Genomic DNA, 72,089 nt, shown 5'->3' on the forward strand with positions numbered 1-72,089 from the left:
TTTTAATATGACTTTGGATATCTAGACTGTACAAAACATTTTGTAACTAATTACATGAAAAAAATGTCACATCAAGGGAAAAAAGGTGAACTATAGAGGCTCTTCACTAAAAAAAAATCACTTTTTTTTCTTTACATTCTTTAATGAAGAATTCTGTCTCTCTCTGAAATGCTCAAGAAAATATTTGTTCTCTAGGCAAATGTCACCTATCTGTCTCTGAGGTTTTAAATGTTGTGGCTCTAAAGCAAGTATCACTGAATAGCTAAATAACATTACCAAGGTATCAGCTGCTTCATGTTTGTCATTGTGGATATGGAATATTCTCCTGTTAGCTGACTGTCTATAATTTAGCCCAAGCTCATAATAAAATGTTTGTCTTGATGATCAGCGACTGATGCGAAGGGAGCCTGGCAACTTCAGTCCAGCTTCCAATGGCTGCATTCTGCACATGCACAGCCACAAAGCACGAAAGGCAAAGACTGGGAGGGTAGGAAGAGCAACCTGTTACCTCCCCACAGGGTGCAAGTCTAGGACTCTCCAGTTTGGATCTGAAGTACAGTGGTAAAGACCTGAAGTGAAAAGTGCAGGGCTACCGCCTAGTCTCTCTGTGTTGTGTAGCTAAAAGTAAGGCTCTGTCACTTGGGGCAGGAATATTTCCCCATCAGTGCACTCATTCATTTTTTGCCTTTAATAGTTAATGATTTGTTAAGGAGACAATGGAAATGTCTTCAGTGTTTGATTCAGCTTCAGAAAAAAAGGAAGATTCTCAAAGACTTAACTATTAGACTTGTGTGTGGTAGATGAGGACTAAAGGGTTAAAAAACCTAATCGTGGGCAGCCATCAAGCAGCAGAGAGTAGCAAACATACTGGACACAAACAGGTGATAAAAGGCGATAAGAGAGATGACAAAATTAAGAAAATAAAGAACACTGTTATAAAGATTTATAGATCAGCTAAAGCAGAGCAAAATAAATGATAACAAACACTGATAAAAAAGAAATGGGGCATCAGCCATATAAACACGCAGGAAACTTCAATGCTTCTGTATAGTACTATGACACTGCTTTGTTTACACCAGCATTGACCTTTTGCTCCCAGAGAAGTTTATTAACCATCTTGGTCTTTCTTTGTGTTGCTTTACTCATCAAGAGAAAGTTGTACAGGGTTGATTCTGATGAATGGCTTTTTCAGAAAGTCAAGTTATCCTTGACTAGATGCAGATGGCCTAGTAAAAAATGAATGCTGCCAGCAGACATTGTCTTTATCAGTAGTAAAAGTTCAGCAGGGACTAGACTTCCTCATCTCTGGCCAGAGAAACCCAGCCTTCTGTTTCAGCACCATATCACATATTGTCCTAATGAATTCTTGTAACACACTGCAGCCCAGATAAATATGCTTATATTAATGTTTTTTGGCAGTCTGGGGCATGGTACAGAATTGACACAAGTGTTTGGATTCTGCCTGCAGCAGACACTAGGAATTTATACAGCTTAGAAATATTAGACGGTTGTTAGTCCTTGTTTGTCCTGTGTGATGACCTTCAGTATTGCAAACTGCAGTTCGTCCTCCCCAGACTGGCTTCACAAAGGGGAAGTCTCTAGCAAGCCATGCTGAAGTCCTGCAGCTCGGAGCGGGGTGAGGAAGCAGCTCAGTCACTAGAGGGTTTCATTCATTCCACAACAGTGCAAAAACTGATTTGAGATTTGTATTTCAGACAGTCCAATGGATTTTTACCAGGGCAATATCTATTGCAGGCAATTCAAATCCTGCTGCCGTGTGACCTTTACTTTCTTTGATTCTCTATTAATTCTTCCTTCTAGTAACAGAAACATGCATCTCCGCACTTCTGAGGTAACGAGCAGTGAGTGATTTACAGCACACGCCTCTTCAGAGCATGAAGCACCGTCCTACGCGGCCTCAAGGACAGTAGGAGATTGGCCTTTGAAGAATGCCGCAGGCAACCAGATTTTTAAAACTCTGAATTCTCAATAGCTACCCAGATCCACTTGGATAACGCTGTAATTACAATAACAGCACAACACTGTACTCAGGCTGCTGAACTACATTTTGAGTTGTATTACATGATAGTCTTCAGCTCTGGCTGCTGCTTTGTAACTCCTGTAACTTTCTGTTGTAAGCTAGGAAATTCCTCCAGCTGCAGCGGGTGGCTTGGCTGCATTGCATTCTCAGAAACGCAGCTGTCCTAAAAGCAAGCAAACCTTCTGGGCTGAGCCGTCTAGTGGCTGAGAGTGAAAAAGCTCTCCTACTCTAAATACAGGTCTTTGTTGGGCTGGAGTGCTTGCCATTCAGTAGATAAAAACCTCTTTATTTGCCTTTACAATGTACCTTTACTGTACAGCTAGACCGATAACTTAACCTAAAAACCTCAGCGATACGGTTAAAAATGTCAGAGATCTTCCTGGGAGGAAACATTAAGCAGACGTGATTATTGTATGAGTAGACCACGTGCATGAGGACACGCCATTTCCAAAAAAACTCTGGGGCAGGATTTTTTCCAGGCAATGAGGTTACTTTTTTTTTGTAGTTATGTTTTTCAACATTTCATTCAAATGAATGGGAGTTCTGGGGCATGACTCAGATGAGAATGAGCCATAAAAAGAAACAGCCTGAGAATAAATACAGTGGTATTTCTCTCCTGCACCTCCATATTAAACTGTCTCAGTGCCCTGTGTTTTTTTATAATCCCCTTGCACCAAAAGGGCTTTTTTGATGCTGGGGAAGGGCAACTAGTTTTATATTAGATTTATCTAGTCATTCAAGCCAGGATGATCAGGCAGTTTTTTCCATGACTGCTCAGCCTACTTTTGCAGATTAAGATCTTGGTTCTGCCAGAGTTCATCAGAACATAACTAGCCTGTTTCACATAAAAAACAGCGGTGCTATTAAATTATATTTATACCTATGGGATAGGCATTTAGACATCAGGAGTAGAAAAGCCTTGCCTGGGACTATACTTTCTCATTCAAGGTTTTCAGTGCCTTTAAACACTTGTCTCCTAAAGCCTTATCTGTGGCTTGCAACCTCTTTGGGGCAGAGTCTTCCTGCTACTCATTGTTCCTACAGCACCTAGCAGAAGGTGTCCATGTTATGTGTGTCTTCTAGGAGAATATAATCTTTCAGATCATCCTCACTGCTCAGAGCCCTTTGAAGTCTCAAAGGTAACTTTTTTAGCAGCAGAAGCTGAAATTTGTGTTTGGATTGCAGTCTGTACAGAAAACTGCACTTTGTTTGATGCTCTGGCTTACTTCCAGCAGCCATGCTGGTCTTGGTTCCATCACCACCAGCATTTAAGAGCCTTGTGCTGGTGGAACCTGTGCTGGTGGAACCACATCTGCTCGTCAGCGCAGAGATGGCCAAACTGAGCACTTAAAACTAGTCCTCATCATGCTGCTATTTGAAGCTATGGAAGTTCTGCCAGCTTTTTTTATGGGAATCGACACAGGCTGGGCCAACAATGTGAAAGTATGCAAAGCTTCGTACAAGCAAAGAAAATATACCTTTGTATATTTTGTCTTTGCCTCATGTGAATCATTCTAGCCAGCCCTGCTCTTTCCTATATTACAAGTAGTCTTTCACGGAAAATGAAAAAGAAAAAAAGTTTTTTCTTTCTGTTTTTGTTTTGGTGTCTCTTCCTGTGCTTTGCATTGATAACTTGCAAGAAGACAAGCTGCTTGGGTAGAAGTTCCTCAAAACCCTGCTTTTTAGCAAGTCTGCCAGGGCATCTCACTAGTGAAACCAAGGGCAGCACTTATGACCAGTACACTGAGAGCACACCCATTTCTGTCTGCCAGGCCCATCTTCCTTTCAAACTGTCCTGGCAGTTTCCCTTCATCTCTTACAGGACGCTGCCGACAGCCCTGGTAAGTCTCCCCCGAACGCCAAGAGCTGCTCTGCTCCTCTACTGAGCCACAGGGGCTCAGAACACTCTCTGAGGCTGTTGGCCCACTGTGCCTGTCCTCTGGGTTTATCTCAACTCTACCCCCAGTTTTGTCACTGTATCCTTCAATCCCCTCTCTCCCCATAAAAGTGTCTAGCTGTCTCTTAAACTCACTTTACCATTTGCTTCTTTGACCTCACTTGGCAACTTATCCTTGTGTTTATTATTTGAGGTGGAATAGTTCTGGCTACATTCCTGGCTTTACTCTTAATTGTCTAATTTTTAGAATGGTGTCAGTGGGGTTGGGATTTGGGTTTGGTTTTTTTTTAACTCATCACTCTTGTGACCAGGTCTTCTGTTTCACTAGGCTCCTTTGTGTCATCAGGACTTCCAATAACTAAAAGAATCCTAGTGAATCTTTTATTGGATCTTCCTAAATATTGCAGCTGGGCTTTCTTGTCCATTAGTGCCATTCTGAACTGCATACACTGCCTTTAATTACTTTTTTGTTAATTGGAGGGGAGGGAGGGGGGAGGAGGATTTTCCCCAAGCAAGGAAAAGTTCCCCAGCTGAAAAGCTGAGTGTTCTCCCTGCCCATACTTGCCTCAGGAGGAAGGTACAAACAGGGCTCAAGCAGGACTGAGCAGTGGAACTTTTGCATGTCCTCTGGCAGCATAACTCTGCCTGCTGGTTGCCTTTGTGCACCCACCTCACTCTAGGTCCAGTCTGCTCTGAGGTCTGGGGCTGCAGGCACCTTCTCGGAGCCCCTCAATCCACTCCAAAGCCTTGTCGGGCTTTTGAACAAGGTGCTGGGAGCGGCTTGCTGACCATACTGGATTTGCTGTCAGGTCACATTGATGATGGGAAAAGACTGTGCATTATATGGTTTTCTCAGTGCTTGTCTGGTGAAAGGGAAGGAGGAAGAAACACTGGTTTAAGGCACCTACCTGCATCTTCAGGAACTGTTCCCAGTTGCTGTAAGGTTGGTTGGTGGAGCAGTGAAACGAATCCTACTGACATCCTGAAACAGATAGGCCTGGTTGGAGTGGCTTCTAAAATGAACAACTCACCTAACCCACCACGGAAAGAGAAGGAAAGAGCTACTTCTTTGCAAGTCCGCCCCTTCCCTTACAGGAGTCAGCACCTGTCCGAAGGACGGACTGCCTTCAGGTTGGTTGCCTAATTGCAGCAAGATAACGTCTTTGTACCTCCTGTTCAGTCAGTACAGTCCGTACCCTTAAAGAATATGACATGCACCAAAAGTATGATCATGTGGTTACAATTTAGGCGTTAGCTCTCATGTTTTCCCAAAGCAGAAGGGACACTTTGCTGGATTCACCTACCTTGAAAAAATTGGTACAAGTGAACCCTGGAATCTCAGCTGACACCATCAGAGAGAGAAGAGATCACTTTCCCTTTCCTACCCAACACACCTTGTACATCATGAAGTGGCAAGAAAAAGTAGAAGTGTTATCTATATAATTCACATTAACATTCTGCATTCTGCATTCTACGTAAGCTACAGAACAAGAATAGTATGCCAATCACAGTAAGACATTAACCATCAGCCAAAATAACATTGGTCACTATGTTCAGTTTAAGAACAGAGGGCAGAGGCATAAAAGATTTGCTCAATTAATCGTGGGATTGAAAATTTTCCAGAGACCTAAGGATACTTATAAGATATAATAGAGTGCAGCCCCCTCATATTTCATATGGAGGTCAAGCTCACAGAAACTCGGCCTGCTGAGCAGTTTCTGCTTGCTGCAAAATGAGAAATTGCATGCTGCAAGAACCAGCGTCTGGGGGCTGCTTCTGAGAAATTCATGTAGTAAAGCACTTCAATAAAGGTGGCTTACCTTGCTGATAGAGTCTTGAAAACAGGGAAATGAAAAGGAGAGACATAAAATGCCTCTCATGACACAGACTGTAAAATGACTAGGAATAAAAATTTTAAAAATCTTGTAAACATTTACCATTGTCTTCACTGTACTCGGCGGGTTGGGGGACGTAATGATCCTCAGAGTAGCAATAGGTACTTTCATGGAAAAAGTGGTGACAGCAAAACCAAAAGGACACGCTCCGTCACTTATCAACCCATGCTTTATTTTGTGTAGCCATCTACCATTATTATTTGGCATGCAATTCACTAAGCAGCAAAACCATGGCTGTAGTTATTTACAGGTCACTGGAAGTCTGGCCTGTGCTGCAGTGGAGTTTTGGTTGTGTTTCACAAAAGATAGTTTTATTTCTGTTTGACTCATGCAGGCACAACTGGAGGCTGATTTTTCTTTTTTTGGCTTTTAGTATAAACACTCATGGCAGCTCTCTATTTTGGGTGCAGACTGAAAAACAGATTGTTTTGTAGTAGCAGAAGACTGCTGGGTAAATCAGAGGACATTGTTGTTGCGACTGAACTTTTCTCTCAAGAAAGCAGGAGGAGTTGCTTTATTTTTTAATTCTGTGCAGTTTTATGTACACTATTCGCTCCAAATATTTGATGTTTGCCACACTTGTTATGAGTTTCTCCAGAGAGATGCTGTCTTTTGGCAGCAAAAGATAAAGTTGACTGATACAAATGAGTCACAGTACCCCAACAGTAATTAACAGTGATGCAATACCCATGCGAAAAAGAGGACTTGAAGAATTAACTGTTGAGTTTTCTTGACGATGCAGCTGCACTTTAAGAGAGAAAGCTCAACCCATCATAGAACTCCATTGTGTACATTAGAGAAAAAAGCTTGGCAAGATACATTAAAGATTTTTGCTAAAGAGATACAAATATTTTGCAAGGTCAAAGGGCGCTGAGGCAGGCTGTACTTACTTCCAAGGAAAAGTAGGCAGTATGACAAAGAAACAGTAATATTTTTTTATCTTCATTTTCACACTTCATCATCTAAGAAAGACTGTCTTTTTCAACCTGCTGAACTGATTTAAGCCACCCCAACTCTAAGTTAACTTTTACTTAGAAGTCAGTCTGTGACATCCTAATCTAAGCAGTTATCTGTGCTTATGGTTTCAGCGCAGTTCTACAGAAGGCCAGTACTGCTATTTATAAACTGGGTTTTACTATTCTATGGAGTTCTTATAGAAATCCTACAGGTCAAAAAAAAAGGAATAGTTTGGTAAGAAGACGAACAATTGAAGCAACTGTTTTATACCACAATATGAAACTTGACACTGTTTTCTGCTGCCAGTATGATTCCCAAGTGAGATGGATAAATTGTGGTCAAGACCTGGACAGGTTAACTAGTGGTCATCAGTGCTGGTGGTACCTTTATATACAAAAAAAAAAATGGATACTATTGGACAGGGCATTTGAAATTTAATACCAGACATGAAACAAGACATCTGTTGGACTCTCATTTGTTTCTCTTTGAATGGGCTTTAATTGAAAGCTCGGTGAAAAATGCAGGTTACATTCTTAGTGTTATCAATAGTTTGTAACAGCAACAACATCAGAACAGTGATGCATCTAATATTTATACACTTTCTAATTTTAGATGTCTAAGAGCAATACATTATCAGATATATATATACACACAATTTCAAGCAATTAAAAGTAAATAATAAACCCCTCCTCCCCAAACCCTGAAACAATATATTTCCTTACACTAATAATGTCTTTTTCACATATACTTGACAAAGAGTCTTTTTAAGTTACTTATCTTAAGAGTAATCTGTTAATGGAGATCCTGGACCAGCCCCATTAAAAGTTCAGTTTTAAGTTTATACAGCTTGCCAGCCACATAACCAGTGTGGCTTTACATTGTAAACAAATCCCAAATGTCTACAATGATTGCAATTAGTTTTGTGTAAAGGAGAATAAATTTAAACCAATACATTAAAAAGAGAGAGAGAAAGCGAGAGAGTCAATAGACGAACAAAACAGTTTTGGGGGATCAATTATGTGATTATTTAAAAAACAAGTTAACTTAATGGTAAGATTCTTATTTTCTGTACAAAGAGGCTCTGGTTCATCTAGCTTTAGCTGCTCTAGAAATACACCCTTTAAAAAAAGGTTTGATTTGTGAAATTCAGAAGCAGAGCTTCCAACTTTAAAATCTTGCCCTTTGGCAGTACGAGTACAAAGTTTACCAAAAGTATCTCAGGTGATTGTTCCATCTCATTTTGTGAGGATAGCTGTACTAGCATTTGGAAACCTCAGCATATGCACAGATGCAGTAAGCGTAAAGCTTACCTTCAACACGGAGGAATCGCGCTACCCACTGCAGGACTTAAAAAGGTACAACAATATGTACCTGGAAAAGTTTTAGTGAAAATAAAACTAGAAAACTGGAGACAGATGTGGAAGGTAAGCACAGTTTACAGTAATCTTGAAACTGTGGCAATCTTGCTTACTTTTTAACAAAATTACAAATAAAAATCTCTTGAACTTATTGAATAGGAACTTGTATAAGTCCAAATGGAAGACAAGGCTGAGCAGAATCCTACGGTTTAGTTAACTTGTGTCAAATGGGATGCGAAGACAGCTGCAGCTTTCTGACAGAGGTGATCGAAGATGGCTGATAAAGTTTGCAGTAGCTCATAATGTCCCATCTGGTTTATTCACTTGTTTGAACTGTCTAAAGGGCCAACTGCAGTTTAGTCATGTTCCTCTGGTGCATGTTGTGATGACGAACTAATTCATCAGACCTGGCAAATTTTTTTTGACAGCTGGGCCACCGGCAACTGAAAGGCTTTTCACCTGTTAACAAAACACCCTGTTATTAACTGGGTATACAGCTCGCCTGAGACACTGCTATTTGCTTACTTTCTGCAGGGTTGTGAGGAGCTAGGCAGAGCCCCTGTCAGGAGGCAAAGCATCCCGGGCTGTCTTGAGAGGGTGTGGGAGTGCCCTCAATTCCTGCTCACATCAGCGCTCAGTGCTTTCCTACATCTCCCTCAGCTGATCTTTAACAACAGCCTTTTAGATGACGTAGAACATTTTGCAGTGGTTCATTCCTGAAGACAAGCCCTTACTGAACACCGTGTTGCCATCTCTATGCTGCTCTCAGCTCTCAAACGAACTAGTTTGAAAGTCACTCTGGCATTTGCACAAGCTTCAGTCACACCTTGGACTGCGGTGCTGACATACTGTTAGTCACTGTGCAAATTGTCAGTGACTATTTAGAGCTTGACCTCAAGTCAAGGAGAGTTTTTCCAGCTAGTTCAATGAGTTTTGGCTGAAGTTCTTTGAAACTGGTGAGTGTAAGTGAATATGGTAGAAGTAACAGAGTTCAGCATGAAGTCTGCTGAGCCAGACTGAAAGTTTCCCTCTACTGTCTAAATAAAGTAGATTCACATCTATGGGAGATGTTAAAGACTCAAAATATTCAGTATTTTTCTAACATTCCCATGAGCATAATATTTACTAAAAAAGACCCCAAGCAAAGCACATTCAATTTTAACAAGAAATGCCATCACCTTTTTACAGTTTAATCTGGTCTCTCAATTTTCTACAATGTTTAAGTGGAATTTCAGGCCGTGTTTCTGATGCCACAGGAATGCTGATGGAATGCTTTCATTAGCTCAGAGCAGTGCCTGGTGACTCATGTTTCTTTTAGAATTGCATTTTCTTTTTTTTCCCCAAAAATAGACGCAATATTTTAAAGTAGGTTCAGCTCTGGGGCTGGGCTCTTCAGTGCTGTCTACACACCTCGTACTCTCCAAGTCAAGACACACTGGGGTGGTACAAGCTCACCCAGACATCTTCTCCTCTTTTTTCCCCTCACACTTTGTGCATTTCACAAGCATCCAGAGTCAGGTAAAAGGGGATCTGGGATTGGCATAAATGTGTATTTCTGTTTGCAAAATCCTGTGCAATATCTTTAAGGTGTTTAAAATCTACTTTATCCACTTAACATACGTGCTGGAAAAAGCATCAACTATCTCACGTGAGTGCATAAAACAGTATGGGACAAAATCGATCTGGTCAGAGCTACTGATAAAAATCACAGATTGTATAAAGTGGTCTTCTTTCATCTCAGCAGCATGAGCAAAATCATCCTGTGAACTGATGTGAGTTATCTATTACTGGCCAGTTTTTCACTGAACTACCACAGTAAAAGTGGCACAGTTTTGCTGTTTCACAAGCAATTCTGGTTGTCCTGTCGCAACAGGGGGCAGCAATCTCTATTAGTTCTGTGCTGGGCAGAAATTACTCTGTACAGCTTCACTGTACAGATATCAGAAATCATATTTCCATTGCTAAAATTTATATAGATATGTGGAGTTTTCCCTTGCTTCATTTTCTTGCTTTCTACAGCAAAGATTGCTGTTACAGTAAAATTGCTTGTGTAGACAAGAGACCCTGAATTTATAGCTTAACAAATAGTTTGGCTGTTGATTTAAAATTAGGATGGAATTAGATGGAAGTTACCTGTGCTTTGCTTCATCAAGATTTAACATAGAGCAGGTTAACTTGAGCTAGGTGTTTTGCTGCAAAATTTAGGGGGTACAAGAAAGAAAGAGGAATGAAGCTACAGGGCAAGATGGAGATGAAAAATCCCCACCCACCACTCATGCTCATTCCCCTCAGGATATGTGTATTTTACAGTCAAAGGAGCATGACACATCCAAAATCACTGACAGGAGCATCATCACAGCAGCACGCAGCTGGGCTGCAGAGCTCACACAGAACTTGAGCCAGTGGCAGGCAGCAAGGCCACGCAAAGGTCTGTGCTGAGGCTCAAATGAGGCTGCTTTCAGCAATGAGTGCAGCGTGGGCTTGGATCACATGGAGCAAGCAAGAACTAGAACGGGGAGATGACTTTCAGTAGAAAAAAGAGAGCAAGTTCTTCACTGACTTAGCTAATCTGGGATAAAAAATTACTGGAGTCATGAAAGTCATGAATTAGCAGATCAGTTAGCAATGAAATGTGATGGGGAATGTAGTTTATCCCAACTTGCTAGCATGTGACAACCTCTTGCCATTTTGTCTCTACCAGAACGTTACCTCTTGCTGATAAAGAACATATCTTCATGCAAATGCACACAGACCCAGGCCCTGCAGCTCAGCATGAGGCTATGGGGAGAACCCAGGAGCACAGCCATGCCCTTTACCATTTGCAGATTGCAAGTGCAGATATGGCCATTACTTGAAGCATTTATTTGGCCGGTGCCACAGAAAATGCCATTATTCTCAGGTGAATCATTTCCTTTATTAAAATTTCTTTTTTATTTTGGAAAGTCTTAAATATGTGGCTTTATGGTCCAGAAGAGATAAAAGAATCCTTAGCAGGGAGAAAAAGATTTTCAGGCTCCTTGTCCATCTGTACAGAGACTGAATTTAAAAGGTTAAGGCAAGTATAGAAAACACTGTGACATCTAATAACATGTCAAAGTGCTCGGTAAACAATTACTTGGTAAAAATACTGCATACATAGTGGAAGGGAACAGAAAATGTCAGTTCATAGGAGTATTTCTAAAACTTAAAACTAAAATATAGAGGTTGCTGCCGTTGCTGCTTAATGGTGTTTACATTTACGTGAGGGCAGAGTAGACTAAAATGGCCTCCTATTTTTTCCCCGGTATTTATATGAAATACTATGGTTTCTACAAAAAGGTCCTTGAACATTTGAGTAAGCTTTTACTTTAGTGTCTGTCAGTGTGAGTTTGCGAAAGGCACTCCTTTTATCTTCTGGAGAGATTACAGTACAAGCAGCAACAGCAAGAGCTTTGCTGTGCTATCCTGCATTAGGCTCAACTGACACTTAGGAGAAGCATGAGTAGGCATGAATACTTTAGATTACAGACCTTCGACTGAAGCTAGAACTAAAATTTCTATCTTGTTGGGTTTTTTCAGTAAAGGCAGTAGATCAACTTGACATTTGTGGGCTGAGCCCATGATGTTCATTTCACAATAACCGACAAAATATATTTTGCCAAGCTGAAATTTCTTTAAACAGGAAGAAAGAAAGCGTAGTTTCCAAAATCACCTAAATCCCTTTGTGAAAAGTGACTATGACGCTTGGGGAATGTAGTCACACTGAAATATCCGCACACTCTGAAATTCTTTCTGTTGTTTTGAATATTTAACTCCTGATTATGAGGCTTTCTAATCATGTAATTTACAACAACATTGACTTAAACTTAAAAAATAATGAAATATAAATGTGAAGAAAAGTTTACGCACTTGTTTTACCTGTATGAGTCCTGGTATGAGTCTTCAGATGATCAGATCTGGAGAACTTTCTCTGACAGGTTTTACACTGGAAAGGCTTCACACCTGAAAAGACAAAAGAAATCTATTCTTATATCCCAACACCTTTTGGAAGGGTGAATAAAATAATGTATTTCTGAATTTTCAAAAGCCTGGATTTTTTTTACTAGTTACTGTAACTGCTCCTCCCAGCTTCATGCCTACACATTACAGAAAGTCATTAATCAGGCTGTGATCCCTTTGTAACCTCCTCTTCCGATGTCTGGATCTGAAGCATCCAAACAGCACCATCATAATCAAACACCCACTTACACTGTTGGACTAAGGAGGCTCTGCAAACGTTGTTAATTCTGATCCTGTGGCTTGGCACTACTGCTATCATGTATGAGCAAATATGACATAAGAAGAATAGAGGTGCAGAGGTATATTTTTATATACTCCCAATAGGCTTAACTGTTTGGATTTTAAAAATAATATATTCCCGATATTGGGGATACAGTATAGAGCAAACAGTTTCATTAAGAAAGCTGTTTCCAAAAGATGGCGGCAAGATTAAAGGGTCACTTATACAACCATAGCAGTGCTGAAATGCCAACAAAAAAACTCAGCTGCAGTCTGCTCCTAAAGCTAACTTCAAAAATTTGGCACTACAGGTATCATGTATGAGCAGACACAACATCAGAAAAATAGAAGTTTAGAAGTATACTTTTTGGATCACAATTCACATATAACGATGAACTCTAATGAGCAGAGACGTGCATGCTGTCAACACACCTGTGTGTCGTCTTTGGTGCCGTTTGAGTTGGTCTGAACGAGAAAATCTTCGTTCACAGTCCTTAAAATCACACTGATAAGGTTTTTCACCTGTAAAGGACAAACAGTTTATCAGAAAATATGGGTAAATGAGGGAACACGTCAAGTAGAATCAGAAGATGAAACGTGTTACACTAAAAGACTTAGACTTCTCTCCTGTCTAAAGCAGTCTAATGTTATGCCAGGACTCATTTGCTCTAAAACCATCCAATTGTGTTGGAATCAGTGGGGAAAGGCTGGCATAATTCTACTGCATTGACACTGATCTTGAATCTGCTCATCCTAAAAACATAGCCCATTAGGTAAAAGCTAGAAAAAATTTCAGGTTGCATGAAATTTTTTTTGTTGTTTTCTCCTGGAAAAGAATAGAAATCTCTTGTTTTACATTTCTCTGAAAACCATATTAAGCCTTTTCCACCTATTTCACTAATACAAAATTTGTACAAGGGAACAGCTTGCAGTTTGCTCTAAATTGGATTTGAAGCAAAAGCTAAGCCAATGACATTCATGTAGGCGACAATTTTAACCACACTAAATGAATTAAAAGAAAATGAGCAAAATTCAGCCACAGAAAAATACATATTCTTCCCGAAAACACAAATTATGTTTCTTCTGGAAAGCACCATTAAACAGGATTTCTCACGTAGCTGCACACCTCCCGCAGGGAAGCCTATGAATTATTGCAAAGCCTCATGTAAATATAAACTCTTCCTGCACATCCCATACAGTTCAGCAGAGAACCTCAGGATGTGTTTTCTCCAGGACCACAAGTGAGATTCTGACTTTTGAAAAAAATTAAATCCCTACAATCTAGCGTCTCAAATTAACATGGTGTTCAATGCATAGCACTTGACCAACCACATAAACATGCAAAAAGAAATGCAGCAATCGAGGAGCTTGAGGGAAACACTGCTGGCATGTAGCGTACCACAGAGTTGCTGGAAATCTGGCCAGCACAGAAAAAAGCTAATTCATATGCTGTTCCAGGAGGAGCTGTATGATCTTTCAGATATGATTTGCATCTTTCGCCCCTTTGCACAACACTGGAATCCTGCAAAAGCCTCAGATATAATTACAGTTACACCTACATAAAGTCTGTTTACAGTGCCACAGCCCAACAGAGAGGCCTCTGCACAAGAACTAATGAAACATATCCCACTGCAAAGCTGGGAGGATCCTGGGTTTTATCTGGAAGGTACACACAAGATCAGCTGGGACCTGCTTTGTCTACTGTGGAAAGCTGAGATGTAAAACAAAGGTCCAGCATGAAGGACCTAAAGAAAAAAATCAGCTGAAGCAGGCAGTGAGTTTAATTTCTCTGGGTATATTTTTAAACACATATCGCTTTCATAAATCTTCATTGCAAGTGTCTGCATTTCTGATTTTATTATGATGAGGAAATGTATTCTGGTTGCACTGGTATTCTGAGATACCAGTGCAAACTAGTTTAGTTCAAAGCAGAAGCCTTCTGATCTAGGTAACACAGTGTAAGTAGCATATTGAGAAGAGCATGCCAAATTCATACTGGTGTGGCTAAGATCAAAATTTTACAAAAGCAACTAAATCTGCAAGAGCAAGCTAACTTCCTGTGACAGTCACCCAAAGGAGTTTACTGATTCTGAAACCTAGGTGTGGACAATTTCCATGTCTGCTGTGCTTAATTTATTAGCATAAGGGATTAAAGTTGCCACAGGTGTTTGAAATAGTTCCGTACACTTTGACCGCAAGGACTCCCTGGGGGGTGCCTGCTTTTCAGAAACCACTTACTTCCAAGGAATTCAGCCCTTTGGCAGATTTAAGAGGGGGAATGTCAGCAGAGCAGAATGCAGTGACAGGATGATTGTCTGCTAATTGCAATATAAACGCAAAAGATGGTTAAGGAGGTATTTGAATAAAACAGTATAGCGGGTCTGATGACATGCACATGAAAGTATTTCTTTAAATACTTTGAAATATAATCTTGATTAAATTAAGGACAAATTTAACCAATGCATATATTAAAGGAATCAATCCAAGATGCTTACACAGAGATATGATGACACTGTGTAGAAAACAAAAAGCAAACAAACAAAAAGAGCACAATATTTGGACAGAAATCCTAATTTCCCGTCCCTTCTACATGTTCCACGTCAGCCAGTACCAAGCAAAATGCCTGCCAAAGCCAACTGTCACATACCTGTTAACTCCCATAAGTTTCATCAGAACAGGATGACAGAAATGTCCCAGATTAGAAAAAGTCTGTTAGTACCTCATTAAGTCAGTATACCGAGAGGGGTTAGAGCAGTGTCTAGTTTCCCCAGGCCTATTAAAGCCTCTCCAGTAAAAGGCTAAAGTCTCTTAATGTAGAAAAATATCCCATAATGCTGTCACCTTCCTGTGTGACCACATACAATTTCAAAACAAAACAGGAGATGAAGATGAAGCTTCACTAGTCCTTCCACATGCGACTCAGAGGCTTCCGTGATTATTTACATTTCATTACTAAAAGAGGGCACGCAAAAGAAAGGCTAAACTTAGTGCATAATGAAATAGTCAAGATGACAGAGGGAATAGCAGTTCTTTAGGATTTAGGAAAATATTTAGAAAAAATAAAGCTCAACAATCGCAGAACAAGTATGAATCAGCCTTTGCACATATCGCAATAAATGCTTCTAATAAAATAAACCTCTTTCCTCAAAAATAGTTAACTTAAACCAGAGGAAGCATGTACATTTTCTCTGGAGCAAATTCATTTGCTCAGATGCACAGGAAAACAGAAATTCCTATTGCTGTAGCAGTTGCACAAAATATTCATAATCATTGCATTTAATTAAGGAGTGCTGCAAGAGCAAAAGCCCACCACTAACAAGAAAACATGAGAGGAGGCTGATTTTGAAACCAGAGACTGCAAGTCTGAATGAGAAACTGAAGGCTTGTCTATACTCCCTTCACCAATTTAAACCCCTTTTCTTGTATACCCACTTAATCAAATGAGCACAGCCCCATAATCACAACTTTACCTCGCTAAGATAACATTTTTCTATTCAATGTAATTTGCTTTAGCAAACTTAGATAAAATGTATGTTTCTTTATTTAGTAGGGAGCCTTTATAGGTAATGTTTTCCGTCATCTTCATACCGTAGTTCAGGTGTGAGATGTCATTACTGTTTTGAAACTAATCATGTATTTTAAATACATAAGTATTCCTATTTTATGCCACAGAAATGAAAGCCTAAAAGCAGTGCATGCTGGGTGCGGCCAAAGGTCCATCCAGCCCAGCAGTCTCCCACCATGGCTCACCGAGAATGCCTGCAGGAGAGCAGAAGATAGCAAGCATGCAGCAGTACTTCCCCTGGACACTCTTCTAGTATCCAGCAGTTCATGAGTTACCAACTTTCTAAGCCAAAGGTGGCTTTCTATTTAACACACCTTAATGGAGTTTCTTCCCATTAATTTGTCCAGTTGTTTCTTGAACCCACATAAGCTTTCAGCTTCCACAGCACTCTGCAGAACAGTATTCCACAGCTTTAGTATGATGGTCAGTATTTCAAAGCAACATTAATGAAAGAGTGCTATCCTAGAAGTTACCGCACTAGACTCTTAAGAGGAGAGCCTGTGCAGTTCCCAGCTCAGGCACAGTTACACCCATTTATCAATTTATCATCTCTGTATACAGAGGACATAGGTCTGTCTTTCAAAGGTGTTGTAATGATGAACCACACTAATGACTGTAAAGCATTTAGCAGCATGGTGGCACATGCCATAGTAAAAGGATACTTGCTTTTGTCAAAGCAAACAAATCATTGTTAGATGGTTAGCATAAAAATCATTATTAGACTGCATTACTTACACCCCCCAGAGCCTCAGAAATTCACCACTGAGACCTAAGTCCCCTGCCACATAAAGGACAGCCTTCCTGATTTACAGATTCTCATACTTCATTGTAGAAGCTTATACCTGCAGTTGAGCATATTTAGGCTGAAGAATATCCCTGGCAAACAGGCAGAGGATATTTTCTCTGCAAAGATGCTCAGCTTTCTGTTAGGATAAATCCAGTTTTTCCAATGTGTAGCACTGAACTCAAACGGTCTCTGGCAAGTGTGCTGACGTTTCCACCATAAAAGAAATTTATGGAGGTCTAGACATCAATTGGTTTCTGCAAAGAAGTCTCTGAAGTCTGTCACAAGATGACAACTCACATTATTTGCTGTACTGTTGAAAAGTTATATGTATTTTTGCATTTCCTTTCAGAGACCTATCTACTGCAGCAAAATACACCAAGATAAGAGAAAAGCTTTTTTGGCTGTACATGTTTCAATAAAGGCATTGTTAACAATGGATAAGTAGTCTTGGAGGGTACAAAATGTCAACATATTTTCAACTAAGGCTATGTTGAAACATTGGTAAAAACTGATTACAGAATCCAACTTTGTGTTTCAGGGCCCTGCTTGATTTTGCAATACTGCAACTGGTGAAGAGTAGAAGATCTGATGAGCCAGTCCTCCGTAAGTATCTATTATAGAAAGAAAAAAGACAATCAAGAGCCAACATTATTCTGCAAAGATACTATCTGCTGGTTTAATATTAGATATATGTAAGAGCTTGTTTTCAAATCATGTGGTCATAATTAAAAAAATTGACCTACTACTACACTAAGAAAGGTGGAAGAGCTTCAAACCCACGAGTGAATCCAGAACCACCTTACAGGAAGACTAGTAAAATTTTATGTTGGCTGTAGAGAGGTATACCAAACACAATCAAGTTATCCTCCGCTTGAGCTGACAACTGACAGGTCTCCTGACTTTAGACTGGCTCATCAGGATTCCTCCCCATCAAAACATTGAAGCAGAGGAAGAAGAGACACATCCTTTTGTTTAGTAATAATATTAGGTCTTACGTTTGCCAACTACTTTCTGTCTCATATGCTAATTCCACCAAGTCCAATTTCTGTGCCTAGTAGAGACCTCTAGAACGGGGTTTTGGAGTTCATTGGGTTACAAACAGAAAGATGATTACAGATCCTAAGAGACAGCCACATAATTATCAACATAAACCAATAGCCTCACTCTAGTCATACTGGCCCCTTAAGATACCCCCTAACATATAAAACCAAGCAGGTGGAGAAATGAAAGAAGGTGCAGAGAAGTATGAACTGTAGCTACCATAACTCAAGACACACACATTCTTCATAGCGATGATTGATCTGTCCTTGGAGAAAACTGGTTTCCAAATTTTGCTTTTGACAATCAGCTTTTTCACATGCAGGAGACACAAATCAGGGTTAGATAGACAAAGACATGAAGTTACAAAGGGGACTGGAAATGGATTTGCATCACAACAGTCAGTTCAACCGCCCAGAACTCCTGAAGAGCATGGGACTGAAAAAGACCATTATGGCCACCAAGTCCAGACCACACCAAGCAGCCAAGAAAATACATTAACTCAGAAGTGCTCGTAGACTATCCACTCCAGATGCTCCCATGTAGTATAGTTCACCAAACACTCCCAAAAACTAGGACTAACAGACGACTGAAGGAAATAAGGAATGAAGAGCATCATATTCTAAGCCTCTACAGCAGCTGGGAATTTGGTAAGTAAAATTTCCAGACAATAATCATAGGAAATGGCTAGTACCCCTACAACAGGCTGAGGACAAAAACCTGCCAGCCCGTTAAAGGCGAGAACTCCCTTCTGATCTTAAAGCTGAATGCATCAGCCAGGCAAGTTACCCAAGCAATTGTCACACCAGCAGTGCACTATCCCTTGCTTCCTCTCTTTGGCTGCAATCAACCTCAAAAGCTTACATGGTCTTACCAATGGCAACATTTGTATCAGCAAACACAAGATTTGGGCATCAAATTGGCCTTTTACGGAAAGTAACTTGCAAAGGTTTGAGAAATAAGTAAGTTTTGTTGTCAACGTATCAAAATATAGTGGCAGAAAATCTGTGCCACCTGTACAGAAGAGGTGTTTGAGGGGAGAAAAAACATTTTTCTTCTACCCTATTCCACTGTCACGTAAACCAAAGGAGAAGGAAGGGGCATGTGTGACCTCAAAGAGAATGGGCGAAGTCTCTCTAGGGATGCTAGACAGCCATAGTCCTATCCCCTGTGTCTTCTGGGGCTTTTGTGGATCTACATGCCTAGATTATATGTGGTATAATGCTGGAAATCTTCTCCCATTATGGGGAAAAAAAAAAAAAAAAGATGTAAGCTGATGTCCTTGTGATGCATCCAGAAATAACATTGTGAAAGCCAAGCAACTAGATGGAATAAAATACAGGAACAGAACAAACAAATTATGACTGTTAAAATACAGAGTAAATCAGTTTAGGAATGAAAGAAATAGTGATTATGAGAAAAATTCAGAACTGTTCAGGCATACTCAAGAAAAATACCACAGTTAATGGACCCCAAAAGATTTCCAAATTTTCTTCTATTTCCAGTTTATTTGCAGAAAATAGAACAGCATTTCTGTAGACCTTCAGCTCTAAAGACTAAATTCCAGTTACAATCTACATTATCTTGAATGTGTAATCTGAGCAACACTGAAGATGTCTATCTGAATATTTTGTGTCTTACCCATGCAGAAATTAAAAATGCTCTGTAATGTTCATTTCTTACCTGTAAGTATTTTACGCACTTAACTAATGTCACCACATGGTCTCCAAAAGGAAAAGTTTGCAACTATTTTTTATGAAATGTTAGACAATCTGCTAAGTCACAACAGTATGGACTTCCTTTCTGTTGCCTGTTTCATCCCTTTGACCTTCCATCATATTAATGGTTAACTGAGTATCCGTATTTACAGATTTTATTCACAAATTTCTAGATTAGCACAGAAAGAACTGTTTAAATAAAAATATTATAGGTAGTCAAAAATAATATGGAACATATCTGAAGCTATATCATAATTATAAACTTCCAACACTATAGATCTCCCAATAGCAGAAATAATTCTGTTTACTCTTCAGCAAAGTGCAGCAGGACATTTGATTTCCACATTTTGAGATGTAACTTGCATTGCCTGAACTCAGAGCAAATCCAGATCTTAGCCTACAAATGACTGGCTTCAGGCTCAATTCTTCATGGAAAGATCCCATCGCAAGGAAGCTCATTTGCCAGTCCCTGCCCCCACCCCCAACCAGAAAAGGCTTACACAGGAGGACAAGAGGATGCTAAACGTCTAGGTTACTCTTGCAGAGGAAACTTCTTCATAGTTAACAACAGTTAAGATTTGGAACAAGCTTTGATGCTCCCAAATAGAAAAAAAAAAAAAAGAAAGAAGATTCCCAGCCCTGAATGATGCCCTATAACACTGAGAGAGGGAGGGAGGTGATCTACTTGCTCTCAGCACTGCTCTGTGGTTTCTTCACTAGATTCAGAGATTCTTCTGCATCCAAAAGAGGGATTGCCCAGATGACAGAGCACATACATACCTCATCTGACAGATTCTCGCTGCCCCTGACCTGGCAGATCATTTCTTGCACCTTATGCTGTTTTAAAATCCCCCTACCCACTTTGCTGTGCAGTGCTGTAGCGTGATTTACACTAATCCATGCTGACACTTACCAGTGTGCTTTCTGCTGTGCATCTGTAAATGGGACAACTTAAAGTATCGCTTGTTACAGCCAGGGTACGCACACATGAAGGGACGTTTTTCATTTGTCTCACTTGCCGATCGGACAATAGTCGGAGCTACTCCTGGCACCCGTCGGACATCCTACAATGACAAGAGACTTGCTAATGCAACGTGTATGTTCTCAAGCTTTTACTTCACATATTCAAAGACAAACAATCACAGGCACTTCTCCAGGACAAAGAGATACTTAAATATACTATACTGCAAACACGCAATTTTATTTTATTTGACATCAATGAAGTACAACCTTAGTATACCTTAATCTGTTCTTTGCAGAGTATTAAAATTATTTAAAGGTGAAATACAGTGAATTCTACTTATTAAATTATCTCACCAATATTTATATGCAAGATTAAATGGGCCATGTTCTGACCTCATCTATAATCACACGATCCTGGAAGAAGACTCATTGGCATATGAAATAGTTTTAGGCTTATACCAGCGTAAGAGATAAGAGCACGAGCCAGAGTAGCATTCTCCTCTTTATTTTTAATACTCATATGAAGTTAAAGGATGGCGAAATTAATGTATTGGGTTAATACAAATTGGTAAAAAAACAAAACAAGAAAGACTGTCTAGGTGGAGCTGGTGAATAGTTCAGCCTTAATGCATTTTGGCCACTGTCACAATGTTCCATCAAAGACGATCTTCTCCTTCTGGGATAATTAACTTCCTTAAACAATGTCAACTGCTTACTTTTATTCACTCAACAAAAGCTGGCTCATGAGCCTGTTTCTGAGAGCTTGCCACTGAATAATGACTTGTTAAACTATACAGAAAAGGAAAAGGAGAAACGATGCTATCTAAAAACATTGATGTATGTTGACAACACAGAGCAACACAGGAGACAAATATTATGTAATGATTTTGCCATCAGTTTTAAGAAGGTATATCTTTTACAGTGGTATTTATTGATGATATGACTGTTTCAGAAAGGGAGGAAATTAACTCCCATGAATGGTAAGTTCCTTCCAAATATTCACTAATTACTTAGTCACTAGGAAACAATCACTTATTATATTTTGTTTGAAGGAAATATGTTTGAATTAGTAAAGTTCAAGAAATCCATAAAAGCAAAATGTCATCTAACACTTTCTTATATATAGTTATCAGATGTAGTCAGTCCATTGTAACCATAGAAGCTTCACATGGCCAAAGTGACTGGAGCTAGAAGTTGAAAACTGGATCATATATTTTGGACCATCCTGAGAAGCTGGTAAGGAATATTGCCTCACAGATATATTTTAGAAGAAGAAAAAACCAATTTTAAATGTCTGTGTCAGAAAGAAATCTTATACTTCAATGGCTTCAGTGAAGTCAGGACACTTAGGTAAAGCATTTCTTGATAACACAGGGAAACCGCAAATCAAGGATGGATTCATAAATACCAGTGAAGTAGTAAATGAACATTATAAACAGGCAGCAGTTTTACTTCCCTGTGAAGAATGTCCTACTATACTCACTTGTATGCCTCTAAAAACTCCATGGGTGTGTATTCTGTATTGGGCCCCACAGCTGTATAACATGGGAGCGCTGTGGTTCTCATTTTCATATCCTGCTGTATGGCTGTAAATAAAGAGGGGAATAATGGAGAAATTAAATATTTTTCAGTACTCAGCTCCATGTGAGAGGTTTGATTTCTTAAGTCGGTGATAACGTATATAGAGTTCGTTTTTATAGCCAGGATATCCAAGTGCAAATGAAATCCACCAAAGGAAGCCTGCTCTGCCTTCGCATGGGTCTGCTCCTGCTGTCACAACACATTGACTCCATACGTACATCTATTAGTATCCATTAAGGCTGTCCAGAAAGAAAAAAATTGTCATGACTTGAACTCGATGTATTTCCACAAAGATTTTAGGTAAGAGGAAAAAATCCACATAGCAGCATAACTGTGTCATGTGCACATGTACATGTTATTTATCAGTTAAATGTGGGGCTGGCTATTGCTAATATCTTTTGGAATGAGCAAAATGCCTCAAGTTTCACATTAAGTGCAGTGGATTTTTGTCAGCACCTCATGACTCAGATATTACCAGATACTACCAAGAAAGTGATGACATTTATAAGAATAGCAGTCATGTACTCATAAACAGAGATTACGAATCAGTGTCCAAACTATTTATCCCACATATCAGCTTGCAGGATGCGCAACAAATTAACCCTTTATAAAAATAAAATAAAAAACCCAAAACCAGCCTATCCCTACTAGGTATAAATTTTCAGGATTCCTCATGCAGCATCATCACAATAATTTTAAAAATTTGTAACCTTTGTTGTGGTTTGGGGGTGTCACAACCGTATGTTTACCTAATTATATTCTTCAAAATCCTATGTTCTCCTGTCCAGAACATTAGGGACGTTGCTGTGTTTCCTGTTTGCAACCTTCTTAATGTCAACATTATTCAAATAAAGTTTAGTTTTTATTTTTAAATGAGTATGTTACATTAGTGTGTACATTGCCACATGTATTAATATACGTTGGCAACACTAAATGTTCATGTTTTATACCGCAGTAGAAATTAGAAAGCCCAGAACAAAGCCCAAGGGCACACAGCTAGGGACAAAGATGGATACATAGGATGTTATCCCAGTCTTTGCCAAATGCTTGCAATAGCAATTTGAAGGGGTCCCTGAGGCCCAGACTCTCATTTCACTGGTCCTTCCTTTCTCTTCACTCAAAGTTCATGTGCAGAGTAGAATTACAAGGAAGTTTTAAACCTCTTAAGTGATTTGCAGAACAGCGAGTGTAACTGGAATGCAGGCGATGTCTAAACAGTTTGTGAACCTTGCTAAACAGGAGGGGAGCGGTATTTGTGAACAACTCTTACTGCAGAGTGTGGGTCGCATTCCTCATTATTTGTCCCCACAGCAGCTTGCAGGCTGCCACCCAGCAGATGTGTTCCTTTAGATCAAGTCCTTTGCTGCTCAAAATACTAGTATCAAATCCTGGCTCCACCTGGCTCTTCAAATCAAAGGCTACACCTTCTGGGAAGGTATGCTCTGTTTGTTTCAATTTTAAGTGGCAAACAGGTGACCATAATGAAATAAGTTATAGGGTGGTGGCAAGAATGTCTCTCTGATCTGTAGTATTATCTGTAATAATAGATAAAGGAAGATACCATTATCTGATTTAAATGGATTAAACTGCTTTCTAGATATGTACCATGTCCAACTAAATAGGGTGTCCTCTCTGCTCAGGGCCCAGATTTGGCATTTTGTTCCCCAATACAAGTAACAAATGACCATTTGCTCAATTCAGGTTCCCCACCAGCATCGAATTTAGCTCTCTATTGAAAGGCAGCAAGCCCATAGATGTTAAAAAAAAAAAAAAAAAAAAAGGTTGAAGAGTACCCAACCCATGGTGATACCATATTAATCACAAATTAAACACTGCATTTTGAAACAGAAATTAAATGAGAACTAACTGATCTGTAATGTAGCAGCAAATCAAGGGTAAACACGAACTTCAGCATTAGTCACTCCGAGTAACCATGTAACCTCTCATTCACACCTGTGCTAGCAACCTTACACCTTACAATAAGAGACACAAAGTTAGATAAGAACAATTCCCGGGATAGAAACTTTAGAAGGAGGAACAGGAATACGCAGTAAAAGCTTATACCATAAAACACAGCCTAACTTTCCCTCCAAATTCATATGGTTTTCATCTTTCAGTGATAACCGTTTTTGTAAAAACCAGTCAGTTCTGAAGTAATTCTTCCCAGAAATAAAAAGCAGAACAAAGACCCTGTCTGTGCCCTAAGGAATGGCTCCATGAATGGAAGGTACCCTCCAAATGATCTCCATCTCGATTTTTATTGCACAGTTGGTAAGCCTTCCTCAACATTCAGCCTTTTTCGTATTTCCTCCCATTATTTCTAGTTATACTTCACTAAAACTGTACATACAACTGCAAAGTCTTGAAGATTAAAACCTGTTTTCTGAGCCTCTTGACCCATAATATACTAAGTAATGAGTAGCCATCTACTTAACCAGCTCCCTAGGAGAGACTTTTTAATAATCAGGAACCCTAGTTCCCATTTTACATTGGGCATATTTCCATGAACATTGGCTGGTACTCAGCATGGTCATATGGATGATGACAGAAAAATGGATCACGTGAGATTTCTTGGTTAAAATACTATTTATTCACTATGAAGCGCTACGGAATAATCTGTCCTTCAGGGAGGTAGAAATTAACAGGTGAATGTTCTTTCCAGTCAGTAGAGAAACAGGAACACTGAAGGAGGATTTTTCACAAACCATCCCTACACCGCTGCTCTCTTGAACTTCAACCTTCACTCTGCATCGACAGTAACCTCATTGTGAAATACCATTTTTTTTCTTCCAGCCTCTTTACTCAATGCATCCATGATGTATGCCACAAAGTGTATACCACTGTTTGCACAGTTGGCTTGTTTCATATTGCTGCAATTTATATACTAAAATAAAAGCCCTGATAGAAGAACCAATACAAATCTCCTAAATACATTGCTGGAACTCAAACACCTGCTTTACTGCATGCAAGATATAATGATCAGATGCAATCCCACATACATGAGCAATACAAGTAACTGATGAATTTATACCTGCAGTATGTTAAATAAATGGAAATCTTAAGAGAATAGGAGATTCCTTAATCTTCATCTTTTATAGTCAGGCATGCTATGTTTAACCAGGCAAAGAGACAATGCCTCATATGCTTAGGCCACCAAATCTATAAGAATAATAATGAAAAATTGTCCCACTGGATTCTCAGGACTAGATAACAGCCTAAATCTCCACCGAAGCACCGCAATGTGTACACTGTACACCCCAGACCCACTAACAATATATGCATTATAAATTAAAAAGAAGACGCATTAGAGATTATACTGCACAGTTCAGACGAACAGTGATAGCCCAGGGTAGGTAAATGCTGATACTTCAGGAGAGACAGGCTTCTGGGACCAGGACCCACATGTTCACTCCCAGCAGGATGGGCTGCTCAGGCAACACCACAGCTGCCTGGAGAACTGCCAACGGAGCCGCTCGCCGCCCTGCTGCAAGTGCACTCAGAGCACGGCTGAAAGCACGGCCAAAGCTCCTACGCTGCGTCTTCCCCTGCTCCAAGGGCTGAGCAGCCCCCAGGAGATATTCAGCTAAGGCCAGGGGGATAATCAGGGGGCAAATGGTTGAATTAACCAAAGAAGAAAAAAAAAAAAATCGCCAGTAAGGCCCAGATTTATAGTTAGGGGAGACACCAGACCAATCCCTCTACAAGTCCTAAAAGGAGTCAAAACTAAGCAAGGCCAGATGCAGCCAAACTGGCCTGCCAGGATCCAACAGAAATTTCTGTTCGAGCAAGGACTGAAGGATTTGGCCTCACAGTCTAGTTCTGCTGTTACTTGTAAATATACAGCTCCCTTTAACTTCAATGGGAACAGCACAAAGGCAGAACTGGACTATAAATATTTAGAGTTTGAGTTAGTTGGTGAAAAAAGGACCCAGTATATTTTGTTCTCTGGTTCTAGGCAGCCAGAAACAGACCTGGAAACACAGCCATAAAATGTAACTCTAGATAACTGGGAAACAAAGACTGATACTTATGCAACATAAAACGCTAAGCAAGCGCTATGTGTTGTAGAGTATTTAGAAGCGCTTGCATTTACCATTAGCCCAGCAAATCCTTAACACTCGGAGAGTAGCTCTTTTAAAATGATTAATCTCAAAGTTGTACAGATTGTACAAAGATTAATAAAAATGAAGGTTTTACAGATGAGAATGTGTGATGAAAAACAGAGCAGCTTTAGAGAGTTGTATCAATCTAAGTGGTTATAAAAAAACTCATAAAAGATGACATTCTAATCTGAATATTTTAAAAAATAATCAAGCTGCAATTTCTGTCTCACACCATTTTTACTTTGTTAACTGAAATTGTCTGTCTAATGTATAAAGCAGTTACAACTTAATCTGAAGAGTTAAGCTTTTTATTATTATTTCATAAACCAAAAAAGGGAAGCTTTAGGGCATACTGAGGAGAGTTAGAAAATTTTAGAATACACATTGATTCATGAGATTCAGACTTGGAAGAATAAAAAAAGCCAGAAAGCAAGATTACATAAAACAGGCACCACATTAAGCCTCAATTTAATTGTGTTTCAATGCAGGAACAGGAATTTTAGGGTTTAGAAACAGAGCCAAAAATGAGGCAAAGTGAGGGTGTGGGCTAGTCGCGTTGATAACAGAACATAAAGGAAGAGAAGTAGAGTTAATTCCCTCTGCTAAAATATTTACCATCCTAGCACCCTGGGAAAAATATGTATGGAGACAGCAAAAAGATTCTGATTAGTTATATAGAAGATCATGTTTCTGCCTGTTTTTTGTCTAATACTATTACAGAGGGTGGAGTATGAAGCTGCATTTTTATCTGCACTTTCCAAGGCAAAGGAATATTTAAAAATGTGATTTCACAGATTACAGCCCTTCTGCCATCTTCAATGAGAAAACCAGCTGGTTGATGAAAGGAAGGCACTGGATTTTCAGAGAACCCTAGTCTCTCTGACTTCAATAGTCTTTCCTTGGTTTGGGTTTTTTTACCATTGACCTGAGAGGAATCAGGATTTCACCCAACACTTCCCTTCAAAATGAGACCCTCAGCTATCAGTGGGAAAGGGGAAATTCAGTATTAGAGACAATAGGTCATTGTCCATTTCCAACTCACGTTGATTGCAGAACTGAACCCAAGAAGGAAGTTTTGCACCTCCAAATCTTACTGATAATACCATCACAGTTAAATAGAAAAACCTTTAGAATTCACTCATAGACAAAATAAGTTTTCACTGCCTTGTTTTAGATGCAGTTTTAATAGTGTTCTACAGACGTCATACCTGATTTTCCTTCCAGTCAGCCTGAGCAAACAGCAATATATACAAATGTCCATGGAACATGCTATTTAACACCCAAGCAAAACCAAAAGGAAAAAAAAAAAAAACAACAACATCATACTTTGTCTGGTTATATACTCGATTTCAGATGACTGTTGGAAATACGGATCAAAACTTTTTACTCAAGCAGCTGAAGAGACAACCATGCAATATTTCTGTTAAGTCTTGCTGTTGGGTGTGTGGCTACACTTCTTGTCTGCCATGCCATACCATTTCCTGCTTGGTGTAAATCATTTCCATGCCCCTTTTATGAAGAACTCATCAAAATATCAAGGAGGTTTTTATGGTCATGAGGTCTACCTCCTCAACAACAAGCAGTATTTTCCACACTGGACAAATAAGAAAGCAACACAAAAATATTAAGGACAGAAACTGAAGAGAAAGGTGTCCACTCATGTGGGACATCCATTTTGAGATGTCTGTGACCTGAGGTTTTGGGATAATAAGCAAAGGACCCACTGACTTCCCTGCAACAGTATAAATCTGATCTCAGCTGCTCTGAACAAAATACCACAAAATGAGGAACAAACCATCAGCAGTCCCACAGTGATGTTCACTGCCTTAACCATGAAGTTTTCCTTTCAGATCCTTGAAGCTGCCAGTTTGCGTGACAGACAGACAACAAGCCAGCCCTCCCTCTTGTCTACCCAAAGTTCAGAAGGTGACAGAGAAGTCCCTGGACAAACAGGGAACACATAACTAATGCTCACAAAGCACCAAATGTGGACTGTTCTTCCCTCAAGTGAGTTACAAGCATAACTTGAACTCAATCTTTGGCATTCAGAACCTAAGTGAAAATCTACAGATCCGAGTCACTTGGACTATATGGTAGCAGTAGGGGGTTGTCGTCTTCTTCCAGAGACAATTCCTTGCAGAGAGAAGGTCATTTGGGGCCATCAGACCTCCTTTTGGTTTGCCAACAAGTAGAAATGTCTAGAAGTCAACTTTTAGGACCTACTCCATGTTCTGGAGTAGTCTGGCTGCTGCCTTTTCTATCTGCTTCCCCATTACACATCTCTCCCCTTCCCCTGCCAATCTATCACATTGTTGTACTCTGCCAGAAGACACCACCTCTGTTCACCTTATGTGTCTCTCTCCACCCCTTAGCAATGACTGGCCAGGCGCTCTATTCCATACCTTTTACTGCCCACCTCTGCTTGACACTCAGGCCATGCCTTCTGCAGTTCCCTAACGCTTACACCTCCTGAAAGCACTCAAAGACTAAAACCCACCAAGATCAAGAAACTTCTTGCCCTCAGTTCCAGTATCGGACATTAAAATATACGAGGAGGAAAAAACATTCAGGAAGAAAAGTCTTCTAAGGCCTTAAAGCCATAGGCTGAAGCAGGCTCTGAGCAGATAAAATCATTTGATAGTTTAGATGCCAGGCCCTTCCTTCTGATCACACACGAACAGGACTGTTCATAAGCTTGCAACTCAACAGGAATTATTTTCACAATGACTGAAAAGGACACAGCTTTGGCCACCTGACAGTATTCCTTGCCAAATTTCAAACTTTTAATCTGAAGTGAGGAGATTCTGAAACTGATCAGTCAAATATTGGCGAGAATGTAAACAGCTAAAACCAGAACGCTCTCAGATAAACCGCTAGATTACTTAAGCATAGAAGCTGCTAACTAAGTCTACCTGAAACACACGGCAACAGCTTCATTTCAGTATACTAAACTTATGCTGAACATGAACCCAGAAAGCAAGCTACCGAACTGGTCTCCTGTCGAGTATAAAGTGTATGACCGGTAAGTTTTGTATAATTGTAGAGTTCTCTAACTATTTGCAGAACTTACTGGTAATGTTTTCTTCCTTCTTATAATGTGCAAAAGTCTTATCGAAGCCAGGCAGAAGAGCTGGGGAGAACTTAAGGCAAGGAGCTAAACAAGGACTGTCATTGTTGGACAGAATCTAGAAGCTCCATATTTCAACAGAAAGACTGATTCCAAAATTCTTAAATTACAACTACAAGATTGAGAAAAGCATCTGAAATACTAAACGCCTGGGAATCACTTATGAACAGTTCATATATTTTAAAGATGTAAATCTTGGGAAGACTACCTTATGTTCATGGCAACTGAGATTGGAGGTACTGTGTATTGTAACTCTCAGCCAGAAAAGACAGATAACTATTTTGGCTCGTATTACCAGTGATGAGGCTATGTCTAGCACTGATTTTCCACAGATTCTACAATCTTGGCCTATACCAAAACTTTCAGCTTTGTTTTACCATAGATCATTCATCTTGATTTCTCTCCCCCCCCTCCCCCCCCGGCCTTTCATGCATCCTAGGTCACATACTTTACACTGCTAACAGTCTGACTCCTGGACAAGTAAGAAGCCATTTATTTTGTTCGGTACTCCTTTAATATTTCTATTGTGTCTTTTTTTTTTTTTTTCACTGAGTTCCCCAAAGAATAACCTCTTCCTTGCTTTAATAACTTGGACCTCGGTCAAGGTTGATGTGTTTCTCCATTTTGCAGGATATTTTCTTCAGAAGAGACAAAACAGTGTTTAATATTGCAATGACTGATCTTTAAAGGGTACAGTTTAAAGAGGAAATGAAAAACATTTATGGGAAAAAAAGTAGGAAATAACCTTTAAAAAGAGAGGATTGGCAGCAAAGATACTGAACTGTACACAACTGTAGGATTTGAGGATCTTCTTAACCACAAGAGGGTTCCTTGAGAGATCTCTCTAGACTCAATTCTCTAGTTCATTCTGATATAGATAGTTTACTATGCTACTATCTTCTCCCTCTAACCTTCAAACACCATTTGTGAATGAGCTAGACGCAGACCCATAATATTTTTTCCTTTATCACGCTACAGCACTGCACCCAAAGTCCATCTTGAACAAGGTGTTCACGTTTACGGACAGCTACCTGAAAGCATAGACCTATGTGGGCTTTTCTAGATTTCTCCTGTTGTTCACTTGAGGCTGCACGTGCTTAGACACCGAGAACATCTCAAAGCAGGTCGGTGACAGGAGGTCGGTAGGGGAACTTTCATGGGCGTTCATCTGCTCAGAGCAGAGCAGGCAATCTTTGGCTTCATCTTGGCGAAGATCAAAAGGTGGCTCTTTTGCTCGGGCAGTGGTGGTAGATGAAACAAGGTGAAGACACCGCAGGGCACCAGCCCAGCGGGTCCCGGTCCTACCTCATGCTCCCCTGGGCGCGCCGGAGGACAACCAACCCGGAGCAGGACTCCCGGAGGCACCGGGCCCGGGCTGCCGAGCGGCCCGGCCCCGGCCCCGGGAGCTTCGCGCCGCCCCGCTGACCCCTTCTCCCTTTCCTCCCCCAGCATCGCCTCCTCGCCCCCAGGGCCGGGCCCGGGAGAGCGGCAGGCCGGGTGCCGGCTGGGGGAGGCCCGGCGGCGGAGACACCCGCCCCGGCCGGGGCGGGCGGGGGCCCCCAGCGCTGCCCCCCCAGCGGCCGCCACCCCGGCGGGGCCCCGCGGCGCCTCGGGGCCTTCCTGCCCGCCCAGCGGCAGGAAGCCCCGCGGGGGAGGCGGGCCGGAGCCTCTTCCCGGCAGGTGGGAGGGCGACAATGGCCGGGAGGAAGGAAGCCGGGAGGCGGCAGGGCCGGGACACAGGACGCAGGGCCTGGCGAAGGGAGGGAAAGGGAAGAGGGATGGTAGGAAGGGGCGACAACTCGAGGAGGAGAGCGCGGAGGGGCCGCCGCTGCCCCCCCCGGGCCCGGCACCGGCAGCGGGCCCGGGCCCAGCCCTGCCCGGGGACCCCCCGGCCCGGCCCCGGCGGAGCCCCGCGGGGCAAGGCAGGGCAGGGCAGGGCAGGGCAGGGGGGCTGCAGCCTGCCGCCGGAGGGCCTCGCCTGTTAAATACCTACTGCTTCGCCTAGTAAGCCTGAACCAGCCAGCACCCGAGCGCTTAGCCTGGGTTATGACAAGTATTTTTAAAAACACGGTAAGCTGTGGCCAGATGATGAGCTACTGTCGGAACTGGTCTGTTTTTTCGTGCCAGTGACCGGATTCAAGTCGTAAAATACATCATAGAGTTAGCTCGGTAATACAACTACACTAGGGCAAAAGATTAGACGAGAATAAAGCGCCTTACCCCTTCAATGTGGATCCCAAGTTCATCTGATTCCATGTCATGCATTCAAGCTGTGAGGTCATTTGGTATAAATTGTCACTGTTGTGAAAATACGTAGAATTAGAACTAAAATTACAGCGATCAAATGAAAACCAATATGTCAAGACAACCACATTTTCTTTGTTATTGTTTCTAAATACATAACAGCAGAAAGTGAATTTACTTTGTAGAATCCCTTTTCTCGATGTATTATGAATTAAAAAATTAGAAAAGGAAATAAAATTTAAAAATTAGAAAAGGAAATAAAAGAAGAGAATGGCTATGGATTGAAAAGTCTCTTTGGATCTGCAAGCCTGTAAATTTGTAATTGGCTGGAAGCGGGGACATAAAACCTTTTCCTTACAGAAGAGTAATACCCGATATCGACACGTCGAAACTAATGAAACGCACACAGGCAGGCTGGCGGGCTAACGAAGCCGATTACTTGTTTCAGAAAGGCAAATCTGCTAAGTGTTTTCAGCAGGAGTGTGAGAGACCACGTGGTTAACGGAGCGAAGCAGCTATCCTGACTCGTGATGGATGTTCCCACATAGAGGGGCTCGACAAGCGGGAGAAGAATGGAGTGGCTGAGCGATAAAGGAAGCTCACCGCTGGAACACGCTCTTTCCCCGCCACGGCGCGCCGAAGGCAGCCCGGGCGGCTGCTGCGGAGCGCGGCTTCCCGGCCACCGCCGTCCGCCCTGAGGCGGCAAACCCGGGCAGCGCGGCCGCGGGGCTCAACCACAGCGGGATGCGGCGGCGCTCGGCGGGCGGGGCCGCGTAACCCCGGGCCGCTGCCGCCGCGGAGCCCCGCGGAGCGGCTCGCCCCCCCGCCCCCCCCCGGGCCCGCTGGCGAAGAGCTCCCCGCGGTGCCGGCGAGGCCGAGAGGTGCCGCCGCCGGTGGCACGCTGCCCCCCGGGGCAGGCTGCGGGGCTCCCCCGCCCCGGGCTCTCCCCAAAGCGCAGCGCCCCGCCGCCGCGCAGCCTCGCCGCGGAGAGCCGCAGGGGGGGAAGGAGGCGGGAGCCCCCGGGCCTTTCAGCCGGGCTCTGTGATTGATGCCGGGGAACAGCCGCTCGCAATAAACGCAAGTCTCCCTGTTGATTAATTACACCTACATTCGCTGGACTTATGCAGTGAATTTATATCGTTCTGTTATTAGAAGAGGGTATTTTTTTTTTCGTATTTTTTTTTTCCTTCGTGGCAGGTAGAAGCGACCTAAAAAAGTCAGATTCCAGTGGGAAGCTTTTGCATATAAAAACAAATTAAGTGACTTCAATCTCGAAGTATGCGTAATATCATTTGTCAGTATCACTGGACACTATTATTCATTAGTGTGTCTGAAGTGCTATTATGCTACTACAATGTCCTGCATATCAGCTCAGGAATTGTTAAACTCTCCTGCAGTTTCCCCATTTGCAACAGCAGTCCGTGCTGGTCTGTGCCAACTACGTTTTGCAATTCCACGAATTCTTCCTGTAATGCTGCTGTAATTAATTCCTCCAGGACCCTGATTTTTATTAGAAGTGCCCGCCCGATGCATTTACAGCAGGAGATTTCCCTTTAACTTTCTTTCGCCTGACAGTTCATTTATAAGAGCCTCCCCCACAATATCCACTTTTTCCCCTCCTTTGCTTTTTCATAAAGCAATACACTTACTCATCTTGTCACTAGCTCGCAGCCACTGTATTGCATGCCGCCTTTGGGTGACAGTGTCCAAAACAAACCGCTCCCAAACCAGCGCAGTGTCCAGCGGCGCGGTGAAGCCGCAGCTCACCGCCTTCGCCTCCCCGCCTAAAGCTCCGGCTTACAGCGCTCCCCGATTTACAGCCCGCTTCGCTCCCGGCTTCGCAGCTCCGACAACAGCTGAACGGCGGAGCCCGAGCTGGTTTCGCCCGTTGAAGGGAGCCCGGGGCGGCTTTCGGGCGGGCCGGGCGTCGCGTAAAGCGCTCGGAGGAAGAGGGCGAGCAAACTCCGCGCTTTCTGCTACATCCCGCTCTGCCGCAGTCGGTCCCTCTGCCTCGGGGCGGCTCCAGGAGAGACCCGCAGCCTTCGCCGCGCCCTTGTCCCCCCGCTGCGGTTGCGGTGGGCCCGGAGCCGGGGGAATGAGTGCCGGCGGGAGCAGGAGCCCGGGCTCGGACCCCACGCCAGCCCGGGCTCTACACCCCACGCCAGCCCGGGCTCTACACCCCACGCCAGCCCGGGCTCGGACCCCACGCCAGCCCGGGCTCTACACCCCACGCCAGCCCGGGCTCTACACCCCACGCCAGGCCGGCTCTACACCCCACGCCAGGCCGGCTCTACACCCCACGCCAGCCCGGGCTCTACACGCCACGCCAGCCCGGGCTCTACACCCCACGCCAGGCCGGGCTCTACACCCCACGCCAGGCCGGCTCTACACCCCACGCCAGCCCGGGCTCTACACGCCATGCCAGCCCGGGCTCTACACCCCACGCCAGGCCGGCTCTACACCCCACGCCAGCCCGGGCTCTACACCCCACGCCAGGCCGGCTCTACACCCCACGCCAGGCCGGGCTCTACACCCCACGCCAGGCCGGCTCGGCACCCCACGCCAGCCCGAGCCGCCCCCCGGCGCGGAGGCGCGTTTCGGCTGCGCGACTTGGGGTGAAGGAGACGTTTGACTTCAGGGCCTGAGAGTGGATTCCCGCGGGATGCGCTGCGGTCTCTCGGCACGGCCCGGGTGGGCCATGCCGCGGCACCGGGGTGCCCAGGGAGGGGTACCCCCACACCCCTCACGCGGGCTGCAGAGGGGTCTGTGTGGTCTCTGCTGCCGGCAGCGGCCAACGGGAGAAATTTCTTTTCTGTGGAGATGCTGAGCCCACGACCCTGCGAGGTTTGCATCTCCAAAAAGCCGGGGGTGCCCAAGCTTGGGCTCAATCCTACGAAAGCGGCCCCGGGGCGGGAGGCAGGTGGGCACCGCCGGGCTCCGCGCCCCGGCAAGCTCGGAGGCAGGAGCGGCCGCGCCGGCCGCCGTTTGCCCGGGGCCGTCGGGCACCGACACAGGATGAAACATCTCGCATCTGCCGTGTGACAGAGAACAGGACATCCCTAACGCCACGTACCCCTCGCCATGGCTTGTTATTGACAGTACCATGAGATGATCTCATGGAATTAACAGCTCCTCTCAAAATCTCGGCTTCGGCTGAGGTTTGAATGATGAGAAGGAAAGCGGGGTCTCCGGGGATACGCCTGCACTGATTCCAATCTGAATCCTTGGCCCTCCGAATGGCCACAAAGAAGACACTAAAAATAACTTATTTTCATTACAGAGATGCTTTTAAAGAGAAGCGAGAGGAAGGGGGGGAACATTTCTTCAACGGGGATTAATGTAAGTTGGAGTGGAATAAAAGGAAGTCAACGCTGAGCAAAAAGGGAACTTAAAAGGAAACCAGTAGTAGATCATATAGAGTTTGTTTTGGCCTGCATTGCAGTATTACCGAGTTCTTGACCTCTGCACAGAAAGAGCTATAATCTGAACCGAGACTCCTCCACTTTTAAAGTCTTTGTAAGTGTGACTCACAGTAAATTTTCAACATCGAGCATGTTTACTACATTAAACAGCGCGAGGTAGAAAAGTTCACATCACCATTTTAATGGACCCGCAAATGCTAGTCATCCAGTGCACCCTTGCAGCCTGTGCGGGTTTGTCACCCGTGTCCAGCTATCAGCAACAGCCGCAGTATTCCTTGGCAGAGGAGCGGGCTGCGCTATAAACAGAGAGCAAGTAGTTGCCGAGGCGAGAGATTTCGGAGATACTTTTGCTCCCAGCGAAAGAATTACGATCTTTTGACCATTTCCTGCAAGCTGTCGCCTCCCCGACTGCCTTGCCTTGGTAGGGGAGAGAAGGGAAGGCTCCTCAGCCCTAGGCCCGCCCGACTCCCCCTCCGCACCGCGGCGGGGCTGGCACCCGCCAGGCCGGGAGCGCTCCCGGCCGCAGGGCCCCGCCGCTCACGCCCACCCGGGACCCGGCGCGGCGCGGCCCCCCGCGGGCCAGGCTGGAGAGCCGCGGCCGCGCTCCGCGGAGAGCGGGGAAGCCGGCAGCGGCTTCACGACGGTCTCTTGCGTGACGAGGAGGGAGAAGAGAGAGCATCAGGTGGAGGCGGGTCACTCCTGCATCTCCCCGCGGCATCTTCTCGCTCCGCCTCTGCTGGCGGAAGAATTGCCCCTCGGCCGGGAGCCGAGACCGGGGATGGCGGAGGGATGGGGGCCGGCGGGACCCGGCGGGCGGGTGCAAGGCCGAGCGGACCCGAAGCCTCGGCCGGGGTGGGTGGGCGAGGGACCACAAACGACGCCGGCGCGCTGCTCGAGCCTCCCGGGGAGGCGCAAAGGAGAGGCGGTGCGGGGCGAGCACCGGCCGCCCCATGCCGCCGGGGAAGGAGGCGAGACCTCCCGCTCCCGAGCTCGGTTCCTCCCGCCGCGTTGCCCCCCCTCCGCCGCTACAGGCGAACGGGAGCGCCTGCTGTCCTCAGCCCGCGCGAGGAGCGACAGACGCGACGAGCCCCGTCACGCCGGGGGTGAGCACCAACCCTGCCTGCGCGCTGCGCGCAGCCCTCACCAGGCGCGCACGGAGGCGCGCAGCGGGCACGGCACGGCCGCGGACAGCCTCACCGCCCCATCCCTGCCAGCCCCGGCGCTCAGATGCGGCAACCGAGCCATCGGTTGTCAAAGCAGAGCTGGCAAGCTTGACCTGAGCTGCGAAAAGCAAAATAAATCTTCGCAAAGGAGGCACGGAATAAATACGGCCTTAAACAAAAATAATAATAAAGATTCCGCCAGAGCAATACGAGTATTGACTGAGACGGTGCGGGCCGTTTTCAGGACGTTGGAAATGTGGCTAAGGAGTCACACCCGTTTCTGCACGGTGGCTAGTTACCCACTTTCTTGACAACACTCTATTAAGAACACTTGTGTAGTAGGAAAACCGTTTTTTCCAGGTGGTTTTGAACATGTGCAGGAGGGGACAAGGGGAGGCCGTACCGAGCTCACCCACCTGTTCGGGCTTAGGTGCTGGAGCAGGCTTTGTACAGCTGGAGCTGCCCTCGACACCCAACCAGCTCTGCCCTGACTGACACCCCCACACATCACTATTGGCTCGTGTGAGGTTTAAGGGCTTAAATCCTTATCCTACCGAAGTAAGCAGCAAACCTCCCGGGGAGCAGAGCAAGATCAAGGCCAAGGTCGGGAAGAAATCGGCCCCGTAGCGCGGCGCTGCCCACTCGCGCCGGGGTCCGCATCCCGAAGCGCCGGGCGGGAGGTGGCCACGTTAGGGCGGTGCCAGGCTGTGCTCACCCCCTCCCCGGTGCTTCCTCGGTACTGGCACAAGGAGGAGAGAGCTCTCGGCACGAGCAGCCGTTTCCTATCGGACTCACACCTCCCAGGACTGGGCTCGCTCCACTAAACGTGCAAACGAGTACAAACGCCGCGGGAGGGAGCGCCCGCGGTGCCGCCGCCGGCGGGAGCCCCGACACGGGAGCGGGGCACGGGGCGGCGAGGGCGAGCCCCGAGGCCCGGCGGGGCTGCGGAGAGCGGCGGCTGCCCGCGGCGGCTCGGAGCTGCCCTCCCCAAGCCTCCCTACAAGCCGTATTTATAGATTTCCCCGCGAGGAGAGCAATCTCTGTCACTTCAGCGCAGGAGTTCGCCCCGCCAATTATTCTGAAGCTAATCTCTCTGGATAGGCTTCTTTCCTTCCTTCATTACCTCATTCCCTCCTTCCCTTGACGTCAACTCACGTTCATTAGCGAAGTGGCTTCTGGAAGTGACAGCATTTTGTTGTCCCACGTCCAGTGTTGATTAATCAGAGATGATATAACCGGCCTGCAAGAGGAGCCACTCGCGGCTTCCTTCGCGGAGGCATATTGTTTTGTGTGCGGGAGTTACTTAGCAACTCCAAGATACGGGACTGGCTCCAAGTTCACAAAAAGTTGAAGAATAAATTTTGGGGAACTTCTTTGCTCACTAAACACGTTGTAAAACTGCAAGAGACACGCCCAGCCCCCATGCCAGACCAAAGAAAACGGGAAGCCGCGCTTGCAGCGGACCCCTCCGCTGGCAAAGAGAGTTGGTGCTTGCAGCAGAGCTCCAGATGCACCTTTCTCCCAGCAAGGAAACCCGCCAGGCTTATTGCCCCCTTCCCAAGAAATAACCTCCTGCAGGCCAGTCCCCGTCGCTCCTGGGAGCCGTCGGAGGGGCTCTTGGTCTGCAAGACGAAGCCCCCGGACGGAGCTGAGTTTTATTTGCCTGCCCGACCCCTGTACCACGCTCTGCCCATCGCTGCTGCTCACCAGCGAGCGCTCTCACATCTTCCCGGCCTCGGGGAAGAGCGGCAGCGGAGACTCCCAGCGCCGGGAGCGGGGAGAGGGCGCAGGGGCAGGGCCGCGCCGAGCGCCGCGCCTTGCGGGTCGGCTCCTGTGGCCGGAGCGGGCCGCCTCCGCTCTGCAGCCTGAGCCGAGGCGGAGGGGACGGGTGCAGGGCGGGGGTGGCGGGGACCGCGCCTGCCTCGGGCAGCGAGGGGATGCTCTGGAGCAGGGTTTGGGCCGGGGGCTCTGCTGGGCTGCCCCGGGCGCTTCCCCCGGCGCGGAGGAGCGCACCTGGGCAATGCCCAAACCCTTCGCACCAGCGGGCTCCGTCCGGGACAGGCGTGTCCAAGGAGGCCGGGCATCCCGGCTCCCGCGTCCCAGAGGCGGCCGGCACCTGCCGCCGGAGAGCAGCTCCCCCGAGCCGGCAGCACGGTGCCCGGGCCCCGCGGGGGATGCTCGGCCGGCGCCGAGCGGCGCCGCCACCGCCGGCGAACCCCGGCCCGGGAGGGCGAGGCGGCCCGGGCAAGCTCCGAGAGACGGCGGGTCCGGGGCGGAGGCCGCGGTGCCTTTTCTGGTTTTGTGGTGGGTCTTTTTGGTTTTGTTTTTGTTGGGTTTTGGTTTTGACTTTTTTTTTAACGTGTGAATCTTTTCTTTCTTTTGAGAAAGGAAAAAATAAATCTGTTTCCTTGCATAAAATAGAAAGCTGTTTGAACGGCATGCCGGGGAGAGACCACGTCCGAGCAACCACCCGCGCAGAAGGAGGCAAGGCAAAGCTCCCTGCCGCCGGAGGTACCTGTTGTAGGGGGTCCGGAGGAGCAGGGCCTGACTGCCCGTGCAGCTGTCGGTGGGGGTGTGACAGCCGTACACCGGGGGAGGCACCGAGTACTGCTGGTCCCCTGCGGAGAAAGCGGCGAGGAGTTAACCCCTGCGGCGACCGGCCGTTCCCCCCGCGCCCCGCGCTGCGGAGGGGGCCGGAGGGCCCCGTCCTCCAGCGCTTGGGCAGCTCTAGCTCCGTGCCAGGCCTGCGGGCGGGCAGCGGCGCGACTCCGGAGCCGCTCCGGACTGCCAGCCGGCCGCCAGCGCCCTGCGAGACGGCCCCCCGCGGCCGGGAGCGCGGTCCGCACCCGCGGAGGCTGAAATTACCTAGCGAGGGCTGCTGGCTGATGGGGTCCTCGTGTTTGAAGGAGTGGTTCGTAAACTGAGCGGCGTGGTGAGACGGCGTGTGGCCATAGCTCGGGGTCCCGTCAAACGCCACGGTGCTGTAACCTGCCGAAGAGACGACAGCGGGGTTAGGAGGAGCCTGGAGCCCGCTCGGCCGCCAGCTTCCCGCGAAGCCTCTCCGAGCAGGCGTCGAGCGAGAGGAGCCCGCGCCCGGCCGAGCGCCGCGGGCTCCCAGCGCCACGCACCCTCGGCACCGCCACGGGCTGCCGAAATACTCCGCATTTATTGCACCGTGTTGATCTTCCCCTCCATCCACCCTCCCGCCGCACCCCGCTGCCCAGCACACGCACTTGGCAAGGCTGCGGGCGCTGGGCGGTGCGGGTGGGACCCCCGTGGGACCCCCCCGCCGCGGGGAGAGGCGAGCCGGGCAGCCCGCTCCGAGGGGCGGAAAGTCGGAAGTCTCGTTCGTGTTTAAAGAGAACAGATCGGCTTCGGTAATAAAAAGGATGTTTTCATTAATTGTTGCTCATATTAAAGAGGAAGATTCCCATCTGCTCAGTGTACTCCTCTGCCGTTTCCAATTTAGAAGTTACCCTTTAATCTTTCTTCTTTTTTTAAGAGCAGCTTTCTGAAGAGTCTGCAATAAAGAGGCGGAATGTTACATGCAAAAATAAAACTCCTCCTTTCAGCGAAAATTGCTCTCCAAAATAATAAACAGCCTATTTTGTTTCCTACACCGAGCAGATTCAGATGGAAAGAGACCACCTCTGCTGACCCCGGGCCGACACGAAATCGTAAATCAGGTGCTTGGACACCGACTTTCATTAATGACTTGGAGCTGGCTAAACAACTTCAGCTAAAAAAGTAATTACAAAGTAATATTATCTCAGAGGCTTCTCGGCTCATCAGCATTTACCCCGAGAACCAAGCTCCTCCGAGAGCCACTCTTCCAAAAAACAAAACAAAACAAAAAGTCCGACGCGGGCTGGGAAAAGAAACCAAACCGACGACGAGCGCTCCCCCCCTCGCACCCCTCTCCCTTAACCCGCTTGTTCCAGCACGGGCATCCTTGTCTGGCAGTGGATGTGACCGGAGGGTGATTTTGTTAGCCGAGAAGGAGCACTCGGGACTGGTCTCAGGCTCCTCTCTCCGTTCCCTCCGGCGCCGAGCGCTCGGCGCTGCGCAGGTCTCTGCTTCACCACGGCCGATCGATAATCACAGGGGTTTTCAGAGAGAATAAACCAGAGAGGCAACAACGGGATCCGACTGTTGCTTCTCCACTTTATTCTCTCTGCAGAGAGCCTGGCTCCAGCGACATTACAGGACTTAATTAACCTGCGGGGTTGCGCGGGAGAAATGAAGGGAGCAGTGGGGAGGGAAAAAAAATCCGGAAGACTTGGACACCTTCACCTTGGCGATGATTTTAAGCCGGCCCTGCGACCGCGGGGCTGGGATAGAAGTAGGACCGGCTTGTCCCCGGCCAAACCTCTCACATCCCCCTCGCCCTAGGAGCAGAGCTCCTTTCGCGGCGATGCGAGCAGCGTTGACAGGCCGGTACCTTACGGGCTCCCATCCCACAGCTGTTTCTCGCTCCTTATCTCCTCCCTTAGCCCTCAGGGTAGAGGCTCAACCTTCAACTCCCTTTTCCCCATTTCCCTCTGCCTCTTTTTTAACTTTCAGAAAACACTGACACTTTCTACGTTACTTTTGGCCCGGCACAGACTTTCGGTGACCTTCAAAACTGAGCTCGGAGCAGAACGAGGTTTTGGCCGCATTTTCCGGTGTTGCCTGACCCAAAGCTTCAGGAATGTGATAAGAAAGTTGAGTTCTGAACCGAGCTGCCGATAGTGAGGTCTCTTTAATTAGGGCGTTATCAGAGCCAGGCCTGATTAAAATGTGCTGAAAATAATTGAAAGTTGTACATCTGCTGGAGAACGGGGCCCGCTGGAGGCATCCAGTTGTTGGAGGAGCCCAGCTGGATGAAAGAGACAGGCGAACGAGAAGAGGAAAACTGGGCAGAGGTTTCAAAGCCTCAGTTCCCTAACCCCCACCCCAGCCCAGACTTGGCAGAAATGTCATCGCAGAGCCAAGGTAGCGTCTTTCCCACGGTCGGAGGAACCGGCTAAAAAAAAAAATGGAGTTCAACCTTGAGGAGAGCCAAAGCAAGAACATTTTATCCATCCACGAAAAAAATAAAAAAGAAGAAAGCAAACACCCTTTGCCGAATTCCTCCTTGCCGAAGGAGCTCGCTGCGTGTCGCCGAACATACTTGTGGCTAAGCCCCAGTGCTGCCCGTGCGGGGAGGCAGCCCCGAGCTGAGGGGAACACACACACACACACACACACACCCGCCACGGGCGGAGAGCGCGGCCCCGCGGCGAGGCCGCTCGGCCTGGCGGAGCACGGGAGGGGGCCGGGACACGGCCCCTGCTCCCCGGGACGGCGTCCGCCTCCAGGCTACTGCCGGGCCTCGATCCGCCCGCCGGGGCCGGGGCGGTGCAGAGACGGGGGGCCGCTGGGCGCCGGCTCTCCGGGCACGCACAGGTGTGCGGGTGCAGGCTTGCGGGGCCGCAGAGCGAGACCGCCCGCAGAGCGCCGAGGCCGAGCAAAGGCCAGCACGGGCTCCGTGCTTCGGTGCGCTGAAGGCTCCCTTTCTCTTCGGGGGGGGTTAAACTCAGCCGACAGGATGGCGCGGGGTCGCAGCGATTTTGTCCCTCGCCCACACGCTCACCCACCCATGGCCGAGTTTACTTCCCTCGCCCTCCTCTCCACCTTCTCGTCGCTATTTCGGCCCAGCGATTACAAGTCCTCTCCGATGTCTAAAATCCTTTCAGACGTCTTAAAAACCCCGGCAGATCTCCCTGGCCCGGCGCGCTCTGTGCTGGGGCGATCGCAGGCCGTTCCCCGCCGGCTCCCGCCGCTCGGAGCCTGGGGCCCCCGCGGGGCGCGCAGCGGCCCCCGGGCCTCGCCGCCGGCCCGGCCCGGCGCGGCCGAGCCTCTCCCGAGCTCCAGCGACGCTGCCCATCCTTCCCCGCCGGGCTCGGCGGCGCGGCCCTGGCGCCCCGCTCCGCGGTTTCCGACGCTAGAGCCCGGCGCTGGGCGGACCGCGGGGGCAGGGGCCGGGGTGGGACGGCAGCAGAGCCGTGGCACCGGGACTGCGACCCGGCACTGCCCGGGGGAGGCCGGTGCGCGGCCGCTGCTGACAACCACCTCCCCTCCGCCGCCATCGCCTCTCCTCACTGCAAACGTCTCCCCGGGCCGCCTCGCCGGCCTAGGGCCACCCCTCGGCGGCTAGCACAGAGCGCGCCCGCCCGGCCTCAGCCTCCGCTCTGGCCTCCCGCCCTGCCCTCCCCTCGCCAGCCGCCAGAGAGCCGGGGACAGCCCGAATCGCCGGGGTCCTCCCCGGGCGGTCGCCCCCAGCCCCTCTCTGCGGGTACGCGGTTGCCCCCGCGGCGCACCGCAAGCCCGAGCTGCGGGCTGGGCGCGGACCACCCCGCGCCGAAGGCGGCGAGACCCCGGCGAGTCGTCCCGCTCCGGCCGGGCCGCGCACCCTCCGCCGCTGCCCCGTCCCCCGAGTGTCGGGGCCGCGGCGGCCCGACCCCCGCCTTGGCCAGACTCCCCCGGCGCCTCGCCCGGGGCCGGGGAGTGCGGGGCAGGCGCTCGACAACACGAGGCCAGCTGAAGGAGGGGGAACAAGACCCGAAAGGTCTCGGGCAAGCTTTCCGGACGCTCGCCCCCTCTCCCTTCTTCCTCGCGTCTGCACCAGCAGATGTTTATACTGCAGCCACTGGAAGAAAAACGATTAGACGATGATCCCGGTGCCACACGCAGGGCCTGACCCATCGCCCGGCCGTGCAGCCCACGGGAATTTCTCAGGGCGGTGCAAAGAGCAGCCGGTCCTGGCCACGGAGATGCTGCGAAGAAACTACGAGGCGCCCCTGTTTGTGTACCCCGGCCCGGGGGCGATCAGCGCTCCCGAGGTTAACTCGCCAAGGGGCTCGAAAACGCTAACGTGCGGACAGCGTTTTCGGATTCAGGAGGAGGTTTGGAAGTAAACACCCCCCACCTCCCCCCCCCAGATTTGTAGAGGGAATTGTCTCGGGGCACCGGCCCAGCTCCATTCCAGGACTTGCGCCGGCCCCGGCCCGAACGAACCTTTGCGAGGCGAGAGGCTGCTCCAACCCGGGCAGGGGGCGAGGGGGCTCCAGCCCGCTTGGCAGAGCCGCCCGCTGCAGCCCGCTGCCCCGCAGGAGGGGTGAGGGCAAGCAACTCGTGGCTCCTAAAACTCCCGGGAGCGACGCGGCTGCCGCACAGGGAGGGGAAGGAGGCCCGGCAGGGCTGGCTCGCCTAACCCTGCCCGGCTGCAGCGGAGAGAAAGGCTGGGCTTGGTGTTTACATCAAGCGCGGCCCGGCAAGGCTAAGCGGACGCCTCCGGGGGCCGCCCCCCGAGCCCGGGGCGCCCGGCAGCGCTGCCCTTACCCTGGTTGCGGATCGCTTGCTGGCTCTCCAAGCAGTTGGGCAGGTAGGGCCCGTTGGGGAACATCCTAGCCTGGCCGGAGGGCGGCTGGCTGGGCGGCGGGGCGCCGAAGGGCCCGTAGCGGCACGCCCCGGCCGTGCCCGTGAACTGGCCGGAGAAGTGGACGGTGAAGGCGCTCAGGTATTGCTCCTCGTGCGGGTCCGACCCGTTCCAGCTCGGCTCCTGCTTGATGAAGGAGTGCGGCCCCAGCGAGCCGTAGGAGGCCCCCGGGGGGAAGTCCAGGACGGGAGCCCACTGCGCCGCGCTGCTCACCGGCATGGTGCAGTTGCTGTTGCCCGGCAGGGAGGGCACGGAGGGCAGCAGCGCGTTGAGGTCTCGGACATCGGAGCCCATCTGCTCGCAGACCTTCTGCCTGCCGCCGGGCAGCCAGTCTCCCCCCGGGCCGCACTTGTTCCAGGACACCTGGCCCCTGCCCGCCAAGCCGGAGGCCGGCTCCGGCTGCAGGCACCAGGCTGGCGAGCTCAGCCCTTTGGGGGAAGTTTGCTCCGCGACGCAGCTCCCCGGGTCCAGCCCTGCGGGAGCCGGCAACAGCGACAGGGAAAGGTTGTTCTCCAGGATCGCCTCCGGGCTCGCACCCGCTCGCAGCGTAGGGCAGGGCGGGGTGTGCGTGTGGCTGTGTGTCCGCGTGTGTGTGTGTGTCTGTCTGCCTGTGCGCGTGTCCGTCTGTCCGTGCTAGGGGGGCACAGCCGCCTCGCACGCCTCACCTCGGATGCCTGCTCACCCTCAACTTTGCAAAGCTCAAATAGAGGCGCTTGCAGGGGAGGAGGAGTCAGCCACGCCGATCCTCCATTCACACAACCTCCGCCGAGGGGCTGCCCACAGCCCGCTCTGCTGAACCCAGCCGGACCAGACACGGGGGGGAGAGGGGGGGCGAGGAGAGCCGGGGATGGAGGGGGAGAGGTTACTGTGGGAGAATATATCTCCCCTACACATCACTCCCACCCTTCTTCTGGTGCAAGCGCCACTAAATCTCACCCTAACGTCCCTTCGCTTTAGGAGAGACTTGCGAGACTGTTAGAGAGAGCCAGGTGGCCAGTAAGTACGTGCTGGATGACTTCCCCCGCCAGCTCCGTGCATGTCCGTGGGGACAACCGAGGGCGGCGGGGTCGCAGGCCCTGGGGACCGCGGGGAGAAGCCCCCGCCCCTGCAGGAGCCAGGGGAAGTGACCCAGCCCGGGGCGGGCGGACCCCATCCCTGCGAGGGGAAAGTGCCTTTCCAGGTGCCTCTCCCGCGGTGGGAGGAACCCGCGTCTCCCTGAGCTCCTGCGGGGTGCGGGCTGCCTGCCCGGGCCCCCGCCTCCGCCGGCGCTCCCGGTCCCTGTGCGGCAGCGCCTCGGGGGGCGCCGGGCCGCGCACGCCGCGCAGAGCCGGCCGTGCCAGGGTACCGAGGGCTCCGCCGGCGAGGGGAGGGGTGGGCGCCCTTTGCAAGGGGGCCGGGGCCGGCGTGGGCCTGGTCCCAGCCCCGTCCCTCCGACCTGCCCGTGTGTGAGAGGGAAGGAAGCGGCTGAGCAGGCGGGGGAGGACCGCAGCGCTGTAAGTAACTTGCTTTTGGGAGATTCACCTGGCCCTGCTCCTGGGAAGCCCCGGACTCTCTCTTCCCTCCCCAGCCTCCTGGACAGCAGCTGCTCAGCATGCCTCCCGGGGGCGGCGGCGAGAGAGCCCCCGACGGCATCTTACACGCTATCCCTGGACGGTCCTTCCAGGCGGCACGGCGGGTTTCGGGTCGGCCCTGGCAGCGAGGGATGCCATGAATTCGGCGGTGCGGGACCGGCAGGAAGCTCCGGGCGGGCGGCAGAGCCCCGCGGGACGCGGCGGTACCCGCCACGGCCAGGTGCCTGCCGGGACCCGGGGCAGGGGCGAGCCCGCAGCCTCCCCCGCGGGAGACGCTCTCACCCAACGCGAGAAGAGGGATCCTGCCGTCTTCCTTCAAAACTACTAAGTAATAATCACCCGGGAGGGGGGTGTTGCTTCTACGAGCACGCGTGGGACAGCTCCCGGGAGCTGCGCCCCGGTGCGGTGTACTGGCAATGCAGAGCACGCGGGGGAAGCACCGCGCCCCGCGGGCCCTGTCCCCCGCGCATCTTCACCGGCCGCTGTCAAAACCGCGGCACCGAGACCGCCGCGGGGGCCGTCGCTCGGCGCACACCCAGCAGCGCACAGCCGCGCCTCCCCGGCCGCCTCGCCCTCCCTTTGCAGCTAAAATAATAAAGGAAACGCCATGAACATTTACCTGCCGCTGGGAAGACCGAGCCCGTTCTCCTCCCGCTGACAATTTACACTTCGGTGTTTCCTTCCCCCCGCGGCATTAAAGGTTACCGCAAGCATCGCCAATCTTGAAAGGATGTTTTAAAATTCAAAGGGTAAATGCTGCAACAAAAGAAATTAAAATAGGTCGTTATTAGAGCAGCCAAGTATAATTTCATTTTCTCTTTAAACTCTTTAACCAACACCGTCGGGTTTTGTTATTAGTGAAATGACTTTAATTTCCACAAACTATCTGCAGAGAATTCCCTTTCAAAATCTCTCTTTTGATGCGTAAATCTATTTATTACGGAAATCTACGTGTCACATAAGAGCGAAAGATTTGTTGATTATCTTTGCCGATATTAAAGATCGCCTGAGTTTACAGGATCTGCCGCTTCTTACGAGTACGCACAAAACTAAACCCTCTCGGACGGCATTTGCGAACGCAGCCCATGCCCGGGGCGGGGGGGCTCCGCAGCCCTTGCTGACACCGCCGGCCCCCGAGGCTCGCTCCCGCTCCGCTCCCCCTCTCTGGGCGCACCGGGGCTCCCCGCACACCGCAGTCACCCCGTACCTGCAGGGGTCTTGCGGGGCCGCGGGGAGGTGCGGAATCGGGAGCGGGGCTGCCGCTGCATTTGCTCGTTTCCGTGATGGACCGACACCTGAGGTGGGTCCCTTTCATCTCCGGCTATAAAATCGACAACGTACATATAGAAATAGAAGTCTTCGGCCAGCCTGAGCGGAGTATTTAATTTCCCGTGAAAACTAGACCTCTCTTGGTACAAACAGAAAAAGCCTTTCCCGCAGCGGACTGTTTTTCGACCTAGTGTGGGCTTTTTTTCTTTTCTTGAAATAATCTAGCTTGATAAATCTTCTTGAAAGGGAGAAACGTTTTCTCGATCGCTTAGGTCTGCGTTATTCCACCTGGGAGAACTGAGGAACTTCCACCGAGGAAGAACTGCCTTCCAAATCTTCGCCCCTCTCGCACTTCCCAGCGGTGAAACGAGAAGACCCCTCGGCTACCAGCGCATCCCCCCCCCCTCCTCCCCGTGGCTGCCGGCAGCGCTTGCAGCGAGGCTGGGGAAAGCAGTGCTCGGCCGGGGGGGCTCCGGGGCTGCCAGCTCAGCCCTGCGCAGCGCCGTGCACCGGCACCTGCGCCCTCCCGGGCCGCCTCAGCCGTGCGGGGCAGGGAGCGGGCCCGGCGCAAAGCGGGTGGGCGCGTCCCGGGGATGTCCCGGGAGAAACCCTCGGCGGCGCAGCCCGAGGAGGAGGAGGGAAGCCCGGACCCTTCTACCCCGGGACGGGCTGGGGACTTCTGGGAAACGGCGAGCGCCACTTTCCGCAGCCGTTCCCTTCTAGCCAGCACCAGGGAGAGAGAAAAATCTCCCGCCCCGCGGCAAAGCGGCGGCACTTCGCTGGCCCAGGCCGGGAGCGCTGGCAGCAGGTCCCCTCGGGAGCGCCCCGGCGTGCCGAGAGGAGCTGCTCCCTCCGTGCAGGGGACATCTGCTCGCCTCTTCCCCGGAGATCCCGACCCCGATTCCAGTCGCACTCCAGCGTAAATCACCCCGCGGCCCGCAAACCGGGCGCTCGCGTCCGGGCCTTGGTGCCCAGCTGAAAGCAACGGCCGGAGAGATGGCAGTTCAGGGACAGCATCTCCTTTGCCGGTGTCCAGCCCCAGGCGGTCCAGAACTTTTTGTTCTCTCCCCTCCAAACACGGCCCGATCCAAATCTCTGCCAGGCAGCAATCAGGCTTTATTGTTTTGTCTGCTATTCCATAGCTATGGTAATTCCCGATAATGCTCAATCTTCGATTGTGCTCAAAGGCATACTCTACAAGATCAAACACCAGGTATTTCCTGGACGGGGATTATTCTACTGTGAGAGTTCCACTCGATCCCGAGCAAAACGGGCTCGGGAACCTGCTCCAACCTAAGCGCTGCTGAAGCACCCCCCCAGCCGGCGCTTCCCCGTTCCGCTTTCTCCCCTGCCGTGCTAACCAATTAATGGACCGGTAATCCTTACTACACTTTACTAAACTCCATAAACGATCCCCTCGCGGCTCGGAGGTGGGAGAGACTGACTTAAACACAGATAAATCCCCAGCCCTTCCAATCCTGCTCACGCCGCTCACAGCACGCGGGGGGATCTGTCTCCTTTCACTCAGGGAGCTGATCAGAGTTTGATTATTTAAGTGCCAAGAGCAGCAGGAACAAAGCTGCGAAGCATCTCCAGGAGTGCAGGAACTCATCACGGCGGGCCCGATCCTGCATTCCTCCCTGCCTCACCGCCGCGGCAGCGCCGAGCGCTGCGGGAACCACGGGAGCCGGGAGCTCCCGGCAAGGTGGGACCGGCCTTCCCTGCCTGGGCTGGCGGGGGCACTGGCACGCTTTCGAGCTGGGGAGAGGGTATTTTTTGTTCATCCTTTGAGGGGAAAAAAGCCTTTTATGACGGCACAAGGAGGGAAAGGTGCGTGCCCTCCCCCTGGCTCTGCGCTGAGCGGAGCAGGGCACAGGCGGGGCGGGCGCTAAGGCCCCTCCGGCGCCAGGGACCCCGGCCCTGAGCCGACTCTCCGGCCAGCGCGGGGCGGGTGCGGGCGGCGGCGGCGAGGTTCGGAAACCGCCGCCTCGGAGCTGCGCGGCGGACAGCCTCCCGCTGCCCGGGGACCCGTACGCCTCCCTTCGCCCCGGCTCCTTCCCCCGCCCCGCCGGCCCCGCCACCCGGGGGAGCGCCGCCCGGGGCTCCGCCAGCCGAACGCCCCCCGCTCCGAGCGCGCCCCCCGGCCGCGCCCCCCGAGGGCGGTGCGCGCCGCTGCAGGCCCCGCCGGCCCGGCACCGGGGAGGGGAGCGGCGGCGGGGCCAGCTCCGGGGCCGCCTCCCCAGCGCCTCGACCGCCGTGCGGCGGCGGAGCGCGGAGGGCCGGCCCCGACCGGCGGGGCTCAGGCCATTATTTTACCGTAAATCTTTGAAACGCTGGAACTAATTACGGAGAGGATATGTCTCAATTTGTTCCGCATTAGTGCCGCGCCAGGACGCAAGCACGGAGCTCGGGAAATTGATGAGCCCAGCCCAGCCCAGCCCCGCGGCGCGCCGCCGGGACTGCGGCCCTGACCCCGCGTTCAACCCGGCGAGCGGCCCGGGGGGCGGCGGCGCTCCGCCTCCCGCACCTGCGGGGCCCCGCCGCGGCCGCCCCCGGGCCGCTCACCGCCCCCCGCGGCCGGGCGGTGCCCGCTTCAGTGCCGGAGGGGTGCGAGGTGGGGCTCAAGCGAAGTACGAGGTACTACGGGGACTCTGCTAAATTTATTAGCACGCTGCTAAGACGAGGCTCGGTGTAAATCACGGAGCTCTATAGGGCCATAAAGTATCCCTACGTATCCTGCCCTTGCCGGGGTTCTGGTGAGTAGGAGTTCATAGAAAGCTGGGTATCAGTAATCTGGCGTATGTGACGTCTTAGAAGTCTTAGGTACACAGTGGGATATACTTAGGGAGCAGCTAAAACTATTATACAGAATTTGTATGGGTATTTGGTACTTACATACAAAAGAAATTGGAGGGAAAAAAAGCTCTTAGGTAATATGCCTGGTTCTTGGCATTATCTCTAATGGTTTTGAAAGTAATAAAATTATTATTTTGGGAGGGCAAAATGAAAAAAAGTATTCTAAAACTTAGTACATTATAAATGGATGTATGGTAACTGAGATCTAAGGAATTAGTTTCTCCCTGGCTGTAGAATGCAGATCCCACTACAGAGGCATACTGAACTCTAAATGTAGTAATACAGAAACAAATCAGTAACAACACCTGTCATGGACACAAACCCGAAGAATTCTTTGAGCCACCTGGAATACCATCTTTGAACGTGGGTACACATCGGAAATGTAAACCAAACATTTATACACTCAAAAGCATTAGGAAAGCTTCCCCTGAAGCGGACCTGCTGCCCCCAGCCACACACTGCAGTATTTCTGGTACCTCATGGGTACAGAAAGGCAGTTCATAAGAGATGCCATCAGCAGCCTCAGGTCTCACTAACTGTTGGGTACTACAGGACAGGGACAGAAGATGAATTGTCCTTTACCTGTTTCTCCAGTAGACTGGACATGAACATGTTTTCCTAAACACTGACCATCCATGACTTTATGTTTCAACTTCATTCTTGGACAAACACACTTTAACAATGCAAGCAAAGTCCAAATCTCACTTTGTTCTTGCAAAGTCCTTTTGCAGCCCTGTGCAAAGACACTCTCTTGACCAATCCTTCTCAGTGGGCAACTAGTGGGGCTCCAGTGAGGCTGGTCTCTGTCTTCAGCTGAGGATCTAAACCCTTTTCACAGGATTTTGTTCTCATCCTACACACTTCAAAGGAATTCACGCATGTAAGCACCTAAGGGTGCTTTAGAGGTCCTACTGAAGTCAGTGCTTAAGGACTTCAGTCCACCAAGGTCTAACGCCTCACACCACGCAGTGAGGAAAACCAAGCATATCCTCTTTGCCTACAGATGTTCAGTGAGTGCAAAAGACAAGCAGTGAAGACAATGGGTCTAGTGCCTAAAGCAGATGAGGAACAAAAGCTCCTGGGTTCTGTTCAAGGCCTTCTGCACGCTCAAGAGAAATGGAAGAGGTGACAGTAGTTTTTCCAGAACACTGGGGGACTCCAGCAGTATTTGTGGAGCGCTTTGAGACCTCGGGTGAGCAAAGAAATGCAGATGGTTGTTGCGTTACGCAGCAGACCTCTGTGTGATCTGCCAGGGATGTGACCTGTGAGGGGGTGGCAGGGCTGGAGCTGGAGCCCTGTTGCAATACAGCGAGTCCCTGCTCCCAGCCCCATTAGCACAGCATACACCAACGTCTCCTTCACAGCCTGGGGAGAGATTCCACTGCCCTCAGTGCCCCAGCACAGCCCTTTAGCTTCATTAGTAACTGAGCATACCCAGTCCTTCATTTAACTGCAGATACATAAAGGTACATGTCTCTTTTCTCTCTCTGGACTATATGTACTGATACGTGTGGACTGCAGCAATACACAAAAGGCAAACGATCATTTTTCTCATCTAGTTGGCTGGAAGCAACAGGCAGCAAAAATGTAGCTCCAACCAAAACAAGAGCTTTCCCAGTTCTTTATTCTGAGGCTTCCCACTCAATATATTTTTTTCTTCAAAACCAAAGCTTTATGACCCGTCTCTCCCTTTTGTATGTATCACATCTTCCTGCATGAGATATCTGGTCTGGTTGTGAGGGTGAACAGTCATCTGAAAGCTCCATGGCTTCAGGGCCTCAGCCGAAGAGGAGTGACAGAAGGAGTGAGCAGTGACAGAAGCCCCAGTGCCCTCCACAGAATCGAGTATAACCTAACTAGGCTGTGCTGGTGCCTGCACAGTTCTCATCAGCACGTCACTGCAGGACTTGGCTGTTTTCATGTTTGCGACTGTCACTGTTCAGCAGCAGCCTCTGCTGAGCCCACTGCCACCCACAGACTTGCCTCGCAAAGCTCATGCTGAGAGTGAGCTATGCAGGGACAGTTAGAGATGAAGCTTGCAGGGAGAGGCGGGGGAAGAAAGGAGAGGAGAGGAGAGAGGGAGCCTGTGTGTTGAACTTGCCTTAGAAGTCAAATTTCTTCTTCATGAGACACAGGAGATTCCTTTGCCTTCAGGTTTTATGTGTGTTTGATTCTGCTAAATTCATCTGAGTACTGCTATGACACAGGAATTAAAAGCACCAAGACTTTGCTACAGCCATTGAGTCATGACTCTCTAAACTGATGAAATCTACCGCTTGCTTTTCCTTCCTATTACATGAAAGCAGGATTCAAGAAAGTACAGATCGGAACGAAGACCTACTTTTGTGATGTGTTGACAAATGTTTCTTGAATCTTTATTGAAATACTTAACAGTTAGTTGAAAAGAAAGAAGGAAAACAAGGCACAAAGAAACCCTGCCAACTTGTTATTTATATTTTTTTAAATGAAACAATGAAAGGAACAACTAAATAAGTGTGATTCCTCTCTCTAGATTGCACTATCATAGATTAATAGCCCTATGAACAGATTTGCAAGTAGCACCATCATGCTGATCAAGATATTAAAAAAGTTTATGAGCAGTTGCTTAGAAAAAATAAGATAAAGCCTACGGAAATCTGATACTGGTCAATGGTGCATTTATTCAAAACATAATACTGACTTCAAGTCTCCATAAATCCTTTGCAAATGAAACTTCCATTGTGATCACTGTTCCAGATCTAAATGATTAATATTTTTTCTTTGGTAGACATTAGATATATCTCAGAACGTACAAGTCATGTACCTATTATACAGAGTTAATCATGCCCCCATGAGATAATAAATATTAAATTCAAACAAGAAGCTAATTCAAAGAAGGAGTACCCTTATAAGAAGATTTTTTTTATTTATTACTAGATTAACTTACATGAGAAAGCTCGCATTTCTGTGTGATTTGTTTCAAAATTCAGGGCTTCCACAGTTCCAACCAGTTAGCTCTTGGGAGCAGAGCAGAGCAGAGGTTGGATTGTAAGCAGTTTCAAAACCGAGTTCTTAGCAATATTTATCTCATTACTTCACCCTGAGCAGCAGCAGTCTTTGCAATTTCTATATGCATTTGACAAAATGGGTTCTACTGCTTTGAGCAGCTGCTAGAAAACAAGGAATATACTGAAAGGCCAAGCAGAAGAGACCGACCAGGAAAACCGTCTGTCAGCCCATCTTCCTAACTCTGTGATTTGAGCTTCCCAATTTGTAGAAGCCTTATGCTCTTCACTACCTCTGGGTTTCTGGGTTTTTGCATGCTTCTCTCCTAGTTATTCAAATCCAAACGGATTCCCAGTTATCAATTTACTCTCAAAACCTCTGGGCAGAAGTCAAAATAAGTTCAGCAAATCGGTTGGATATCAGCTAAAAGCACACTCAATTTTTTATCAGATAAACTTCTCTTGGAGGAACTAATTGAGTCAGCTTTAGCCAGACACCAGACCTATAATGAAATAATTCTATGTATGGGTAACATGAACACCTTGTAATAACTACATATGCTTTATCGTGGAATGAAAGGTCTTGAATAAGTTGAATAGGTTCTGGAATAATTTTCCTTATTTTACTTGTCTCTGTTTAAGTATAAAAGAACTCTCCAGCTAAATAAGGATCTCAGAGTATTTCACACTTGCAATATGCTCCACTCCAAGACCATCTATCGATAATATCCATCCAGATATTGTAAAGGTTTGGGCCCAGATTTATGAGTACATACACAAAGGCATATGCAATTGCTACCAAATGTGTCTCCAAAGATTGTGTCTCTTTGGACAGCTGAATCCAACCTTGCAGTCTCCTGCACTTAGCATCAAAGAAATGGGATCAATCCCACAGCCACAGTAAACACATTTGCATGCACAAGCTTGGAGGAGATAGGTTTTCTCCAAGAGCTGTAATATTATTTAGTAATCCTAACCCAAAGAGAAGCCACAGGCCGGCTAGCACACAGGGATGCTCTGGGCTGCCCAGCAAATGCAAGGAATCCAAAGAACCTCAAACGCAGTTAAAAGATGGGAAGCACTATCCACTCCTGGATGCCAGATTTTTAGGTGACTACAGAGCTATGCTTTGTGGAGCACTGTGAGGCTCTGAATAGTCTTGTACAACTTTTCCCAAATCACAGAAGTCCCCTGGGAAACTTCACTAATCAAACAAGATCTCGCGGTCAGGAAGCTTTTCTTCATCCAGCCAATTTTGTTTCCCCTTCATCATTTCATCTATTACTCATTACATCCTCCTGCCAAACTCGACATAATTCTTCTCTCTCTCATGCTTACATGTTTCTGTTACATATAGACCATTATGTCCTTTCATCCCAGCTTTTCCTACCCCTTATTCAGGCTGCGCATATTTAGTCTTTTTCATTTTTCCTGCTGTCATCCTCTGAGCTCCCTCCAACAGCATCTCTCCAGAATAGAAGCACTCTGAGTCGAACTAAATATTCTGCAAACAACTACATTTGGCAGTCTCTAAATGTAAGGACGCACAAACCAGTGACTAAATCACCTTGAACAACTGAGTGAGAGTCCAAAGCCATAAAATTGTCAAATCAGGATAGGGAACTTTGGATGACACTGCAAGATCAACTTCACAGGAAGCCCTCAAGTAATGTTGTCTTCAAAAAATTCCCTGGTCTGCTTTATGGTCCTTGTCTCAAGGAATGTGTCATTAAGTACATATTTGCACTGATTTTTATGTACAAAGTATTTTATAAGTATTCTGCCACTGCGACATTAGGAAGATACTGGTAAGTGCACATCACCCTTACAATCTCATATTCTTGAGCCACAACTTAATTATTGTTCCAAGATACTGAAGTTCATGTAAAGGCAACCTTTTACCCAATTAAATGACTTACTGTTGAGCAATTCATGCTTAAAACATTAGAACATCACTGTGTTACAGTTACAATAGTTTGCTTCTATCATCATAGGCTGCTTCAAAGAAACAGTTTCCACAGCCTTTCACTGCTAGAAACATGCGGTTCTTATCCATAAACAAGGCAAGGTCATTCCTCAAACCAGAACATATTACAAATTATACTTCATCTACATAACTTACAATTTTATAAGCTCAGGTTGAAAGACTTCAAGTCTAGTCATCTGAAGATGGTGAACATGGTAATTTATCTCTTCAAAACCTGGGAGCACTATATATTTGAAATTGGGTTTACATCCAGTTAGGAAAGACAGTTATCTAGGTACCCATTTTTGCTAAACTTTATCAGCTTTATGACTAGACAATGATAAAGGTGTATGTTTGTGTAAGGTGCCAAAACTGACATAGAGCTACTTTATCACTCCCTGAACTCAGAGTCTGATTTTCCTTTTATAGCAGAGGAGACAGGTAAAGTCACTGGAACTTCAGAGCACACATCAGCCCTGAGGAAAGAGACGAGACAGGTACTGGTACTGCTACACACAATGCAGCATGTTAAATGAGCTGTGTGCAACACGCAGATGAGCAGTAACTTCTTTTTTAATCCGTGGAAGGTTTCAGGTTTAGAGTGAGCCCTGATGCTTTCTGGGCCCTTGCCCAAACCAAAGCATGTGCTAGAACCACTCAAACAGCACAGTCCATTTGGGGTCACTGAAACTTTCACCGTGCCTGGGAGAAGGGCGGTGGCCACAGAATTAAGACAACTACTATGTGACCTGCAGGAGCTCTCAATGCCTGAGCAAGAAACAGCTGGCTATCTTTCAAAATGGAAGGGCAACTGGCAGATTTAAAGAATCATGAATACAGAATAGGAAGGAGCCATCTCAGTGAAGCACCTGCATCTACCTGCTAAGCCTGCACCTCCGTGAAGCAGAAACGGCACATCAGGTGCATGTCCCAAGCCAAGCCCAAGTATTTGTACTAGAACTACATCCTTACAGGATGGTTTCTGTCTTTCTGTAAAGCTACTCTTTCCCTCTTCCCCCGACTTCTGTGCTTGTTCCCCTCCCCCTAAATTTGTTCTTGTTATAAAAGGGAAGGATGCACTCCATTTCAGTATTTCCTAGGTAACTGAAAGGAGCTACCCAAGACAGAACATTTGCAGATAATTTTCATGCCAAAGACACAAAGGTGCTCCAATTACCTGGCATGCATTTACCAGGGAGAAGGGAGTGAAGGGAGTCTTAGCCCTCCTCCCCTCTTCCCTGCCTTGAACACTGGCTGCTGCAGCATGTGGCTCTGCCTCACCTTGTGCAGTCCTGGACTCTCGGCTGTTCTCTGACTTTTCCCACTGTGAACTGGGGTCATGTTCTTTTGTGATTATGGCCAGAAAAAATAGGTGGCACAAGGTATGCAAGGTATCAGGCCCTATGACCGCTGACAAATCTCTAAGTACTTATGTGGATTATGTTGGTAGAGATACTGTTCATGTTTATAAAGTCTTTTGGGGTGAACATTGCTCAATGGAAAAGCAGCATAGAAATTTAACAAAAGCCACGCTGCAAAATGTAAAAAAGTAATTCTCCCACAGGAACTGAAAGGCATTTCATACATGTCCAATGAGACATTAAAAATAATTATGTGGAAGAGTAATAGCTCCCTTGGTTGTTTTAATATATTTTTGTCTACAAACAAGAAACGTTCTCTAAACTGCTGCCTTGGCTTGGCTTGAAAGGTCTCTCAAACAAAAGCCCTTCAAGTGACCCTTAGATTATTAAAGCTCAGTAACAATGAATGTGGATCTCAGTACAAACAAAGACTGTAAAAATAAAAAGACAGCAGTTTCGGACTTGGAAATGAGTATGCCTTAATAAACTGGAAACACACAGAATGTATTTTTGATCAATAGTCATACCTTCTCTGAACAAACACAAAAACTTTTGTCTAAAGTTTTCAACATTGTTTTTCTACCAAACAGTAACTGCAAATAGCCTCACTTCTAGTACAAATGGAAAGGATGGATGTTACATCTGAATTTAAACTTCCCAGAGTTTATTCAGGGAGCACTTCAGAATACCAAGGGTTTTTTTGATTCTATTCTTAATGATTTTTCCTCCAAAACTTGCTAAATGTCATTAGTATCATTGGAAACGTTTGTGGTGAACAAAAAATGCCAGCAACGACAAATTACAAAGCTTAAACACTCTGATCTGTGTCTCCCATGAGAAAGATACAAAGGTTGAGATGTTCAATGACAGACATTAATGTCAGATGCCAAAGCAGGAAAAGCAAACATAGGAGTGGGGAGAGATATATAGGCCCCATAGAATATCTTGTTTTGAAAGTCATATGTCATTTAAATGGCCTTTATAACTGAAGGAGTTAATTAAGAATATATTTTTGTGCAGTTTGCTGGCAGAACATACACTGCTGCCAGTTGATAGAGTCAGTTTTGCACTTGTGAGCTGGAGGCACAATTTTTTGGTATCCACTTCATTGCTGTGAGCACCAATGACGGTGCATAGCACTCCCTCCAGGCCTAGGCCAAAAAGGATGTCACCAAAGCAAGTGGACCATACAAAATATCAAAATGATCACTGTTCCATCTCCTTTGTATCTATCAGACTTGCTCTTGCAGCCAGTGGAAGAACTAGAAAAGTAGGGACTGTAGCTATAGCTGGGAGAAGGGGACAATCTCCCTAAAGGACAGTGGTCCTCTGCCCTTTCCACCTAGCTCACCAGGCAGCTCACCAGCCCCTCACCAGTTGCTCTGGCTTTCCGTGTGTTCCCTGGTCTTTCTTTTCCTTCCTACTTTCCTTCCTTTAGAAGAAGCAGCCCAGCTCTCCCACCTCTGCGGCACACCCATCAAATTTGTATCATGAGCTCCATTTGTTACTACCAACACAGTGGCATCAAGCAGACACAAGTGTTTAGCCATTTCTTAGCTGGGTAGACCACGTCATACTAAAACTCTCTCTGATGTTTTCATTATGGAAGTTCACTACCACTGGGAGTACTGGTAGAGCTGAACAGGTGGGTAAAAATGCAACGCATTTTCCCAAAACAGAGACTCTCTATACATTAACAAAGGCAGACAATGGATGTGTAGAAATTATTCCTCTCATTTGCCATGGCCAACCAACCTTGTCTCTCCTTTGTCAAGTTTCTGAACAGAAAGCTCAAATGAGCTTGATATTTGTAATAGAGAAAGTACAGACAAAACTGTGCATCTCCTTTAACAGCTTGGAAGCCGTAACATCACTTCTCTACATGGGGATGCTTAATGACTCGAACTGGATTAGTATCCTTGCTGACCAAAGCTTTCTATTCAACCTGTTTCTGTTCAGAGCAGTAAATTAGCTACCTTTGTGTTATTCCTGATTCCCAACCAGGGGGTTAGGGAGATGTTTGTTCTGCATAACCACGGCAACAAAGTTGGCAGTTAGCATCAAGTTTGGCTATTCCTGTGAACAGGAATTACCCTGTGAATTCTCTTTACCAGACACCAAGCAGCCAGCAATGTGATAATGACGTATTTAATGCCGTGATGCATTTAATACCATCAAGACCAGATTTGAATACAGTAATAATAAAATACAGTATAACCTACCAATCTGTCTCTTTCTCGCTCTCTCCCCATGTTTAGAGGCATTTGTATTTTCTCTTAGATTTAGTGAGCATCTTTCTTTCCTGCCTTAACAATCATCTCTTTGCTCTCACGTTGCAAAGACTAATGCACTAAAGCTTACCTGTAGCATGGTGTGATTATACAGTTCCCTGAAAGTATAACTTCTCTTAGTACATTTCACACAGTGCATTAAATGAAATACAGGACCAAAATTAACAAGTGTATGCAGGAGGAAAATGTTTCTGAATGAGATCTGGAAATGAAGACAGATGAAAAGAAGACATATAATTTACAGAATAGATTAATAGTTGATAATGTTGTTACTGATGTTCTTCAAAGCACTGATTTACTTTTTATGAGAATTCACAATCCTTAAATGCAGGAACCTCCTCTCTGTTCTCTGTTTATACGGTGCTTAGAACAGTGTGGTGCTGGTCAGCCACCACGGCTCCTAGGTGCTTCAGCGGTACAAATAAAGAATGGCAGCAGATGAAAACTGACTATTAGAAAATCTTAATTCTTGACAGCTTAGCTTAACGTCTGGTACTAAGAAACTAGGGCCTGGACTTCAACACAATTCTTCTCAGAGTTACTGATCACTTTTGCTAGTTGCATCATTTTTATAGTTCATACAACTCTTCTTACTCTGAAGTTAGATAGATGATGATAGTGTTGATGGCCTCCTGTAGTTATCTTTTTATTATTGTTCTTTCTATATAACAGTATAGCAATAGCAATTAGCTCCTTGGTCAGAAAAGAAGCCCTAATCACATTGTGTCTCTGCAAACACCAAGATCACATAACGACCTGCAGTGCATTACAAAATGCTGGTCATAATTGTCGAACAAGTTAGGAAAAGGAAGATGAATTTGAGAGAAACTGGGTCTAGGGAATGAGATATTTATGAATTTAAGAGTCACGCTTTTTTTCACGAGGCTGGACAATCAATTAATGTTGATGGCTGCTATGCTCACAAAGAGGAAAACTAAATACCTTTATCGTTAAATATGACATGGCAATACATGCCAGAAGACTCCATCCTGGTATTCATTTCTACCTGTCAACAAAGAAGCCCAAACAGAATCATGATGTCTGTTCAAGGAAATGGCAAAGTAGGACTTGTCATTTTGAAAGGCTATGGTTTATTAATATTAAGGTGTATTTAGCCATTTCTTTATAATTTTTCATCTTCCGTATTAAGTAAAGCTACCTAACACCTGAACACCTGAAACTATGCTAAGGTGAGGAGAAAAACACTTTTGGACTAATACTATAACCTTTTAAGAAGTCAGCAAAGTCTCAAAGATAATGTGTATTTCTCCCACAAAGACAGCAACATTAGGGTGATGCATCAAATGCAGAGGGAAAGAAGAGGGATATCAGAGGAACAGCATCATAATAGCAAAAATTCTGTGAAGCCAACAACTAGGCAGGACTAGCTGTGCCACGCTTTGCTTGTAAAATACGTAAAGAAATAAATCCACTGCTATTTTTTAAAAACAAAATATGCGTAACCTGACAGAAAAGTACTAACATGCTTAAAGTATCATTTCATACACATATTTAGTTTAATCCCAGCAGTTAACAGCTCTTGGAAAACAACACAAAAATATTATATCTTGGTTCAAGCAAAGCATTTGAAGGCAGGTTCCCTTAGGAAACAAGGCTTACATGATTGCACTGCCAGTCCATCTGTCTCTCGAATAACTTCCTGACCTCAGACCTGTTTCAGCCAAATTCTGTAGAGACATGACATTCCCAGCAATGCTAAGTGTGCACAAACTTCAAGAAACTGGCAGCTCAATAGAAACAAAGTGCCCCCACTAAAGAAGCACTGCCGTGTGAGCTCAGCATTTATCTGCACAGTTTGGCTCCCCCCGGCCAGTTACTCATCAGAACTAACTACAATACGTGCTACCATTGCCCAGCTGTTATCTGGGAGAAGTAAGGGAAGTGAAGGCAGTGGGAGGGGAGGGAGTCATAGGGGACATCTAGGGAGCAGGGGTTGAGGGGTGCGCAAAGAGCTCTGAGGCAAGGATTCAAATCCAGGCAGCCAGGATTCATTAGTTCCACTGTCATAGAACAATTTGTTTCTCAGTTTTTCAGTTCAGCCAAGAAACTAGTAAAAGGAGTTATTTGCACAGCTCAGTTGATGTTGGTCTTGAAAAGCCTTTATCTGCTGGCATTTCAGATCCTGCTTCCAACCATGGAGGCTTGTGCAGGGAGAAGATTTGATCTATCCTCAGCAAGCTGAACTGAACCTTCACATTGATGGGGGAAGGAAAAGATGCATAATGACATTGATCTAGAGGTGCAGCAAACATCAGGTTGCTTTGAATACTCCAGAGAAGAGCTTGTATCCTTCCAAAGTGGGTTATTTTCTGCTTCTTTTCATCTGCACCATTGTCCCCTATAAACCAACCTTTTACTCTGCTTGGGAATAGTAGAACGTGTGAGTAAGGACAGAGTTTACTAAATGTTCAATTAGTTGGGATTGATTTAACCATTTAGGCTTTTACTTGTGCTTAGGGAAATGTGCTGAACTTTGAAGAAGTTGTTTGATGCCATTTTTTCTAAGCAGGATGTAAACCGATTCTCTTTCATCTCCTATAAAGGACCCCATAAAAAGTTGTCCTGTGACATACACAAAAGGAGGCCAGAAAAAAAAAATAAGCCCAGCTGACAGAAACCACCCCAGACAGATGTATTGGTGAGCTATATATAAATTCTTTTCTCTGTCAAAAACTGACTAGATGATATAAAAGTCACTCTAGAATACATAGTCTTACAAGAAAAATTTTAGTCTTCTCATTCTCAGCTTTCAGTTTTTCCCATGTGACAAGATCTGTGACATCAGCTCTGTTGTTATGGTACTCTCCATTCCTGAATGTCATTAAGCATGCAGTGACATCCAAAATCAGCTTCAGTTTTTCTCTAGGTAGAGCAGAGAACCAGCTGTTAACAGGGGCCTTGACAAGGGCAGAAGCGGAATTATCACCAAGGGAGCGAGTTCTAGTGCCTGTCAGATCAGTAGCTGTCACTATAGAGAGGAAAAGGGTCTTGATCATTCAGTTCAGATGTAACATGTGGCACCTTCATATAAAGAAAAGCAGCAGGATTTGCCCACAGAGCAGTTTTAGTAAGCGGTTTCATCATTTGGGTTGCAGCATCCTGCAGAGGTAAGAGGAAAGATAAAATGCAGGAGCCAGAAAGAACTATGCAAACTCGCTGGCAGAGCAGCCCTGGGTATCTCACAGCACAGCCAAAAGTCTTTGCTGAAGAGACAGCAGGGTTGTTTCAGGAGTGTGGAAGGGTGCAAAGAGGTTTGGGAGGAAGTTAAAGATGGTTGTGGGAGATGGCTGCACTCACTCTCCTGCCATCATCTCCTGTCCAGGGTATGTCAGACGTATCTCTCCTCTGTTCTCTAGGTGCCACCTAATGGGTTGTGTAAGGAAAAAAGATAAAAAATAAGGTGGTCATGGTGGTGAGGAGTAAGATTTCACACCAGAGAATCCACAGCTGCTTTTTTTGGTAGTCAAAGCTGAGTGCAATTCTTTCCCATTGCTGGACTTTCATCTGGACAGACACATTCACAGAGCTGTAACTTGTACCTGCGAGAGCTGTATGCCCAAGAAAGCCCAGACCATTTTCTCTTGGCTCCATTCATCTGGCACGTGTCTTCTTAGATTTCCTATTGTCCAGACAAGGACTCTGACAGGGCTAAATAACTCCACAGCCAGCAAATAAATCCAGAGCATATCAGTGTCTCGTATATCAGTGTCTCATATAATGCACCACTGACTTCCCATACTTTCAAAACAGATCCAAGAAGAGACACCAGCTACAAGAATGCCCCATATAAGTTAAAGAATCCCTTGCTTAGAAAGCAAGCAGGATTACACAGGCATGCACTTCAGCAGCAGACCTACCTCTATTCAGCAGCACCTAGGGCTGCACAAAAGGAAAAGAAAAGGGGGGATTACAAGGCAAGTGCACGTGCATTTGAAACATTACCTTATTTTCACTGAATAATGCTTGCATGAATCATAACTCAGAATTGTTCAAAACTGAGGTGCATCTAATGTTCACCTTCTCTTCAGCAGATGACAAAGACAGGCTGATTTTTGCTGTGCTTCACAAAAGGAACACTGCCACTGCTCTCTGCACAGCGATTGCAACCAGAGGTTCCCGAGACCTAACCTGGTTCTGACACAAATCCTTCCATGAGTCTATCACTGGTCTTCAGTACCTTGGTTTTCCTGCTAATTCAAATTAGGATGTGAGTGATAGTGCTGGGGCTAGCGTACAGCCCAGCACAGATCATCCTGCAGCTCTCTGGATCATCTGTGGTAGCATCAGGTAACTTTTTTAGAAATTAAGCTTTAATTGAACTTGAGTGACTAATACGTTCAAACCAGAAACTTTCCTGTGGGTTTTAAAAATTTAATTATATTCCACCCCCAAACTTTTCCTAGTGCTACTCATTGAAAATACACAGCTGCACTGGTGAAGCTGTCAGTGAAAGGAAGCTAGAGGTTTTGGCAGCTGCACAGAGGGGAAGAGGTGAGGCCCTGGACTCATGAGCAGGCGTTGGAGACAGTTTAGGTTTGGAGATATCTGGAGTCTGATGACATTTTTGGCGATCTGAAGAAAACTCATTTCATCCCCACCCTTTTGTGAATAAGGCAGAGGTGACTAGGTTACAAGGCAGTAGGTCTTAGTCCCAGCTCTTTCAGTGACATATCATATGACCATAGTCAAACAGAGCTTGGTGCACTTTCTAAGATGAACATCAAGATCTGGGGTAGTTTGGGAGGAGGGTTCTTAGTTCTGTGAAACTGACGTCTTTGAGCTCAAAAGTGCTTAAGGCACATGCTGATGTTCCCAGTATGGATTTTAGCTCAGGAGCATCGCATACACAATTCTGAGCTAGGGAATCTCCTCAGGAAAGAACATGTTCATCATGCAAGTCACTCTGAAGAAGCTACACTGAGCAAAAGAACAGCCTTTCTGGTATTTATTTTCCTTTGCATGACAGATGCAAGGTGAAGAAGAAAAAGGTGAACTGTGCTTCAAAGAAAGAGAAAATTCACCACCTTCTACATTTTTACAGCCCCTATCACTGGGGAGGGAGCCAGCAGTGTGGCTCCAAGGCACTGTCACAGAACAAAACAATAACAGAAATAATAATTCTCTAGGGAATTTATTTTCAACCTATATTTTAGTCACTTAAAATGTAACATGGAAAAGCAAAACCCACAAGACATACCAACATCCTCTAAATAAATTCCTGAGATTGTGAAATACCATAGGAAAAAAAAAAATCATCATCTTCAAAACAAGGCTGCCTGAATAAAATGGGACTTTCCTGTGCAAGAGATGCCGTTTCACTACAGTGGGTGAAAAGTGCTATATAAGTATTGACGAGTATTAATTCTTACTGCTGTTGTTTGAGCTGCCTTCCCTACACATCAGAGAAATATCTCCTTCCCAGCCATGCTGTAGAGCAAGACAGTTTTGACATAGAAAAGTCAGCTTTCAAAGCATAACTTTACAGGAAGAGGTTCAATACCAAAGTCGCATAGCATTATACTGTCACTGACATTACTATCAGCCTTGCAGTTGACATGACTATTTTATTCCTGAACTATGCTCACTTTTAAAATATATGAACAATGTATATTCAGAGTTTCCTGTATTCAGAACTTCTCATCCACCCCTACCCAAAGGGATGTTCTGCAGTTCACATTGCAGTATCCAATAATATAAGTATTACAAGATATTGTATAATCCAAATAAAATAATGGGACAAAATAAAGACACATTATTGAGAGGAAGAGATTCAGAGCATCTCCAAGAGATACCAACGGCTAAACCAGAGAACAGCTCTCACAAAGGAGTGTTTGTGGAAGTGGGGAGGAGCTGTCCGTCCATACAGACCCTCCAGGGGGGAGGAAGTTTTAGTTTTCACAAACCTGAGCTACCAACTGCTCAGCAGTACGGGGTGACAACGTACCTCTCACAGCTGCAGGTCCATCTAGGCAAAAGTATTTTCTCTAAGAGCTTGCCACTCCCCCTTACAGCTTCTGCAGTAGAGAAAATCTTAGTAACTCCAGTTCTGGAGCAGTCTGCCTAACACACACCGCATAGGTGTAGATGAACTGGTGATATCTAAGGTGCTGTTAATCATGACCCACCGCTCCAGCAGATACCAGAGAAAAACAGTACATGCGCTCTCGCTGACACTGTGAAATCCCCTCTTTCTTGCTCTGCAGAACTGGCCCCTGAAGCTCTCCTTGACATGGTAATGTAATAGCAGACCAAAAAGAAATGTGCAGCTTTCAGCAGTGTACATCAATGAGGGAACCAAAATAGGTTTATCAAAGAAAAACGTGACTCTGACCCATCCTTGGAACCAAATCAAAGAGTATCTAATGGCAGCAGCAGGTCTCCAAGAAGAAAACAAAGCCAAACTAGTTTAAAATAGATCCAAACAAGAATACATGGGTTTTTCTGTTGTGGTCATTGCCAGCCAGGTTATGATTGCTTACAAATGTTAAGGGCCCTTGAGTTGCTTGAGTCCTTAATCCATCAAACTGGTCATCACTATGTGCCAAGCGATGACCTCAGTCAAAAGCCATAAATCATTGCTCAGGAACCAAGCTTGCAAGCTCCCTCAAGTACCGCTGCTCTCAGCACTTGTGAATGGGGAAGGCAGGCTGCGCAGGATTTTGGATTAGCTGATTTACATGGAGGAAGACAAAAGAGCTCTCAACTCCGGGTGCCAAATTTTGCATTAACAGAAGCTGGCATAGAGCATATTAATAAAAAAAAAAAAGCCAGAGTGTGTGCTTTGGATGTGGATTAAGAGCTGAAAGATCTGCTTCCTTACAGTGTGGTCCCAGTAAGATTTAAAGCAGCATGTAAGGAGTTAAAGCTAACTGTCTTGTTGCTAATCCTCTTTAGGGCATTGCAAGCCACCTCTCAGCTACCACACTTTGTAGAGAATGCCTAAGCCAAGTGCTGTTTACCAAATATTATTGCAAATTCCCATACAATTGATTCTCCATTCAGAAGTAGAGGAATCACCAGCTATATTATTTTGCATATGTACCAAAGATGATGAAGCCTTTTTTTAAGTATGAAAGTTCATTTTTATGTAAATAAAGCAGGTGTTCACCTACAAAGCATTTTTCAGTAGAAACTGAATGATGAAAGTGACCTTAGAAAACTGTTGTTATAAGGATTTTGAGGAGCCAAGAGAATGTAGGGGGGAAAAAAGGGACATTTAAAGCAGTAGAGAACAAAACAAGCATGGTCACATTTTTCACCACTTGGCACTTTACAGCACTGTGTTTTGTGTGGTAGGACATCTTTCATGAAGCCTTCCACCATCTCTCTCTATTCCAGTGACTGTTAGCCTTGTTTTTCAAACATTTACCTGTTTGTGTATATATAATAATAACAATAACAATAATAATATTATTTAAATGACACTGTCCAACAGAATTACAAATAACAGTAAAAACACACACCAGGGCATAAGTTCATTGTTCACTTGTGCACCTCCTAATCTGCCAGTTTTGCAGCTCCTTATCAAAAGCTCAACTGAAGAGTCTGTTTCTGGCATGCCTCCATGCCTTCCAATCTTGGGAACCGCCTGAGAACCCACTGCAGCTAAGGCCACCGCTCCATTTGCCGGTACAGGCTGGCTGGCAGAGCCAAAGTTCAGGTTTTCAAATCGAGAAGCCACAGCTGTGGTACTGAACCTTAAAACAATGCCTCAATGACACACTTTAAGCAAATGGTTTTGGGGGATCCAAATGATCTCCGAAATCATTGTCATATGAGGAACAGGCTCTTAGCAAAGGCCTGGCAACACTGATTTTGATTCTGTTTTATTTCTTGAATAGGAACAATACAGGTTTTTTGTAAGCAGAAAAAAATAATCATTATGGTGCTGTACAGTTAAATACAGATATTTCCAAGGAGGTTTGGAGCTGAAGACTGTATCTGCATTAATAATAATCTGCAAAAAGTCTTAATCTTGCAAGCTTTTTGCACATCCCAAAATAGGTTGTAGCAATTACAGAAGAGGACAGTTCTATAATTAATTCAAATTTAAATATAAGAGTGAGGACTTATAGGAATGGACTGTATTTTGGCAATGAAATCTTACCTCTCACAGTCCGAAGTATTATCTTAAGTGATAATTCATCAGAATGAAAAGCATTGGCAAAGTAAGTACTTTGGGGTTTTGTAGTTGGCTTACAATTTTATTTTTAAAAGCTTTTGGCGGTGAACTTAATTTTTTAAATTCCATTACATTTATGCCAAAAACATTTGCCTTTCACATGACATAAATGTTTTATAATCATTCAAAAAAAGGACACAAAGTGGGACAAAAGAAGCATTGGTATGAACATATAAAATTACCAGAATGGGGGAAAGTAAAAATTGCTACGTGCCACTGCATGTCCCGTTTCTCAGTCCCAGTAAATATGCCTTTCTGAAGTGCCCGTCTGACATACTGAGATATGCTGCTTCACTTTGGTATGATGATTGATAATGACAACTGTATACACCAAAACTACTTTTAAGGAAGCTTAATGTTATTCAAGAATTAGTAGTGGAATCCTCTGCAGCAGTTCTGCATGCTGAATCACAAAGCTTCGTGTAGCGACATTCAGCGCTATGGTCCCATCTCTGTCAGGTAACTGGAATTTTGTTTTTACTTCCCATTTGCTCCACCCCACTTCCAGCTCCGTGACTTTCTCCAGATGGCAAACCATGTCACGTAACTGTACATGGGGCAGTGATGGCGGTAGCCATACTTTGGTCATGCGACAGGTGTTTAGGAAAGAGGGCAACAAGAGTACTTGTCCGGTACTAAAACAATCCATGCATTTGGTGGTCTCATCCACATCCCAGGCACTCAGAGAACAGGGAACAAACAACATCAATTATTTTCATAGACCATTTCCAGAGTAAAAAAAGCTTGAAAATTACCAGTCCACAGATTACTGCGTAGCACTTTGGGTGGTCTTTCCCCTTGTATCTCTGCGAAGAACTTAGTACACACCTTGTAGTATGTCGCACACTTCAATTTCTGTATAACCCTAGTTTTGGGGTGGGTTTTTGTTTTTTTTTTTTTTTAAACAAACTGGCAACCTACAGGTAGGAAAGAGCTTTTGATTTACTTCTGAGTTTTGTTCCTTACGGCTTTGCTTTTCCTCCTAAAATTCAAGCTTCTTTACATTAAGAGTAAATGACTGAAGGGACTTAAAGCCATGAGGATAGATTTACTCCTTTCTGTTTTGGTTTCAAGAACTCCTGAGGAATAAAACCCTACACAGTGGGGATGAAGTGACTTGGCTTTCATGGCAGGATGCTCCCTCTCACAAACCACAGCAGGACAGAACTGCTCTGCACCCACTACAGTCCCCCAGACCATGAGATCCTTGTTCAAGTAAGGTCAAGGAGTTTTGCCACTGGGCCAAATCTAGTCAGGACTGCACCCTCCTGCTGCAAAAGGCATCATGACTGGAGGCAGCTTTTTACCACAGACTCACGTGTTCTTTTCCATACAGCTGCTCCACCACCTCTTTTTCAAACTTGCTTGCCTCTTGACACTTAGGAAACTGAGAAATGCAGTCCTGCCATGCGTGGGAATCATTGCATAAAGTAATCCAGTCCCCCAAAATTTACAGTGGACCTACAGTCAGCAACATGCTGGACATCCACTGGCTGTAGAAGGCCTGGGTTTTGACTTGAGAAGCTCAACATAAAAGGTAGTTTTAAATATACAACTGCCAATACAACATGGTGTCCTTTTGGCAGAGAAGATAAAAATAGCAAAGAAACAACAGCTCTGTTCTTTTTATGAAAGCCTGGCAGTTTTCCAGTAGAGACTTAAGTACTTTTTGTACTTTGGGGGGAAAAAATGATGGGATGTGGTCCAAGACTGGTCATACGAACCTGAGAAATATGGAATAAGAGGCTGGGCTGAGGCAGCCAAAGTGGTACCACCAGCTGCAGCCCCATTAATTAACGCTCTGCGGTATGTAGCTGTAAGAATGACCCTGATACTTGTTGAATACAAGCAGATAACTTTCACAGAGCAGCTATGCTTTTCTTACTGAGGTATATTTATCCAAGAAGTACCTTGCACATTTCCCCCCATCTCACAGGGCAGTAAATTAGTTCTAATTGCAGAGGTATGTAGTGAAAGCTGTGCTTAGCCTTCTGCAGCATTTGAAGATTTATTTTACAGTTGTAGGTTTGCTCCAGATGTCTAAAATTGGGGGGAGACGAACATGAGAGAAAATGCAGGTTTTATAGATCTATAAAATTACCTTACTTCAGATAAATAAGTGTTTCTCTGCAACTTAAACAATGTAACTGATCAGTTCTGTGGGTGACAGTGCAGTGCACTAGAATATAGATTTCTTTCTGTTTGCAGTTCTTCTTTTAATTTGGAAAGAATGACAATTTTATCTGCTTAAAGGGGAAAAATATGACAGCTACAATAAACTATTTTAACATACCCTAACTCCAATTTTATGAATCATTTCAAAAAAAGTACTGATAGCAGATACAGAGCAAAATTCTACAGCTCTATTGACAACACTGACTTGTGTGTACAGTAGCAACCACCTGAACATGAGCTAGGAAAGTCACTGGGTGCAATCCTAAAGTGGAAAGATTTTGGGTCCTTATTCTGTGCCAGATATCATCAGCTGGATGTAGCCTTTAGTCACTGTGTGGCATTCAGTCATGCTGTAAATCCTCTTTTACAAATATTAAGTTACTTTGTCCCTTTGATCTGCTATACCTTGTTGATCCCCTGCCCCTGCTACAAGGGAACCTCCACACTAATGTCAATCAGGGAACATCAGCTACCCACATCAGCTACTCACTCCTTTCAGAGCCAGATCATTCTAGTAGTCGTAAACTTGACAAACAGCCTGAGGATTTAATCTTGAATCAAAGCTATTGTGCTGGTCCAAGAAAACAATGTTTATATCAGACTCCACAGAATACAACTTGCATGTACTGTGCAGATGGTGGACACCTAACATAACATGTATTTCACTTAGCAATGAGCTGCCTGTTTCTGTTGAGGGATCTAACATACAGAGGAAACACTGTTTTCTTGTTTCTCAGTAAGTGCCAGAAAGGAACCATTTTTTCTGACAAAAACCCAGTGCCTACACGCATGACAACAGATATGCAGTCTTGCAAATGAAATTAACAAACAAACAGCCACCTAACTCAAGGCCAAACAAAAGAAGAAAAGTAAGGAGAAGGTTTTTGGGCTGGCTGGTTCTTCCGGGAATGCAGCTGTGCATTCCAGCAAGCAGCAAGAATGTGGGTTTTTCCATTTACGCTGATCATAAGCTTTGCTACATTCTGGGCAAAAGCATTCACCCCCCATGTATATGGCTCAACTAGATATTGTTTCACAAAATTACGCTACTTTTTATGAAAGAACGGACATTAAACAAAGATTCTTTAAAAGTCTTCTAGTGACAGCCAGCATCATAGGACAGAAAAATTAAACAGGTCACTATTAGGAACACGCATTTCTTTTTCTGGCTGTGCAAGCCTCCATGTACCGGGCATAGCTGACATACAACTTGATCCTGTCTCAGGATCTCTTCAATTCCTACCACAGCCAGGTGTAACAGAATCTGGTAATTTTGTTAAGTGATAGAAATTACCACATGCAGTTCTGTCTCTGGTAGTTCTTTATATCGATTTAATATGATCAGTAACGGTCAGCCAAAAAGTCTTCTTGAGTCCTTATGTTACTGTATGTTTTTCTGTCTCTCCAAAGAGTCACAAAGTGTTGGCTTTTCTAATGCTCCCAGCTTTGGCCGAAACCTGCGTGTGCTGATGCCAGTGTGAACAAAGGGATGCCAGGGAACTTCTGAGGAAAACTCCCCCTGAGCTGCTACCCACTGTGATTGTTAGAAATACAACTAATCCTATAGCTAATAACTAAACTAGTGCAAAAGAGTCTTGAAACTCAATCTTACTGCCAAACAGCACAAAGCTTAAATAGCATCTCTATCTTCCTCAAGTATGCTGCACTAAAAACAGATCCTCCTGTTACCTTCCAAGAGAGCATTGTAGAAAAAGAAGCCAAAAAGAACTTCTGTAGTAGCAAGCTTGTAATGACATGACAAAAATGACCAGTGAGATAGGAAGATTCACAAGAGGATGTGCTGTCATTCGTTCCTCTATCTGACCTTCAAAATGTGTGGTTTGCTGATTTCAAAAGTAAGTCAACCATTATGAAAACGCCCAATCCATTACCTATCTCCAATGGCATTCAGTACAAATCTGGCCATCTTCATGTCTTTGCCATATTTTCTAACAATGTTCAAATGTGGAAACAGGCAGAAATTGTGATGAATGTAGTGACAGGACGGTCACTTACTGATATTTGCTTAAAGCTCTACCTCTGCTCAGAGCAAGTACCTACCTGCTGCACCAGCAGATGGCTCCTAACTCCCTTTAGCAGGACACATTTTAAAGTTAGAGCTCTGTCACCTCCTGAAGGAAAGAGTGTTTCATCTTTTTTGATGTCTACAAAAGTCTCTCGGGACTTGGTCTGGCTCTCATTAATTTCAAGGGGAGTTGGAAAAAGCACTGGAAGAGCTTAAAAAAATAACAAACAATGAGAAAGAATAGGATATAAAAATAAAATTTATTGCCTCCAAATCTGCCCCATTCTCTTTTTTACCTTTCAATAATGGTTACATGTGTCTTCTGCACATTTAAGGATCAGAAAAACATATAAACCATTTTTATTGCATACAGCAAAAATTTATCTATGAATTTCAGCTTAGATCTGCAAGAATCCACTTAAGTTTTAGAACTGGAGCAAGAAAACACAGACAGTCAGTTTTACTCCGTGCACAGCAATTACTCCAGCTGTCAGCACAAGTCACTTTTACTGCTAAAGCAAAAGCGTGAAGCATCAAGTGGATCCCACAAAAACAATACAAGTTTATTTAAAAAGACCACACCTTCTGTTCTGTAGTCCCTTGACACAGTTAGGCACAAGTAATAGCAAATTTCCAAGCAGAATTAAAAGGAATGAAAGTGCCATGCATTCAAGGGAGAAATCTAATTATTTCCTTAGCACCGAGGAGAACCAAAGTTAGTACCGAGATTCAAAAACATTTACAGATCTTCTGCAACTCTCCCACGCTTTGCTGTACAGAGTGAAATCCTGCTGCTAATGTAGTCAACAGGAGTTTTGGTATCAACTTCAGTGGAAGCCAGAACTGTACCCTCTTTTTATTATCTAAGCCCAAAAGCCCAAAATTTAGCCCTTTGTGATTTGTTTTCAACAATAAAGAGGGGTGTTCAGCACTTGCTGTAAGATGGTGAGTTTTTCAACTAACTACTGGTTATGCTAAATACTATTCAAACTGTGATCTCTCTCAGTCATGAAGGTATGTATATTTCTGGAAATCTCACACTTTAGATAATTAATCAGTATAAAAATGGTAACACGAATTTAATCCTGACAACTCTGAAAGTCTCATTTTCTTTAAAACAAAACACAAAGATAAAATCTAAAAGTCAAAGTCTAAAGTGGATGGTAAAAGGTGTAACTAAAAACTCTCTTCTGGATTCTGCTCCAGGTCAAGCTGATGTAAATACTGTATATTTCTACTGCTTCTCTTGGCTTCTCAGCATTTACACTTGAAAGGGAATAAATCCTAGAACTACAATACGAAATTTGTCTGAACAGTTTAATTAGTACTTGCTGCAAAAATGTAGATCATGTGTGTGATGTATACAAATAGCAGATTATAGAAAGAAAAAAAGCAAACCTCTAATTAAATTACATGTAATCCAAAACCAGGATGAATACTTATAGCTCATCTACCATAGAAGCCATTGTACATGAAATGGGGTAATGTATAAACAAAGTGCTTTATCTGGGGTATGACTGGAAGCTCCAAGATTGTAACGTCCTTTAAGATAACATTCCAAACCTATCCTTTTAAGTTTTCAGCCAAGAATTTGTTTTTATAATTTCTTTGCTCTTGGCAAAAGGAAACTATACTTCAGGCTAAGTTCTCCCTCTCATTCAATGCCGCTACCACTCCCCCATTTTTTGCCAAAGAAATGATACAAGTGTTTTGAAAACCAAAACTATAGGGAACTGGCTCTTTGTCGCTGTTTCTTTCTTTATCATATTTACCATGAGGTATCATAAGACAGCTCATGAAAAACACAAATAA

At 46.2% G+C, this 72,089-nt stretch overlaps 1 protein-coding gene across 2 annotated transcripts; it reads right to left on the bottom strand.

The window, feature by feature from the left end:
• Positions 1-7,279: 7,279 nt before the first annotated feature.
• WT1 (WT1 transcription factor) lies at positions 7,280-43,869 on the bottom strand. Of its 2 annotated transcripts, none has more exons than XM_059825792.1 (9): positions 43,479-43,869; positions 38,982-39,104; positions 38,632-38,734; positions 31,508-31,585; positions 21,960-22,062; positions 20,427-20,577; positions 12,838-12,927; positions 12,046-12,129; positions 7,280-8,607 (listed from the first exon to the last, which is right to left on the bottom strand). In XM_059825792.1, exons 1-9 carry the CDS (start codon positions 43,867-43,869, stop codon positions 8,486-8,488), a joined length of 1,245 nt encoding a protein of 414 aa, XP_059681775.1. In that variant the 3' UTR covers positions 7,280-8,485. The 2 variants fall into 2 exon arrangements, with proteins under 2 accessions (XP_059681775.1, XP_059681774.1); XM_059825791.1 differs by having other exon boundaries at positions 12,037-12,129.
• Positions 43,870-72,089: the final 28,220 nt, after the last annotated feature.

This window comes from Gavia stellata, chromosome 17, assembly GCF_030936135.1.
Source record: "Gavia stellata isolate bGavSte3 chromosome 17, bGavSte3.hap2, whole genome shotgun sequence".
NCBI classification, from domain to species: domain Eukaryota; kingdom Metazoa; phylum Chordata; class Aves; order Gaviiformes; family Gaviidae; genus Gavia; species Gavia stellata.

Excerpts from the sequence above, each read along its gene's own strand:
- WT1 (XM_059825791.1), bottom strand. The coding sequence starts at position 43,869 with ATGGGCTCCGATGTCCGAGACCTCAACGCGCTGCTGCCCTCCGTGCCC. Across the intron at positions 38,735-38,981 it reads CAGCCAGCAGCCCTCGCTAG|GGGACCAGCAGTACTCGGTG; the intron begins GTAATTTCAGCC and ends CTTTCTCCGCAG. Across the intron at positions 8,608-12,036 it reads GACTCATACAGGTAAAACAA|GTGAAAAGCCTTTCAGTTGC; the intron begins GTGCGTAAACTT and ends TTTTGTTAACAG.